The sequence below is a fragment of the Aspergillus candidus genome, assembly GCF_002847045.1.
Source record: "Aspergillus candidus strain CBS 102.13 unplaced genomic scaffold BDW47scaffold_59, whole genome shotgun sequence".
Classification (NCBI taxonomy): Eukaryota; Fungi; Ascomycota; class Eurotiomycetes; order Eurotiales; family Aspergillaceae; genus Aspergillus; species Aspergillus candidus.
The window spans coordinates 1-59311 of record NW_020194064.1 but is presented as its reverse complement, the minus strand read 5'-3'; the positions used below and the strand labels follow the sequence as shown (position 1 = coordinate 59311).

At 52.5% G+C, this 59311-nt stretch overlaps 17 protein-coding genes and 3 non-coding genes across 20 annotated transcripts; 7 read left to right on the top strand and 13 right to left on the bottom strand.

The window, feature by feature from the left end:
• Positions 1-1609: 1609 nt before the first annotated feature.
• Positions 1610-5273, bottom strand: kin1 (putative serine/threonine protein kinase Kin1). The gene is made up of 3 exons (XM_024818016.1): positions 4415-5273; positions 3720-4347; positions 1610-3652 (listed from the first exon to the last, which is right to left on the bottom strand). Exons 1-3 carry the CDS (start codon positions 5042-5044, stop codon positions 1725-1727), a joined length of 3186 nt encoding a protein of 1061 aa, XP_024668651.1. The 5' UTR covers positions 5045-5273; the 3' UTR covers positions 1610-1724.
• A 663-nt stretch (positions 5274-5936) lies between these two features.
• On the bottom strand, positions 5937-6008 carry BDW47DRAFT_t138. Its single transcript has one exon. It is a non-coding gene; the product is annotated as a tRNA-Arg (tRNA).
• Positions 5947-8662, top strand: BDW47DRAFT_111789 (putative G-patch domain protein). The gene is made up of 3 exons (XM_024814025.1): positions 5947-6206; positions 6266-6513; positions 6593-8662. The coding sequence occupies exons 2-3, from the start codon at positions 6308-6310 to the stop codon at positions 8502-8504; spliced, it is 2118 nt and encodes a 705-aa protein (XP_024668650.1). The 5' UTR covers positions 5947-6206; positions 6266-6307; the 3' UTR covers positions 8505-8662.
• Positions 8663-9092: 430 nt separating this feature from the next.
• BDW47DRAFT_111786 (ubiquitin domain-containing protein) lies at positions 9093-11106 on the top strand. The gene is made up of 3 exons (XM_024814024.1): positions 9093-9426; positions 9593-10375; positions 10438-11106. The coding sequence occupies exons 1-3, from the start codon at positions 9424-9426 to the stop codon at positions 10570-10572; spliced, it is 921 nt and encodes a 306-aa protein (XP_024668649.1). The 5' UTR covers positions 9093-9423; the 3' UTR covers positions 10573-11106.
• Positions 11107-11446: 340 nt separating this feature from the next.
• BDW47DRAFT_t137 lies at positions 11447-11517 on the bottom strand. The gene has a single exon. It is a non-coding gene; the product is annotated as a tRNA-Gly (tRNA).
• Positions 11518-11695: 178 nt separating this feature from the next.
• On the bottom strand, positions 11696-16855 carry BDW47DRAFT_120177 (putative ABC multidrug transporter; the record flags this gene model as incomplete). Its single annotated transcript, XM_024815455.1, has 9 exons — positions 11696-11919; positions 11997-12622; positions 12675-13081; positions 13134-14576; positions 14631-14820; positions 14920-14979; positions 15032-15115; positions 15174-15744; positions 15973-16855. 9 exons carry the CDS (start codon positions 16853-16855, stop codon positions 11696-11698), a joined length of 4488 nt encoding a protein of 1495 aa, XP_024668648.1.
• A 2020-nt stretch (positions 16856-18875) lies between these two features.
• Positions 18876-19654, bottom strand: BDW47DRAFT_111781 (uncharacterized protein). Its single transcript, XM_024814023.1, has one exon. The coding sequence runs from the start codon at positions 19628-19630 to the stop codon at positions 19136-19138; it is 495 nt and encodes a 164-aa protein (XP_024668647.1). The 5' UTR covers positions 19631-19654; the 3' UTR covers positions 18876-19135.
• A 1175-nt stretch (positions 19655-20829) lies between these two features.
• Positions 20830-20939, top strand: BDW47DRAFT_t141. The gene has a single exon. It is a non-coding gene; the product is annotated as a tRNA-Leu (tRNA).
• A 651-nt stretch (positions 20940-21590) lies between these two features.
• BDW47DRAFT_120176 (ribosomal RNA processing 1 family protein) lies at positions 21591-22685 on the top strand (the record flags this gene model as incomplete). Its single annotated transcript, XM_024815454.1, has 3 exons — positions 21591-21639; positions 21703-21810; positions 21886-22685. 3 exons carry the CDS (start codon positions 21591-21593, stop codon positions 22683-22685), a joined length of 957 nt encoding a protein of 318 aa, XP_024668646.1.
• A 145-nt stretch (positions 22686-22830) lies between these two features.
• On the bottom strand, positions 22831-24854 carry BDW47DRAFT_72729 (putative sphingosine kinase (SphK)). The gene is made up of 3 exons (XM_024819699.1): positions 24472-24854; positions 24347-24403; positions 22831-24282 (listed from the first exon to the last, which is right to left on the bottom strand). The coding sequence occupies exons 1-3, from the start codon at positions 24779-24781 to the stop codon at positions 22976-22978; spliced, it is 1674 nt and encodes a 557-aa protein (XP_024668645.1). The 5' UTR covers positions 24782-24854; the 3' UTR covers positions 22831-22975.
• Positions 24855-25446: 592 nt separating this feature from the next.
• BDW47DRAFT_111779 (coatomer subunit beta) lies at positions 25447-29086 on the bottom strand. Its single transcript, XM_024814022.1, has 6 exons — positions 28960-29086; positions 28503-28879; positions 28020-28440; positions 27577-27966; positions 25916-27524; positions 25447-25855 (listed from the first exon to the last, which is right to left on the bottom strand). The coding sequence occupies exons 2-6, from the start codon at positions 28805-28807 to the stop codon at positions 25713-25715; spliced, it is 2868 nt and encodes a 955-aa protein (XP_024668644.1). The 5' UTR covers positions 28808-28879; positions 28960-29086; the 3' UTR covers positions 25447-25712.
• A 1-nt stretch (position 29087) lies between these two features.
• On the top strand, positions 29088-30343 carry BDW47DRAFT_111777 (mago nashi family protein). The gene is made up of 7 exons (XM_024814021.1): positions 29088-29344; positions 29402-29439; positions 29503-29598; positions 29656-29719; positions 29779-29866; positions 29929-30054; positions 30118-30343. The coding sequence occupies exons 1-7, from the start codon at positions 29307-29309 to the stop codon at positions 30130-30132; spliced, it is 465 nt and encodes a 154-aa protein (XP_024668643.1). The 5' UTR covers positions 29088-29306; the 3' UTR covers positions 30133-30343.
• Positions 30344-30439: 96 nt separating this feature from the next.
• BDW47DRAFT_111775 (vacuolar import and degradation protein) lies at positions 30440-32443 on the top strand. The gene is made up of 4 exons (XM_024814020.1): positions 30440-31137; positions 31198-31348; positions 31408-31765; positions 31817-32443. The coding sequence occupies exons 1-4, from the start codon at positions 30721-30723 to the stop codon at positions 31881-31883; spliced, it is 993 nt and encodes a 330-aa protein (XP_024668642.1). The 5' UTR covers positions 30440-30720; the 3' UTR covers positions 31884-32443.
• A 366-nt stretch (positions 32444-32809) lies between these two features.
• sskB (putative MAP kinase kinase kinase SskB) lies at positions 32810-37888 on the bottom strand. The gene is made up of 2 exons (XM_024814019.1): positions 35655-37888; positions 32810-35599 (listed from the first exon to the last, which is right to left on the bottom strand). The coding sequence occupies exons 1-2, from the start codon at positions 37466-37468 to the stop codon at positions 33304-33306; spliced, it is 4110 nt and encodes a 1369-aa protein (XP_024668641.1). The 5' UTR covers positions 37469-37888; the 3' UTR covers positions 32810-33303.
• A 2252-nt stretch (positions 37889-40140) lies between these two features.
• BDW47DRAFT_72660 (ammonium permease MEP2) lies at positions 40141-42368 on the top strand. The gene is made up of 6 exons (XM_024819698.1): positions 40141-40512; positions 40571-40635; positions 40692-40946; positions 41023-41697; positions 41790-42021; positions 42134-42368. Exons 1-6 carry the CDS (start codon positions 40426-40428, stop codon positions 42275-42277), a joined length of 1458 nt encoding a protein of 485 aa, XP_024668640.1. The 5' UTR covers positions 40141-40425; the 3' UTR covers positions 42278-42368.
• A 421-nt stretch (positions 42369-42789) lies between these two features.
• Positions 42790-45341, bottom strand: BDW47DRAFT_111768 (tubulin beta chain). The gene is made up of 9 exons (XM_024814018.1): positions 45019-45341; positions 44874-44897; positions 44750-44775; positions 44588-44629; positions 44440-44494; positions 43921-44376; positions 43523-43857; positions 43104-43463; positions 42790-43048 (listed from the first exon to the last, which is right to left on the bottom strand). The coding sequence occupies exons 1-9, from the start codon at positions 45028-45030 to the stop codon at positions 43012-43014; spliced, it is 1347 nt and encodes a 448-aa protein (XP_024668639.1). The 5' UTR covers positions 45031-45341; the 3' UTR covers positions 42790-43011.
• A 198-nt stretch (positions 45342-45539) lies between these two features.
• BDW47DRAFT_111765 (U2 snRNP complex subunit CUS2) lies at positions 45540-47618 on the bottom strand. Its single transcript, XM_024814017.1, has 6 exons — positions 47308-47618; positions 46917-47039; positions 46432-46829; positions 46265-46373; positions 46047-46202; positions 45540-45976 (listed from the first exon to the last, which is right to left on the bottom strand). The coding sequence occupies exons 1-6, from the start codon at positions 47488-47490 to the stop codon at positions 45767-45769; spliced, it is 1179 nt and encodes a 392-aa protein (XP_024668638.1). The 5' UTR covers positions 47491-47618; the 3' UTR covers positions 45540-45766.
• Positions 47619-47820: 202 nt separating this feature from the next.
• On the bottom strand, positions 47821-49702 carry BDW47DRAFT_111764 (uncharacterized protein). The gene is made up of 3 exons (XM_024814016.1): positions 49163-49702; positions 48500-49086; positions 47821-48443 (listed from the first exon to the last, which is right to left on the bottom strand). The coding sequence occupies exons 1-3, from the start codon at positions 49439-49441 to the stop codon at positions 48044-48046; spliced, it is 1266 nt and encodes a 421-aa protein (XP_024668637.1). The 5' UTR covers positions 49442-49702; the 3' UTR covers positions 47821-48043.
• A 661-nt stretch (positions 49703-50363) lies between these two features.
• BDW47DRAFT_111761 (putative purine-cytosine permease) lies at positions 50364-52749 on the bottom strand. Its single transcript, XM_024814015.1, has 5 exons — positions 52675-52749; positions 51866-52603; positions 51522-51745; positions 50691-51453; positions 50364-50630 (listed from the first exon to the last, which is right to left on the bottom strand). The coding sequence occupies exons 2-5, from the start codon at positions 52256-52258 to the stop codon at positions 50493-50495; spliced, it is 1518 nt and encodes a 505-aa protein (XP_024668636.1). The 5' UTR covers positions 52259-52603; positions 52675-52749; the 3' UTR covers positions 50364-50492.
• A 1378-nt stretch (positions 52750-54127) lies between these two features.
• On the bottom strand, positions 54128-59311 carry pmcA (putative P-type calcium ATPase). The gene is made up of 4 exons (XM_024814014.1): positions 56236-59311; positions 56040-56181; positions 55755-55983; positions 54128-55700 (listed from the first exon to the last, which is right to left on the bottom strand). Exons 1-4 carry the CDS (start codon positions 59281-59283, stop codon positions 54806-54808), a joined length of 4314 nt encoding a protein of 1437 aa, XP_024668635.1. The 5' UTR covers positions 59284-59311; the 3' UTR covers positions 54128-54805.

Sequence of the window (59311 nt, the reverse complement as noted above, 5' to 3'; positions counted from 1 at the left end):
GGTGGTTTGTTGCTTAGTCAGGTTGATATCAATTCTAACCTTCTAATTCTATTTCATATAGATCTGAAATGATCATGTTGCACATAAAAGGACGTTTATTTAGATTTAAAATATCCTGTTCCATTTTATAGCAAATCAGTTAATATATAGAGACTGAACCCGAACCAAAGCCAATAAGCTGTCACTGCAGTTCGAGGCCATCTGAAGCGCTGATAAAACCCCGTTGGAATAGTCAATGGCAGAACGGATATCAAAGTGAAAGGAAATGGGACCAGATGATCCATAATTTCCGCAAGCCCAGCGCCTAAAAGGTTAATCGGACCCCACACCACATAGAGCGCGTATTTTGTATCAAAAAAGACGTCAGAAATTGCAGCAAAACACACAGATTCGACTCCACCAACTTTCATCACAATCCACCCATTCACGCGCTCATAAATCCTGCTCAAAGCATGGCCAGCTATCTATAAATCCAGGGTCCCCATTTGATAGGGCGTAGCGATGCCAAGACGGGCGCACACCGCCTTGGTCGGCCCGTTCTACGGGTCGATCTGTATACTCCGGCGTATTATATAGTACGTAGATGGTATTCGATGACCATTGTATAACCTTGAGACTATGGTAGATCGAGTCAATCCATATCCAAGATCATTTACACAGAATATAAACCCAGTACTGGACCTGGCCACGGAGGCGGGCGCCTATCCCAAAACACCAACTGGCGAGTTTTGTCTATTGGTCTAGTCAAGATTACAATGATGTACACAGTATACAGTATATAGTTGGTTGTGTACTATCTTTGTCATAGTATTAGCAGTTGTTGAGGAATATGTCCTTGAATTAGATAATTGATGTTATTCTAAATAACTATCACTAGTAAATAAATAGTACTCTAACACTGAATTGTTGATTGGTAAATCCATATCTGGCATGTGAGGAGTCATCCGTGACGGGAACAAGTTCTCCCTTAGTAGTTAGGTAGTACTTCACCTGTAACAGTTGTTACACTAATCTAGGAATATCAAGTGATATATCCAGATCTATACATATCAAGTAAACTATCACTGAGGCAATCTTACTGGTGATCACTTAATAATTGAACCAATACTTGGTACATAGTATATCAAGTCCAAAAACATCTATATCTATTCCCTATCACTAAAGCAATCATTACAAGTATAACCACAATCCCAGCTGCTGCCTCATCCCTGACCCCATCCCTACCCTACAACCTAATAATACCCAGGCAATAAGCCTACACCGATTAAAACACATCCATAGAGATATAAATCCAAATATACAAAAACAACCATGGCCCAAGTCACACAAACCCGCGTAACTCAAACCAAACCCAACTCAGCACAACTCAACAACACAAATAAAGATGCATCCCTACTCGGCTTCTATTATACACCATGTCAAGGCCTCTATGAACCCCCACCCTCACCCCCAGAGACACCTACCGCGGTGAGGAGCCAGCCTCAACTGCAATAACCACAATCAGAGGTAGAATCGACTCTGGATAGGGCTAGGGCTCATAGGACGCGGCGAGTGGGAAAGCATCGGATTAGAAGAATGGGAATGCAGTACACCATAAACAGAACTGAACTCGAAAGGAAAGAAAGACAAAGGAAATAGTCACAAGTCAACAAAGAAATAGAGGAAAGAAAAATGTAAAACGCTCATGTGATACATCACCTGGGTGACGTGGGCTTCTACTCCATCTACAACTTCAGCGCATCTAGGATCTTCTTGGCCATCTCCCGATATTGCCACATGCCACCTGCCACCTTCTTGAACTGGATCCCGTGCAGCGAGAACAGCGGCACCTTGACGATGAGGATCTCAAACCGCAACACCAGGTTCTCGCCCGTATCGCTCTGCACCCGCGTCGTCGTCTCTCCCATGACCCGCTCCCCGACGACCACGGTGGGATCGCGCGACGCCACGTATTCCTCCGAGCCCTCCGAGTTGGTCACAAAACTGCGGTCCGGCGCCCGTGTCCGTCGTGGAGTCCGCGACTGATGCCCGTCGTCGTGGTTCAGCAACCCCCCGAAGCTGATGCGCCGGCGGTGATTCGAGACCTGTCCCTGCCGCTCGGGACTCGGGGGCCCCGTGTCCACCACTTTGTCCAGTTCGATGCTCGGCGCATGCCGGCAACTAAAGCCTCCTTTGATCTCCTCAAAGTCCACCGCCAGCTGCTTCAACACCCGGATGATATCGGCCCGGATGACGGGGAGTGGCTTGCTGCTGGTCGTGGACACGCTAAACAGGCCCTTGAGGTACACGGGCTTGGACAGATCCTCGCCCTCGTTGGCACTCTCCAACGCGGTCCCCGCCCCCGAGATATCTGCGTCGGTCTCCTCGGGGACGTTGGCTTCCCGGGCGGCCTCCCGACGGGCCCGCCGCGCTTGGATACTTTCGCGGCGGGCGTGGCCTAGCGACATGGTCCGGGAGGCGTGCGAGCGACCCGCGGGCCGGGTCTCCCGCGCCGGATTCGTATCCTGCTGGGCGGTTGCGCCGACATGGTCGGATCCGCTGGTGGCGGGCGGATGGGCCAATGCGTCGGCGTCGCTGCGACGCTGCACCCGCCGGGGTCGGTAGTCGGCCGAGTTGACGCTGGTCGACCGGGCCAGGAACTTGCTGGGTCGGGAGTCCGCCTCGGCGGTTCCGGGGGCTTTGAGCAGGCCCTGGTGATGGGGCTGGCTGCCCCCGGACGGAATGATTGGTGGGGTCGGGTCCGCACGCTTCCTCCGGATGCTGAGCCCCCGGCTCAACGGGGAGGCCGAATCGACCGGCGGCTGGACGTTCAATGACGGAGGGCTGCCGACCCGTCTCCGGTCCGGATCGCGGCTGCGTTCTTTAGTGCGGCGCGTGCTGAAGCGTCTTAAGATCCCTGCTGCGGTGCTCTCCTTCCGCGCGGGGGTCTCCGGCTGCGATGCGGGCGCTGGAGATCCCTGTTCGGCCGGTGGAGCGAGGTTGACATTCTTGAGCCCGTCCGTGATTTCATCATCCCCGTGGGTCCGGGCGCGGGGTCGCGAGCGCCGGCCGGCGTCCTTCTCGCCGGGGACCTGGTACTGGTTCGTGTGGGCCGCTTCCGGCGCGGGCAGATCGGGCATCTGAAGCATCGCGTCTCCCGACGACTGGGGCACCCCGAGAGCACCGGGGTTGGTCTCGGACCTCTCCCGATCCATCTTCTCCTTGACCAGGTAATAGACGGATAGCAGGGGACTGTACGCGTTGAGCGGATCCGTTCCCAAGGGAACCACCTCCGCGGATGGAGCTGACAACGTATCTCGGCTGGCCGCCGAGCTCCGCCGCTTGTAGAAGTCGAAGACGCCTCTCTTCTTCTCGTTGTAAACCGGAGGTGGCTGCTCACGCACATTGGTCTTGACGGCGTACTGATAATCCTCGGACTCGAGGATCTTCAGGAGTTGGTTCGTGATATAGTCGGGGGGACCAAAGTCGAACCCGGTCATCTTCTCAATGACATCCGCATCGAGGGGGAGATTGACCGGTTCCCGGCGGGGGAGAAAGTTGTCCGGAGGGGCACTGAACCCCTTATTCATCCAGGGATGGTTCATGATCTCCGCCAAGCTGGCCCGCTGTTTGGGATCGGTGACCAGCATACGGGAGATGATACTGCGGCACTCTACATCTACCATCAGTGTCCGGGAGAGAGAGGGCGCGAGGGATCAGACGAAAGGGTGGGTACTAACCTGTAGTGAGACCCGGGGGATACTCAAACGCGCCTTGCTTGATTTTCGCATGCAGCTTGGGCATACTCTGGTCATCAAAGGGCACCTTGCCACAGACGAGCACATACAGAACGATGCCAAAGCTCCACACGTCCACCTCGGGACCGGTATACTGCCTGGCTTGCAGGAGTTCCGGGGCCGCAAAATAGAGACTGCCGCAGAACGTCTTCAGCAGACTCCGGGGAGAGAACAGGTTACTGAGACCAAAGTCGATGATCTTGATGTCGCCGTTCTTGCTGATGAGAATGTTTTCAATCTTCAAGTCACGGTGCACGATACTGTTGCGATGGCAGTAGTCCAAGGCACTGGCGATCTGGCGGGCGAACTTGCGAGCTTGCTTTTCCTTCAATTTTCCATGGGAGATAATGTAGTCGAGCATCTGGCCGCCGTTGACCAGCTCGAACAGCATGTACCAATGGTAATTGGTGCGGACGACATCCCGCATGCCGCAGATATACGGGTGATTGACAAGACTGACGATGGCGGCCTCGCGAGCCGTGCGAATCTCCTTGGAACGATCGGCTCTTTCGGCGTCGCGCGAGCTCCGGTGTTCTTCGGTCGACTGCCTGGGAACGATCTTGACGGCAACCTGATTGACATTAGTTCCCGTTTCACCTTTGATATATATATATACATATAGATATCTGTCAGCTCACCTGTTCGCCCGTTTCCAAGTTCTTTCCCACTTTCACCTTGCCCATGCTCCCGGCCCCTAAGGTTTTCCCTAAGGCCCATTGACCGGACGGAGTGGAGATGGTGGTGCGACGCTTCGACTGCATGGTGGCGGCTGGGGCCAAACGCGACGCTGAACTGGACTGCGAGTGGGCGGCGCCATCACCGGCGACCGGGCCAGCAGCGGCCATGTCGATACTGTCTCGCTGGTGCCCCTGGACGGCGAGATTCCGGCGGGGTTTCTGATTGGACGAGGGATCGGCGCGGTGGGCGGCGGAGGAGCGCTCCTGTGAGCGATCGGAACCCTCGCGGCGAGTAGAGACGGGTTGAGCAGCCCTGGAGGCCTCGAAGTCCCGACGGGAGAGGTGATCGAAGACGGCTTGGTTGGACGGGGGCCGACGATCATAGGACTGGGACTTGGAGTGGGAATGATGGCCCTGCGGCTGGTACTGCGGCTGCGACGAAGGATGCGCTGCGGTCGCGGGCCTGAGCGCAACGCTTCGGGTCCTGTGAGGCAGATCGGATGGGGGTGGTCTCTGGGAGGGAGCGTGGGAGGAGGTAGAGTGGCTGCGAACGACGGACGGTGACGCAGATGACGAGGCGGCTGTGGACATCACGACCCGAGAAGTTGGGTGAAAGTGTACCTCGGTCAATCAAATCGGACAACCTGTTGAATGCAAGAGCACCGAGGAGACGATGGAAAGTGTGGTGCCGTGGAGAGAGGAGGGGGTATTTGATGAGGGGTGTCGACAATGCCCAAAGATGAACTAAGGGATCGGTCGGGGGGCGGGCGGGGGAGATGGTGTGTGCTGACGACGGGCGCCCCAAGGAAGCAGCAGCCAGCGTCGGAACGTCCAGCAAATAACTCGAGATGACCCCATGTACAGGCTAAAATTTACTATAAAAGGGGGATGAAAGGATGAAATAAAAAAGAAAAAATTGTAGACAAAGAAGTAGACAGGACAATCAAGATGGGAAAGCCTGAAAGGAAGACAGCGATGAGGAGAAAGGAGGACGATCGGTTCCCCGTAAGAATGACGGGGGAGGAGCTGAGAAGAGAAAGGAAAGATGGCTTAGATGAGCTGCGGAGAAGAAAGCACCAGGGGGTACGACCCGATCAATGATAGACTATGGGGTCTCTCGTCGTGAAGGAAGAGGAGGAGGAGAAGGAGGAGATGGAGGAGGTGGGGAGAGAACGAGAGGAATGAGAATGAGAGAGGCTGGTCAGTTGTTCACAGCATTAGTTGTGATCACACTGCCTGCTATGCTGCATTACAGACAATCAAATGGTTCACATGGAGAGACTCGTGGGAAGGGCAGGAAAGGCAGGCGGTGAGGGGAGCATCTGGATTATTTACATGGCTGGGACTGCATATGGTTAGATCGGACTTGGTTTTCATCTAAATATATCTCGGCATTTAAACTATTCAGGAGTCTTATTTCCTGGCAAATAAATTGAAGTAATAAAAACAATATGAGACAAATTATCAAAAATTGATAAAAAAGCGACTCTGGCGCGGCTCGAACACGCGACCTTTGGTGCCGGAAACCAACGATCTACCACTGATCTACAGAGCCGTAGATTGAGTGAATGAATCCGCAGCCTGACAATAGTAATAGCCACGTTCTACACCCGTCAGCCACAGAAATGTGGCGCCGCACGACCTCATCCGTCATTCCTCTACCATCTGACCACTCCGTCTTCTCGCGCCCACCACTCCAACCGATCTGGAATTGATCTCAGGTTGCCTTTGATTTATGACGGCAACATAAACGGTAAGGTCGAACTTCAAATGTCTCGAAACACCGTCAAACTAATCAATATTCCCTCCCAGCTGAACATGATCCCGAGCGACGACTAGTGGACAGAATCCACCATGGCCACCAAACGAACCCGATCCGCCTTCGAAGCGGACCTACAGGCGCACGAATCGCCCTACGCCTTCTACGGCACCCCGCTCCCCCCCTTGGACGCCGGCACGCGCGATGATGGCTCGTATAAGCCAGTCTGGCAGCAGGAGGTGACAGACGACCGGGGAAGGAAGCGACTGCACGGCGCCTTCACCGGTGGATACAGTGCCGGGTGAGCCCACGATTCATCTACCGCGTTGAACAGTCTCACTAAACTGGTGTTTCCCTTTTTCTTTTTTTGTTGTCTCCAGATATTTCAACACCGTCGGATCCAAGGAGGGATGGACCCCCGCGACATTTGTGTCCTCGCGCCAGAATCGCGCCAAGGACCGTCCGCAGGCTCAGCGCGTGGAGGATTATATGGATGAGGAGGATCTTCGCGAGGCGGAGGAGGCACGGCAGGTCGAGACCAGTGGGGATTTTGCCGGGTTTGGGTCTACGGGGGCTGACGCCGTCCGCCGCGGGGGTCTGGTCGATTTGTTCAAGACCAGCGGCGAGACGATGGGGGTCAGGCTCTTAAGGAAAATGGGCTGGAAAGAGGGCCAAGGGATCGGACCCAAAGTCCGGCGGAAAGCCGACCTCGACGATGGGAACGGCGACCCGCACCAGACATACCTATTCGCCCCGGACGACCCGCCGATGGTCGCGTTCGTACACAAGACGGATCGCAAGGGAGTCGGATTCGAAGGGGAATCCCATCTGGACGGCCCCAAGGCGGGTGGCGAGCAGTCGGACGAAGACGAGGGCGACCCGTTCTTTGGGCGGCGGCTCACGGGGACGACGAAACAGAAGCCGACGACCAAGGGACCTCGTCGGGGAGCGTTTGGCGTTGGTGTTCTGAACGACACGGGCTCGGACGACGAGGACCCATACTCCCTGGGCCCGCAGATCTCATACAGCCGGGTGATCGGCGGAGACAAGAAGAAGAAAAAGAAGGCCAAGGCCGAAGATGCGAAACCCACTGTTGCCGCGGCTAATCCGCTACTAAACACCAAACCAGTCTTCATCTCCAAGAAAACGCTGGCGTCGAAGAACTCGACCGGGTTCCGCAAATGCCATGACGGCCGCTTGCCCTTGGACGGTTTTGTCCTCGCCGACGGCATCTCGACTCTGACGATATCCTCGCAGGAAAAGAAGTATGCACCTCCAGAGATCCCCAAGGACTGGGAGTCAAGCAAGGCGCCGGCGCCAGAACAGGAAGCGGCCCCCTACGTCTCAACGGCAGACGCCGCCAAGGCTTCCTCGTTGGATCCAACGTCGCGGGCGGCGCTTCTAGGAGAAGCCCAGCTGCCCGGCAAATCCATCTTCGACTGGATGACCCCCGAAGCCCGCGAGCGGATCGCGAAGCTGACAGGCAAAACGGACCTGCCTCCGGCGCTCGGCGAGAAAGCCCCACCAGGACATGAGCGCTCGGACTCGCAGCGGCAACGAGACCTATGGGATCTGGTCCCCAAGTTGGACAAGCACGTGGCGGCCCAGGCGCTGGCCCGGGCCGCCAGCGGCTGGATGCCCTACGCAGAGGATCTCGACAAGCGATCCCGCTACCGGGTGTTCCTGGAGGTACGAGCGGGACTGCGCGACCGGCTCCCCGACCGGGTCCCGGGGTCTTCCACGGACGAATGGACCGCGGAGTTGAACGAATTCGCCCGGGCGGCGGAGGTCTTCAAGCCCATGTCGGGCGCCATGGCGTCGCGGTTCACGTCGGCCTCGTCGGGACCGAAAGGGTCGTCGGATGAGGCCGCCGATTCGTCCGATGCGACAGGTCTTCACCGACTAGCGGAGAAGCCCCAGGACCCCGCGGAGGCCGCAGCTCACATCGGCATGTTTGGCCCCATGACGCGCAGCAGCATCTCGTTCTACCCAGCGCGTTTGCTGTGCAAACGGTTCAACGTCAGGCCGCCGGGTCATGTGCAACAGGACCCGGGGGCGTCTGCGCCGTCTGGCGGCGCGCAGACCGCTCCTGGTCCCAAGGAGCTGGTGTCGCAGGCGGTGATGAACGAACTGGTGCATGCGGTGGGTGCCACGTCCGGGTCGGCACCGCCGCCTCGGCCGCCGGTGGTGGTGGAGCCGGAACGCAACGACGCGCTGGAGGCGGATCGACCAGGAGAGGCTGTTTTCAAGGCGATCTTTGGGAGTGATGATGAGGATGAAGATGAGGAGTAGGCGTTAGTATAGGGGTGTCATGGTTCCAAAGGGGGACGATTTGGTCTGTCTACTAAACACGTTTTTAGGGCCCTTATTTAGGGTTTGCGACCTCAACAGAGGTCTAACCAGACGATGTATTATTGCATGAAATTATTAACCGAGAAGCTAAGCCACAAAATCTACCCAAACAATTATAACAACAAATATAGTCATAAATCAAATGTAAATCAAGTCAATAAAAAGTGATCTGTCCTGCGTGTGACACAGATTCGCAAGTCGAACACGAGTCCGCAGCTAATCCAGCTCCAACGCGGGGAAGCTCCAAGCACTTTAGTTAGGATATACTCCACTCGATAGCATGGATGGATTGTTATTATGTTGATTTCTATTTTATTAGTATAATAAGTATAATATACACCGTATTTTCAATTGACCGCATCTGCAATAGACAATATTGCTTTCATTGCATGAATTATTCGTATTGTTGTGATTGTTTAGGAGGGAATTAAGCTTTGCGACGAACCGTTCGGCGGTGCTTTAAGCCTGTCACCCCCTCTTCTCTTCTCTTCCTTCTTCCTTTTCCTCCTCCTCTCTCTCTCATTCTTTGTTCTCTTCTCTTCCTTCTCTCCCTCCCTCCCCACTCTCCCATCCTACTCACCAATAACCTACCATCTGTTTGAAATGGCAGATTAAACCGTGTGGGTCCATCCGGTCTGAATCCACTGGGTCGTCTGATTGATGGGCAACCACTTCCCCCCATTTTGACCCGGTTAATTTCCCCGACCGAGTATCCAATTCTCACGTCACCAGCATCATCCTGATTTTTATATCCTATTCTTATTTTTTGTCCCTCCCCCTTGCTTTCTTCTTGCATGCCCGCATGTCGGCTTCTTTCTATACTGGCTGATGGATTCGGATCATCGTCGTTTTGGTCAATATGGTATGTATGCCCATCCCATCCATTGTGGCGCAGGCGCATTCACGTGGGGTGACTGCATGAAATCTGCCTTACTCCCTAGTCCAGATATCAAGCCAAATTAGAATCAAGAAATGAAATGAAGGAAGAAGGTGTATGGTTACAAACGAGAGCTAATCTCGGTCAACAGGGCTGCTGCTTCTCTGTGTCGCGTGACGACAGTCATTCCAGCGCGGGCCACGATGAACGTCCCTCAGAGGTCCTCCACGAAGAGCCCTCTTCGTCCACCACCACCACCGCCGCCGCACGCAGGTCTAGCCGACCCAACATCCTGCCGGCCACCCCGCATATAGTCGTCCGGACCTCCTCTGACCAGTTCCCCCTCGATGTACACTTCAACGCCCCCGTCCGCCAACACATCTGGTACAGCAAGCGCCGCGCGTGGACGCGCACACAGCTCGACCGGGAGCGCCGCGAGTTCTTCGAGACCCGAGTCACGGGGCGGTCGGAGATCTGGGCTGCACTGTCGACGGCCATCGCCCTGATGTGGGCGGGTGATCTTCCCACCGCCCAGAGCATCATCGATGCAGCCGGCGTCACCGTCCCCACGGGTGATCTCTGCCAGGGCTGCTACGACGAGCAGGGCGTGCTCTATCGGCTGCCGCAGTGCATCGTGAGCGATCCCCAGAACCTAGTCCGGGAACCGCTCGCCCGTCGCGATGACGACGACGACGACGATGACGACGACTTCGACACCGCCCACGGCAAGCTATCCCTAGACGAGGCATCAGACGACGAGCTCATCTCGGACGAACTCGAGCGCCGTCGCGACGAAAAGGGAAAAACGAGCGAGCGCGATCTCATCCACGTGAAGGCGCGGTTGAGCGATCGCGGCGGACCGGACATCCTCGTGGTGGTCAACAAGTCGCAGAACGTGGCGTTTATTGCCCGGAAAGTGCAACAGGAGGCGGGAGTACGTTGAACCATCTCATTTATGATATGATATATAGTCCCGAACTGACGTGTGCATTGCAGATCGCCAGGAACCAGCGCGTGCGGATCGCATATCTCGGGAGAGTCCTCAAGGAACACGTTCCCCTCGTTGACCAAGGATGGAATCCGGCGCACGTGGTCAACGCCTTGGTCGTCTCCCGACAGTCTTTATCTTAGCCAGTCCTTCCATCACCATGTCACAACCTATGAACTTATCGAGCTCGACATTTGACACAAACCCATCACCCACCTACACACAGCGTATATCAACATGACCCCAGACATGAACAAAGTTTCCACATCAGGCGCCACCAACAACTCTATAGCCACAGGCACACTTCACTGGCACAGACACAGACACACTAACCCTGTGCAAACCATCTATCCATTCCCAACTCATTGGCCTATGTTTTCTTTTCTCTTCTTTTCTTTCCTTCTGAGGTCACGATCATGATTGCTCATTTGCATGCATAATACCCAAGTATTGCTGTTCATTTATCTTACCTTATTCATTTTCAGATTTATCTCTATCAACATACTGTTCATATCAATCTTTGATATCCATTTCATATCCATCTTTCACATCCCTCGTCTCCATCAAATCACTCTACATAACTTATTGCTTTATTCCCACCGCTCAATTGTCATGTTTTCGATCATTTAATGAACCTGGTATAGTTTAATCAATCTAGTACAATTTGTGCAGACAGATATTTCTACCTTGTCCATGGTATGACATTTATCTCCATACATACATCATACATACATATCTAGCTAGCTAGCCAAATGAGTCAACGTAGCATTACCATTTCCGATCTATATATGTATAATTGCTGTTACTATAGAACAGGGACTAGCACAACTATACCCACCATTCCCATTCAACATCATACTCAAAAAGTTGATTAGAGAGGGAGCGAAGAAGAGGATTTCACCCAACCATATTTACCATCATACCTCATGAAAAAAGAGCAGGGACTAGAAAACATTACACAGTAAGTAGTCGGTTAAATTATATCCACAAGGCGGCAAAAAAAAAAAAAAAAAGAAATGCATCATCCGTGAATCGAACACGGGCCTCATCGATGGCAACGATGAATTCTACCACTAGACCAATGATGCTACTCGTTCAAGCCATACGAATTGTGATTCGCTGATGGAATTTTCGTTTCCCTGATTGATTTAGAACCTGGTTCAACATCCATGTCTTGCATTCTGTTGTCAAGTGATATGCATAGCTGCTCATAGATGCAGAATAACAAACAAACACAATTCTCCTCCGAAACGTACATATTGAAGATCAGACCAATCGTCCATTCTCTGCTTCCCTCCCCTTGGGCGTCTCGCCTGAACGTCGCTTGAACACCCGACACAGGAACTTTGCGCCGCGTACGAGGCCACGGATCGGGGATGTGGGGTTGTAGTGCTTGACTCGGAAGAGATAGTATAGGACGACTGTGCCCATGATGTTGAATCCGACGTAGGCCCATCCGAGGCCGTAGTTGCGCCAGCGCTCGCTCCAGACTGTTTTTTTTTTTCGTTAGCATGCTGAGACCCCAAATGCCATTGTCGGATGGGGAATGATAAGAAGGAAGACTCACAGATATTGGTCATTGAGAGGTACTGGTCGGCGCTCCGGAACTGGCAGTACTCGCAGCCTTGTGTCGCGGCTGGGTTGTACAGTCGGCCTGGCGCCTGCTGTAAGTATGGGCCTAGGTAATCACCGCATGTCATTCCGGACGGCGGGTTGAAGACGCTCAACTCCTCGCGGGAGCAGATGATGGGTCGGCCGTGGAGCCCCGTCGCTGTTAAGCCCGCGATCAGGTATGTCAGTGGGGATACCCGGTACATGAAGATCCAGAAGCCGGGGAGGGCGTTCGGTGGCTGCATCACACCGTTGAAGATCGTTGCCATGATGAACAACAACGTCGCGATGGTACCACCAGTCTCGGCATCGGGGAGGGCCGCGATAATGAACGAGGCGAACGTCGAGGTGAATAGGTAGAACTGCGTGACGAAGAGCAACATAAGACCCTGGCGCTGGGGCGACTGGTGCGAGTCGTAGATCGGGAAATAATATGAGGCCCATGAGATCACTCCCGCGAGTATCTGCCACGGAAATTCCACGATCACATTGGCGATAAGAAAAGCAGCCCATGAGTATGCCTTCGAGGGTCGCTCGCGCACCTCGTACAGCGAACGCTGGACCACGAACTTGGGCATGATCCTGGAACCTATGTTAGCTTCAACACAGAGGAAGAAGACAAGATAATACGCACTGTTGCACCAAAGTGGAGAAAACCGCCATGAGCATAAAAGCGCTGAACAACACGTCTTGGAACCCTTGCATGGAGCTTTGCGGTTTGAAAAAGGTGAATCCAATGAACACAGCCGAAGCCGCTGCCAGGATCAATTTCGCCCATATGTACGCTGGTTCCCGCCAATATTGCTGAAATACCCGATGCGACACATACCACAGCTGATAAACGAAGGGCATGGCATATTCCTGGTGCTGGGTACCATCGTCCGTATCATTGTCAGATATCGGTGCTCGCTCGTCGTGGATCCGATCGATCTCTCTTTGCACATCTTTCGCTTCCTGACTCTCATTCCAGACTATCGACCAGTCTTTGGTGGATTTGCCCGATGCACCAGCCCCGATGATCTCGAGCATATATTCAGCCGGCTGATTTGGACGTTAGCGTACGGTAAAATATTGCCAGGTCTCAAAAACTCACATTTTCTTTGGAGTCACAAGGGCGTGCTCCATTCCGTTCAAAGTACTCGAGCATCGTATGGGACTGTTCGCCAATTTCCCCGAAATAAACGGTCTTCCCGCCCTTTGCCAGAAACAGCAGACGGTCAAACTGCTGGAAGAGCAGTGCGCTTGGCTGATGGATCGTGGACAGCACCGCCTGGCCATGAGCCGCCAGCTTGCGAAGAAAAGAACAGATTGCCCAGGAGCTTTGAGAGTCCAAACCACTTGTCGGCTCATCAAGGAAAATTAACAGGGCGGGCTTCGCAGCCAGCTCGACGCCAATTGTCAGGAGCTTCCGCTGCTCGACGTTCAGCCCTTCCCCGGGCACTCCAACAATTGCGTCTGCAAAGTCATGCATGTCGAGCATCTCTATGATTTCTTCAACAAATTTGTATTTCTCACTCTTGGAGACCGACTTTGGCTGGCGGAGGAGTGCACTGAAGCGCAGTGCCTCCCTTACCGTGGTAGTGGAAAGGTGAAGATCTTGCTGCTGAACATACCCTGTTTTCCGTTGAAAACTAGTGTCAGGAGGCTTTCCATCCACCAACATCTCACCGGAAACAACACCGATAGACACCCGCTTGGCTAGAACATCTAGGAGGGTGGTTTTCCCTGCTCCGGAGACACCCATCAACGCTGTAAGCGTGCCGGGTTTGACCCATCCGGAAACATTGTCCAAAAGTCGCCGTTGCCCTCCCTTGACTGGGATATCGTAGCACACATTTCTCCAGGTGAATATGCTGTGTTGTTCCGGTATAACAGAAGCATCTCTCTCTGGCGGGTCTTCCCTCTTTTCATTGTCTTGGCCAATGTCTCCTGACGCAAGGTCCGTGTTCGCGGTAGGTTTTTCGAGATGGCGCATTTGCGGTGGTACGTGACCACGCCGGAAGACTAAGAATTCAGCCTTTGACGACGTCGTGGAATTGAGCTCCGTAGCGATCAGATATATGGCCGTGAAGAAGATCCAAAAGCCGATCAAGATACCCAGATTTCTCCATTCATGTGTGTAGGTGTAGGTGTATTGGGCTTGGATAAAGGCGTCTCCGTCGACGGTTCTCTCTCCAGCAACCGCCCCCCGAACGGCGCAGACAAAGGAGTCGCCACTCAGGGTTGGATATGCAGGCACAAATTGAGAACAGATAAATCGCCGACCGTGAAACTCGTTCGCAACCAAGGACTCAAATGTATAGAAGACAGGGTTGATCCAACGGATCCAGCTGAACCATGGAATGGACGACATCTGCGGCACGGGGATCACGAAACCAGTGTAGATTACAATAGCCAAAACTATCACACCGGCCATAGCCATCGCCTGTGCCAACGTCTTCGTTGATGCGGCAAGGGTTCGAAAAACTCCGGACATCGCAAGTGTGCTGAGGAATGTAAAGAGGAAGAAGATAAAAAACTGTGATGGCGCATATCGCTAGATGAAGTGAGTAGAAGGCACCAAAGATGTCACGGATCTGGGGCCACCTACCAAACCAGCCAAGAAATAGAATATGACATTGAAAATCACAGCAGAAATAAATTTCACTGGAAGATCGGATACAATACCTCCAAAGGCTTCAGCGAATGGGTGAACAAAAGCATAAGAGGCTTGTTTCTCGACAACGGGTCGCTGGTCGTAAAGTGAATTGATCTCCGTGATACTAATAAGGGCGTTCATACTAATACCGTGTTAATAGATATAAAACGAAATACTTCATTGAATGTATTCCAATCCAATGGCATGCAAAATGTATGGTACGGGTAGAGGCGAGACTCACAGCACAGCAAAGAAGAGAGCAGCTCCCTTGCTCTGGAAACCCGCCGAAGCATTTGGCGTCCTAGGATTATAGTGAGAATTTGCTCTAACCTGGAGGCTATATGGAAGATTACCCGTAATATATAGAGCCAATAATGAGAGACATCGCAGTCCGCCCAATGAATAATGTCAATGTCGAGGGTTTATCATTCCAGATCCTAGGATGGTAAGCACGTAACGACGGAGTAAACAGGCTTGAGGGCATGGGCCAGATACCTTTGATAAGCTCTTATTGTGCACATCTTAATCTGCATGGGGACAGAGATAACATAAGGACTCTTCGGCCGAACATGCCTTGCTTGCCTGAATTTCTTCATCTCCAAAAATGTCTGTTCTGACTCGCCCCCAGGTGGGAACTCCTGGCGATATTCTTCGATCTGTACTTGAAGGTCGGCACAAAAACGGCTCTTCTTCCAATAATCAACAAAATCATCGGGGGTACGGGGGACCTTATTCTCCATCCCTTCACGAGCTTGACGTTCTCGGGGGTTTGTAACGGAAGTCAAAAAGTCACCCGTCGTCTGGCGCGGCGGACAGTCCCAACCCATCTCCATGAAGTAGTCTCTTGCTTCGCTGCAGGGACCAAAGTATATCTCTCGGCCTTCGTATAGAACTATGGCTTTATCGAATTGATCGTAGATCGGCTGCGAAGCTTGGTAAATGGCGACTGCGTGGCATGATCCGACCAAGTCTGAAGAAACCCGCAATGCCTTGATGAACTCCAAAGCACTGGCAGAATCAAGTCCTCTGGTGCTATTGTCCCACGCCGCTAGAGGTGCCCCGGACACTATAGTCGTCAATATAAGCGCAGAAAGCAGACCACATAGGCCAGCTACTTACAGGCCATCTCCGCGATACTAAAGCAAAATATTAGAGAAGCACAGCATAGACGTGTAAGGGTACCAACCTGACTCGCTTTCTTTCACCCCCTGAAACACCTCGGACATAGTCATCACCCACTGGAAGTATCGTTAGCGATATGCGCTTGAGGACCCGGGCTGGGAAGTGGAATTACCCTTAGTGTTATATGTATGTGTTAGACCGAATATGGACATTGCGACTTTGGTGATATGCTTAGCAAATGTTTGTCGTTTGACTCCTTGCAATCGATGCTCTGGGGTCCTAGCTGCCGCGGCAAATTCTAGCGTCTCTCCAACCGTCAAGTGAGGGAAATGTTTATCCACCTCCTGATTATATAGGGTCTCTCCTTTGAACTCTTTGTGCATCCTCTCCATGGGTACCCCGTTGTATTGCATCTCGGAGCTCTTGCGAAGCTTCAGCCCGTGCAGTTCGCCGCAGATAGACTTGAGGAATGTTGAACAACCGCTACCGGGCCGCCCCAAGACAATCAGCAGTTCGCCGCTCTTGAGGAGTCCATTGAAGTCGCGTAGGATGTGTTTCACCGGTGTTTTTCCAAAACTAACGTAGTCCTGTGGTCGGAACGGTGCTAACAGCAAATCGGGCACGCAGTTCTGGTATTGGAGCTCTGAGCCGGACCCCGAGATGTTGAGATTTTGGAACACTACTCCAGTCGACGGAGGCCGTGGAATACCCTGTCGGTCCATCAACTTGAGCATCATCCTTGACCATTTGTAATGATCGAACTTATCGCCGGTCGGGTCAAGGGCTGGGTCGTCGAGGTTGATGCTTCCCGCAGTTTCCTTTCTCTTGAGGCCTTGACCGTTGGTTCCATTGCTGGCTGTCTGTTGCTTGGGAAAGTTGGATGCGATGCGAGCCAGCTCCTCTCTATCTCCGTCGCTCAGTTCCTCAAACGCTCTACTGTTACTGCGCTCCTCCATCTGCGGTCGCTGGTCTCGCTGCGGGGCATGAATTGCTTCATATTGACTGGAGTTTGAGTGAGAGCTAGCCACATCGCTGTGGCTGCCGCTCTGCTCCATGGTGTTCAAGTCTCCCAAAGCCTTGAAGTTGGTGTTTAACCAGGACACGACAGTCAAATTGAGGGGGTGGGGAAATTGGCTAATGGGGAAGATACTCAGTGAGTAACCAGGAGTGACGAGAACGACCACTGAGGATGACGTCCCTGGAACATCAGCAGCAAGAACCCGTTTTCCGCAGCCTACCTCATGATACCTATTGATTGGTCAGCGGAACCTTATCGACGACCGAATTATGGGCACATCGAAGGCAGTTTGCTGCTATGGTCTGATCAGGGCATTACTAGCTTGCATTGGCCTAATATTGTTGGTGACGTCATGAGTGACACTGCTGTTTGGGCACTGTGCAACAGTCCACAGCCAGCAAAGAGAAGAGAAACATTCCATAATCTTAGTTCCTTTCATCAGCCAGACAAACAATCTGAATTGATATGAGAGGATCAACTACTAAGGCTGTACACCCCGGATACGGAAGAAACGAGGCACTTCACGGTCTGGTGCGCTGCGGAGAGAAAGTGGGATGACAAAGCGGAAGAGAAAATCTCCGGGCTTCCATGAGATCTACGGGTTGGTTTAATTCATCTCTCATGCTGAATTTTATCATTCTTTGTTCACCATTGCTTCATATGCAAGACTATACCTTGCCGCGACGCGCTTTAACGAGACGCCATGGATCAGAGCCCATAAGCATCGCTGTCTCCTGTAGTCCACGAATTCTATAGGATTGTATTCAGTTCAAATTATCTCTTTTCTTGTCTTTCATTCTCTTATCCTTCATAATACAAGGTCAAATTAAAATGAACATCGCAGGAACTTATGACTAGAGATGTCTACTTAGGCCTGCGCGGGAGGTCGGAAGATCGGCGTACGTTACTGCGCTAGGAAATTCTAAACAGTGGGTCTAGTCGGATGATACACATGTCTCCACCCACGAAAAGTACATCGTAAGGTACTTTAGTTTCCTCCCCTTATCCACGAATTTTATTAGGCTTAACAGCCACATCCTATCACCACACTTTATTCTATTACATAGAGTATTTCTGCCCATTCCAATTTTGAATAAGCATCTGTCCAGCACCGTGTAATGTCCTACATACGAGCTTTGTAACGCCGAACAGCCAGCCGTAGAGGATGCCATAAGGATGTGCGACGAAGAGGGGCATTTATACCCCTCAATAAGGTACCTTCTCTGAAGACTAATCAAATAGGACACCGTCAGCGTGGATCATTGTCTCACTTGGTACCAATGCGCTGGCCTTCCAGTCCCTCTGAACTCCTCTCATCTTACTGCAATAGCCTTTCATATCATGTCTCTTGGCAATATAAAGATATCAGAGTGATAACGAGGATTTGACATTAAAGATGATTCAAATGCTCTTCATAAATGAATATATATATATATATATATGTATATATTCATACAATTAAAATTTGGACTGTGAAGCATATTCAAAACACCAGTGGACATAAACCTTTTTTCGAGGTCATCGCTAAGAAAGGGAACAAAAACAAGTATCACGAATACTGACTTTATTCCATGCAGTCATTAGTAGTATATCAAAGTCTGATAATTTCTCACTCACAGTGATCTAGGACAATAATTGCAACCCGAATCACCCGAGTCGATCACAGTGCTACAGTACTGTACCCTCATTCTCCACGTCGTGGAGCCACGCCATCAAGTGGGTCGAAGCTTAGCAACGTTCTACCCACAATACTACTTTATCAGTAGGATGACAATTTCTCAAGTCAGTACAATTGCGTGATTTTCACTCTTCACTCCGTACTGTCGTCCGATGTGATGACTGAAGTAGTCCTTTCGTATACATCCCAACTCGTAGGAAAGCAGGTAGTATTATCTCCAATTATTCGATATGGGCTTAGTTTGTATTGTAAAGAACCTACAGCCTGAATTGAGTCTCGGTTTGAAATAACTCTATCGTTTTAGACATATTCAATGAAGAATAAAAAATTCATAAGATATGTACAGAGATTGGCAGGCAGTATCATTTACAGATAAAATGTCTCAGTCAAAGTGCTGTCCAGGAACCATCCGGATGACGCGGTTGCAGTCTAGGTATAGTTTGGTTCCTTGCCAATCCGTTCCCGAAGAAAAAGAATGGCACACTTCCAGAATAGCATAACCCCCGCTAGACGCCGTAAAGACCGCAACAAATAAAAAGAAAAGAGAGAAATAGAGAAACAGAATGAGAAGGAAACCAGTTCCCCTCAGGAAGACCCGGTCGAGCCAAAACGCGAACAATCCAAGATCCTCCCCTCCACCTAATAGTGGGCACTCCGACCACTCCGACCACTCCGGCGATGCTTGACTAGCGATCTGAAGAATCTCCGAATATACTGTCGCAAAGCGGAAAAGAAGTTCCTCTTGGGGTAGGCGGAAGTCGTAACCAAAGGCGTATCATCCAGATCTGCTTCTTTCTCGGGATCTATCTCGTCGATATAGGTTGACGTGAGGGCGTTTTTGGCGTCCTCGTGGGCCAATCCGACGGTCAGGTTCATGAGGCGGCCGTGGCCTATACAGCGGCGGAGGTCGGGTTCTTTGTTCTCTGCTTCTTGGCTGAGTTTGTCGCACGAGAGCATGGCGACGTGGTAGGGCGGGGTGGGTAAAGAGGCCCGGCGTGCGGATGGAGTGAACTGCGTGTTTGTGGTTTGGTAGAAGGAGGTTTCGTACAGTCCAGTCATTCTTTTCTGTGTATATTCGAAAAGGAGAGGGGAGGAAGATGGAAGACTTGATAGCTCAAAGAATCCAGGGCACATTCTATTGCTACCACGGCTACCTTTATATCTAACCATGATTTGCCATGACCTTGCTTTCAGGACATGTGCTACCACGACGGATAAGAGCGTGGCAAGAGCCCACGAAGCTGGGTAAAACGCCCCGTGTGGTCGACCCCAGATAAGGTTTGCCCTGGCTGTCCTATCTGTGCCTTTCTTCCTCAAAGAGTTCCTCTGGCTGATTTGTTCTAGAACCGTGGGTCATGGTACGGTCTGGCTGGGATGGCGACGTCTTTGTTCTAGAACTTTTCGGGGTTACGGGGAAATCTGTTCTGCGGTTCCATAAATCATCCCCCATCCAAGTACTGCATCCAATTGCCTTCTTTTTGTACCTTCCGTGACAGGGTTGTCTTCTGGTTAAGCACGTGTCAATAATCCATGGTCATGTTTTGCTGACTGGTGACTATGGGGTAGTAGTTGATTCGAAGATTTTGAGTGTGGTCTGTATGACCTCATTGTATTCCTCACTGGTGGGGACTGCCCACCCATGGAATTGGTGAAGTCGGCGCTCCCTCTACCTTATTGCGCGTTATTTTGGCAGATGCCTTATGTGGCAATGGAATAGTTCGAGGTCATTAGCCTTCCAGCCATGTTAACATGCCCCAGCCTAACCAAGTGCCACCTCCGCCCGTTCCTCCCGGGAACAGACATCTTCGTAAGATTCCAGGGCCACGTGCAATCAGTCCTTGATTTGCTGTTCCATAATTGCTGGCATGGAAAGGCCGTGCTTCTTTCGAGTCTTGTCCATCGACTAGCTTGCTCTCTGTCTTTTATTTTCATCCTATTGAACCCTGTGTAGGTGATCAAATCGTCTTGCCATCGATGGCATAGACCTGTTGGCATATCTTTTGATATCTTTTTGATGTCCAACGAGACCGAGCATATGTCGAAAAAAAAAAGAGGAGGTTGTTAACGAATAATCCTAGACCCCCTGGGAACTAGAAATATATATAGTTAGTATAACCCACGTTTGTAACCTAAAGAGATTCGGCCATTCACCAAAACATAGTTACTAATTTTCGCAAGCAGCTCCATACTACAAAAAGATCACTCCATTGTAAACAATTGCAGAGATAAATCACATTCACCTGTTGATGTAAATCATATTATAACTGGAGAATGCCAACGCGAAAGATAGACTCTGTACAAGTAGCCAAAATACCAATTACTCACCAACAAATGGCAAGATGGCCGAGCGGTCTAAGGCGTTGGATTCAAGCGAAAGCTTCTACCAGAACACTGGAAATCCCAATACTCCCAGAGTGCGTGGGTTCGAATCCCACTCTTGTCATAATCTTTTTTTGGTTTTCTTTTCTTTTTGTTTTTCACAATTCTTTCTATGGAAGTAGGAAATAAATTACTAGCTCGTTTATTCATTATTTTCTTATTCAGTGGAAATAGATACCTGTCGCAAGGTATTATCTACCGCGGCGGATAGCCTCTACTACATCCATTGATATACGCTTCCCCTACGTATCTTTCAAATATCTGACCAGCTTGATAGAAGAGCACCTGATGCGTATCGCTCAATCTTATACTATATAAGATACTTACCTACGTCCATCCTACGCTATCCAGAGCTAAAGATTCACTCTGTCTGTCTCAGTACATCACTCAGTGTACTTGTAGCCGCAACCAATCACAACACCAGGTTCATCATCCCCACAGCAAACCAAACAATACAAACATACTCTCCGAAAAAAAGAAAAAAGTAAAAAAAAAAAAAAAGATATCACCACTGCGTCTGTTAGTATCATACTACAGAACCAACCAACAATCGCATCGCATTCGCATTCTTCTGCTAAAGAGGATCGACGCTACCATACCTACTAGGTATACGCAATTCACGAACCACCACCTCGATCTTTACCGGCGATAGCAACATTCGTACCGCATCGCATCCATCACCCATCGCAGACGGACGAAAGAAAAGAAGATAGTCATGAGCGACATGCAAAAGACTCCCTTTGTGAGGGAGCTCGCATCAAGCGGTACGCCAACCCTTACCACCCCCATAAAACAATAGTACCCAATAGCTAACTGAAAAAACGAAGACAAACGCATCCGCGACAAAGCCACCGAATCCCTCACCCTCTTCCTCCGCTCCAAGACCGACCTCTCCCTCGTCGAGCTGCTCAAGCTCTGGAAGGGCCTATTCTACTGTACACTCATTTCCCTCCTCAATCCTCCCTTCATATTCCATACATATCCACATACTAATAAAAAAAAATGAAAAGGCTTCTACCACTCCGACCGCCCCCTAACGCAACAATCGCTCGCGCGCGCCCTAACCTACAACCTCGTCCCGACCCTCCCCCGCAGCACGCTCCTGCCCTTCCTGCGCGCCTTCTGGATAACCATCGGGCGGGACTTTCACTCGCTGGACCGATTGCGCTTGGACAAGTACTTGTATCTGATTAGATGTTTTGTGGGGGTTGCTTTTGAGGTTTTGCTGAAGAAACCCGCCTCTTCTTCCGTGTCAGGCAGTGAAAGCGACAAGAAGCGCAAGAGGGCGGACGACGCTGCTGCTGCTGCTGCGTCCAACAAGAAGAGAGGCGGGAAGAAGGGCAAATCCTCTCCTCCCAACGACTCCTCCTCCTCCACCACAAACCAACCTGAAGAAGGCCAATGGTCCACCCTAGAATCATACATCACTATCATCAGCGACGGCCCCCTCTGCCCGCGCAACTTCGACCCGGATCAAGCACCCGCCGACGAAGCCAACGACTACGTGCCGATGCCGCACGGCCCCGACGGCCTGCGGTACCATATTCTGGATCTGTGGGTGGATGAGCTGGAGAAGGTTCTTGAGTTCGATAGTGAGGATGAGTCGACGCGGAAACCGAAGGAGGGTGGGCCGCCGGCGGAGTTGTTGCTGAGGCCGATTGAGACGCTGCTGCGCGAGAGCCCGTACAAGCCTGTGAGGGTGCGTGCTGCGGAGGCGTTGGCTGATGAGAGGCTTGTGCAGTGGGGGTGGAAGGAGGCGAAGGTTGAGGAGGATAGTGATGATGGGAGTGAGTGGGGTGGGTTTGATTGAGTAGGGGAAAGATGATTTGGAAAGGAAGGACGTCAAAAGTGTAATGAAATGAAGATGGATGTTTACTATCGAGGCGCTATATACATGACAGTCTAGCTATCCATATCCAAAATGCAAACCAAACGTAAGAATGCATGCATGCCAGTGCCACTGGGTATTGCGCCCGGGTATCTCATCAGGTGTGCGACTGAAACAGTAATGATACAAATCATGGTAGACATGTAGTCGCCAAAGTCAAAATCAAAAGCCAAAACCAAAGAAAAAAAAAATAATAAGGGGGAAAATCTATCTCAAGGCCGAGGCCCGTCCGTCTCGTACAGGTGGCCCGACTTGGAGAGCACAGTACCCAACCCCTGGTGCACCTCGGCTTGGATTCCCTCAAACGGGACCGACTCGCCGTCCACGCTGATGTAGCCTTCCGTCTCCCGCGGAATCAATCGGTAGGCTGCCACCTTGCGCACGTGCACGTCGGGCATGTCGAAGAAGGTCCCTTCCGGGATGGAGGTCATCATCTTGATGGACGTGGACCGGCTGACCGTCCCGTCGATGGTGACCACGTCCATCAGTCCGTCCTGCGGCACCGCGGCCGGGAAGAAGCTGGTATCCTTGGACATGATGGCCATGTTGCCCGCGTAGAAGTTGCCCATGGTCTCCCCGGGGATGACCTCCCAGTCGCTCGGGAGCTCGTCCTGGACTGTGCCGTACTGCAACTCGGGTAGGCCGCCGGCAGGAACCTCGTCCGGGCGACCGGGCGCCGGGCGGCCGGCGTACTCCTCGTAGTGGTCTTTGATGGCTTTCTTGTCGTCCAGAACCACCTTCATGGCCAGATCGCACGGGTAGATGGTCCGTCGCATAAGTCGCACGAGGAAGCCGTAGGTGAACCGATGCGCCCCCATCCAGCGAATATCGTCCGTGCCCAAGTCCGACTCAGCGACGATCCCGAACGATTGCGACAGGAAGGAAAGGGTCCGAGTCTGGCCCTGTGTGAGGGAGACCAGATCTATGGGGGTTTGGACGCCCTTGGCGATCGTCAGGGCGGCGACGGAGACACTCCCCGTGCCGTAGAGGTTCCACGACATGGCGTTCCCGGACCCGCATGGCAACATGGCCACAGCCACCTTGGCGAGGGCCTCCCTCGCGTTCGGCTTCTTGGCCAGACCATTGAAGACCTCGTACGGCAAACCATCCCCAGAGCAGCAGACGATTGCATCGTAAGCGTCGACGTCAATATTCTCGGCGATCTCGGTGGCGTGGCCGCGGTGGGTGGTCTCCTGCACATCCAGACGACACCCAGTGGCCGCGAAGACGGACTCGGCGTACTTGTGGTAGAGTTTCCGGGCGCCACCCTGTCCGCCAAAGGGATTGATCAGGACCTTGAGGCGACGATGGCGCTGGGCGGCACCGTATGCGAGGTCGAGCAGCTTGGCCACCCACTTTTCGATCTGTGCTTTTTCCTTCTGCGCGACCGGGTAGTGGAGGGTGGCCACGGAAATCTCCGATTTCGGTTGCGGCGCGGCGTATGTGATGGTCAAGTCGGTCGGGGTAAGATCGGCATCGAGGATGTTAAAAAGGGCGATGGAGTGGGTCTCTTGGGGTGCTGTGACAGGAAAAGGCAGGTTAGTCGCTCCGCATGATCTGGCGAGGAAGGTCGTGCATAGTACCTGATAAGGGGAGGAGACCGCAGCACGTGCGATCGGCTTGGCGCGACGGGCGCTCGTCTGCAGATTGATTAATAAGACGAAGATTGAGGCGGGGGGGAAGGAAGAGGGAGAGATTGAGAACATACCAAGAACGATGAGGGAGTCCCCGGCCAAGGTGAGGGAGACGGATTGTGCGACCGTGAGGGAGGCATCGTGCGCCAGCAAGTGCTGCTGAGAATCCGGCTGATCCGGATGGGTCAAGGGTGGACGGGAAGCGCCATTGGGGGAGGGAGAAGTCATGGTGCGACGGGAGGGAAAGAGAGCATCATACAAGGCGCGCCAGAGAAAAAAGAGGAGAGGGGTGGAGACGAAGAGAAAAAGAAGAAGCGAGAGAAGGAAGAGAGGAGAGAGAGAGGAGAGAGGAGGAGGAAGAAGAAGAAGAAAGAAGAAGGACATAACAGGAACAGGAAGCAATTCCCGGTTGGAACTAATCAGGCACTAGTTGGTTAGCCTGAGGACAGACTCGCCAGTTGACGGAAGACCTAACAGTTGACGATGATATACCGGAGGGTTAAGGATCATCGAGACGAATCAGGCGACCATCGTTATTATAAAACGAAAGAGCCTGGTTCATACGTACTCCACTTTGCCTCTCCCTCCAGATCTATTTCTGTTGCCTCCAGAACCCCACCCCCTGCCAGGAACCACTTTCTTGATTCTTTGTCATTCTGCAGGATATTCGGCTGGTTGAGGCGATAGGCCGCATGCGGAACAAGCCTATTGTCCGTGGCCAGACCTGAATGGATGCGGAAGGGCGATCTTGTTCGACTCCCCATGCGACAGGTCATCCTCATGTTATTTTTATCTTTATCCCTCAGCTTAGACATAATTGAAGTTATCCCTTGGTCTATGAAACCCCTACAAACCAATATTGAATATATCCCCCCGATCGATGCAACAAGTCAAGAAGATGAAGAGGAACGGCCATGCAGCCAAGGATCATCTGCCGAGGTCGCGCCGCGCGGGGTGGTGGGGCGCCTTGACTACGAATCAGATTCACTGATCCATTACTTCCCTGTTATCCAGAAACTTGTCTATTCGATATTCTTAATGGCAACAGAAAGTAATAATAAAAAGATAGAAAATAAAGAAATCAGGAAGAAGAATGAATAGAAGAAAAATAACAATCCTTTCTCATCCAGCTCCGCAAAAAAACAATCAAACATGTACTCAACAAATTCATCCATCAGAAGAGATAATAAAGAAAATGATAATAGGAAACGAGGTTACAAGATCCCCATCCGAGGAGCTATGAGGGGTGTATAATAAGTCAATAAGAGGGTAATCGGTATTCCAACGCTGCACCATCGACGTCCAGCCTGCCCTCTCATGCCGTCTGCGCCTTGAGGCCCTTCAGCGATCCCAGGCTTAATGCCAGTCCCTGCGACCGACTGCGGATTCGGACAAACCCGGTGATCGGTCCCTCGTCCCCTTCCATCTCAATACTCAGGTTCGCCAACGCGTCCTCGCCTATAGTCCGGTTAGCATGACTGTAAACAACAAAGGACTGGTAAAGTGAAAAGAACATACCAAATACACTCCGGGCATACAGATTGGCACTCAAGAATCGGCAGTCGCCCTTGAGCGAGGCATCCGGAGTCAGGCACGCCATGTTGGTGCTCTCCATCAGCTGCCGCAGGAACTCCCGCAGATTCTTCGCCTTCGAGTTGATGTTCACCTTGTTCTCCCACTCGAACTCGGTCCACATCGTCCGGAACTGCGTCTCCGTGCAGTGCGCCGGCTGGATGTAGTCCATGATGTCCGCGTGGATGTCGTTGAGGATCACCACGTGCGTCTCCGTCGAGCTGGCCCCGTCGTACACGATGTTCCCGAAGATCACCCCCGTGTCCGTCGACGACACCTTGACTGTAGCCTGCACATTCAAGAAGTCCCGCGGCCCCAGGTTGTGCGTCGCCGGCCGCTCCACCACCTTCAGGTCTCCGAGCGTCGCGAACTCCACCGACAGGTTCTGCAGCGTCTCCAGCGTCTGGTTGACCAGCAGCACGTCCAGCACGATGTCGAACTGGTGCACCGTCACGTACGCCTCCGCATACACCGCGTCCGAGAAACCCGTCAGCTGCACCACCCGGCTCAGCTTGGACGACACCGACTCCACCGTCGAGTCGCCGCCCGTCGCCTTGGCCAGGTCCAGCTCGATCTCCTCGGCGCCCTCCACGGCCGACTTCTTCGTGAATTGGCGGATGGGGATCGCGTCGTCGATCTGCACCGCCGTCTTGGCCTTCTCGCTCGCTTCCTTGTCGGCCCGCTTCCGATCCTCCACCTGGACCATGGCCCGGAACGCCGCCCGCGTGTCCTCCAGGAACGACGTCTCCAGCTCCTTCTTCTGCGAGAACTCGGCAAGCGAGCGCACGCAGGTCATGATGCGGTCAACCGAGTCCTCGTCAATGGGCGCCTTGACGAAGTGGGACTGGCCGACGCGGATGATCGAGATCATGATAAGCATCGCCTCGGCGCGCAGGGCGTTGGTCCGCGCCGTATCCTCGGACACCTCGGAGTGGCGCATCACCAATTTGGTCAAGGTCGAGGACAGAACGGTGGCCAGGTAATAATCGCCGTCCAGGATCAGCTGGCGCAGAGGGGGCTTCTGGGCGGCCTTGACAGCCTCTAGTCGGGCGGCGGCAGCCGACTGGCTGGTCAGAGCGCTTTCCGTGGCATACGTGCCGTCCGCCAACACCTTGCGGGATCCGGTGGGGGCAGACTGCTTGGCATGGCCGTTGATCTGCTCCTTGAGAGCATTGTCGTCCGGCACCTCATCAAGGAGCCGCTGCTCGGATGCGAGAATAGGGATCTCGCCCAGGCTCGCCCGGATCTTCTTCCAGGCCTCACGGATATCCTTCTCCTCCAGCGAGTACTCACCCACGACCCACAGAACGCCCCGATATACCTTTCCGGCGCGCACTTCACTCAGGGTCGAGACCAAGCGGTCGACAACGGAGGCCCGCAGGTGGGGGAACTTTTCGACAACTTCCTTGACGAAAGAGATGACGTCGACGGCGGAGTTGTTGTTGAAGTCGGCGATGAAATCCATGAGGAGGTCCACCACGCTGGCGGCGATTTCGGAGAACTTGATGGCGCAGGTGTGGATCGATTGGATGAGAAGCTGGCGGTATTCGCTGTTCTGTAGGCCGAGTTAGCATCACATCATTCCCGATTGGCATCGACAGGCTCACCTTCTCGTATTGCTCATCCACGGTCTTCGAAAGCTCTTTCTTCAGAAGCATCACGATCTCCTCCACGTTCTTGCTCGAGACCATCTCCAGGGCGATACCCAGGGCTTTCCGGCGGACATCGATGTCCGGGCTGGACAGGACACGGAGGATCTCCATGGTGAGGTCGTCCAAGACGCCCTCGTTGCGGATCCTCAGCTGATCCACTCGGTCCAAAACGATGAGCTTGACGTTGTTGTCGGCCTCCCGAATGCTCAGTTCGATCAATTTCCCAGCAGCGGCCTTCACCGCGACCGGGTTGCTGGTCAGGGCCGTCAGTGAAGTCGCCGCCTCGTAGATCACCGTGCTCGTAGACGCATCGAGGAGATCGAAGATCAATCGCAAGTATTTACCCTACCGAGCGGTCAGCCATGAGACAGAGATCGACTTGCGCTGTAGCGACCTACCTTGTTCTGCGTATTCTGGATCGCGTCTTTGCGGATAAATTCCAGCTCCACCAGCTGAAGCAGCTCATCGGTATTCGGAATGCTGTCGAACGTAGTAGCCAAATACTCCAGCGCCTTCTGGTGGCTAATGGACATGAGAGCCGCGAAGGCATTTCGCTTGCAGGTACCATCGGTTTCCGTCTCGAGGAATGTCTGGATGAGCTCGGGGGCGTCCGGGATGAGAGACTCCGAGTGGGTGAAGATCGAAGCCACCGCCCACACGGCGTTCTTCCGCACGTAAGAATGGCGGTGTTCCAGACACGAGCGGGCCGACGACAGGAGAGGTTCGATGAGTTCGGGCTCCCGAAGCTTGCACAGGAACCGAAGGGTATTTCCGCGAACATATTCATTGGGGTGTTGGAGGTCATTGCGAATGCCGTTACTATGGGACGCAAGGTTCAGCACGGGCTCAGCAGTGAGAGAAATTGGATCGTTGCTTCTTACCAGACCAGAATCATCTCCTGCTTCAGTTTCCCACTAGCGTCCAACTTGGGACAGATCTCGTAGTAGAAGTACAGGAGCTTTTTCAGGGGCTTGCTCCGCGATGGCATAACAAAGCGAATGATGTGCATCAGGAGGGCCGGCATCGGATCGCCATTGAGCATGATCGTAATGACCCTCCTCATTGTATCCAGCTTGGTCTCATCAGTACCCTTCTCCAGCTGCAGCTTTAACTCCGGCAAGGAGGGCTGATCAGCGGTGTTGTCCTGATGGATCAGGCTGTATGCATTTTCCAGATACAACGCCATGATGACCGGCTATCGAAAAATAATTTGGGGGTGGAGGTGTGACGGAGGGAGCGAAGGTGGGAGGGAGGAGAGCTAGATGGTGGTCGGGTCAGTCCATAAGTCCAAGGTGTCCGATTGTTTTGACCCTTCAGGGGAGGGAGGGAGGAACCAACCGCAGCAACTCTCCTCTGAGATGGTATTTGACGGTTGGGAAGTGTGACTTAGAACAATTGAACTCCCCTCACCAGCCTTGGATTCATGTGCGCAAAGGTAGGCGATTCTCTTGGGGGTGGTTGTATAGGGACACTTGGGGGGTTTCTTGATCCAATCTGTCCATTTGCGCGGCGGAGCAAGCTGGCCGGAGTGTGTGGATGACTCAGCCGCCTGGACCATCCCGCCCAACTCGGGCAAAAGCAGACAGAAGCATCTGCTATGATTCCCCCGTGCGAACTGTGCGACTACGTTGGGTTGATTTGATTGAATTACTGGTCGCTTGTGGCATCGCTACTCACTCTTCACGATGACCACTCAAGGAGACCCGTTCTATCTCCGCTACTAGTAAGCTGGTTTGGTGTCGCCCGGGTTTCCTCCGCTGCCGCTGACAACCCACCGCAGCTCAGGTCACTCTGGGCGGTTTGGGCATGAATTCCTAGGTGGGTTTACTCCATGGTGTTATCCCCGTTTTCTGGAAACTAATTTTGTGTTGTCCCCGATAGAATTTGATTTCCGTACCCTCGGCGATGGACGGAGTGCCGCTGTGCGGTATGCGAACAATTCGAATTACCGCAATGACTCCCTGATCCGCAAAGAAAGTGAGTGCTCGACAGACTTCGATCGCCTTGAACTTGACTGATGGATTGCACTCCCAGTGTGTGTGAGCGCGGCAATGATCCAGGAAGTGAAGCGCATCATCAAGGAAAGCGAGATCTTAAAGTATGTGACCTATCCACCGTCCGGAGAATGGTCTCCACATGGATATTGATGCGGTGCAGGGAGGACGATTCGAAATGGCCCCAGAAGAACAAGGACGGACGTCAGGAACTGGAGATCCGACTGGGGAATGAGCACATCTCGTTCGAAGTGCGTTTTGTTGACCCTTTCCGCTGGACTATTTGCCCTTATTAACGGCATGTGTTTTGCAGACCGCCAAAATCGGCTCCTTGGTGGACGTGACCGAGTCCGCGGACCCGGAAGGTCTCCGGGTGTTCTACTATCTTGTGCAAGACCTGAAGGCCTTGATCTTTTCGCTTATTTCGCTCCATTTCAAGGTATTGAATGTTGGGATCGGTTGGTTACCCACGTACTTGCTGACCGTGTTCTTTTTTCTCCAGATCAAACCTATCTAAACCCAACACCCAATGTGACCTGGAAATGGCATTGGACGGTTTTTATCATTTATCGAGGGGAGAATAAAGGGCGTTATTGATTCCATAATGAAAGTATTGAGAATGGACATATATGTGTTCCAAAGGAATTTCCAACTGTGATGACGCAATGCAAATTGAATAGCCAACTCAGCTAAGAGAAAAGAAGCCAAATCAAATATATATGTATTGATTCCAGACATATGAGAAGTAGAGTTGTACCATCCACCATACTCCATTAGGCTGTGGCTTTCGCTGTTCCGCCTGAGGCGCCCGAAAGTGAATTTGCCTCCCCCGCGCTCGCATGATCCGCCCCGGGTCGACTTAAGCCTGTTTGGGTTTCCATCACTGATTGATTCATCATAGCTCCAGCTTCTTCTTCCCTTCTTGACTTCGATCTCATCCTTTTGTTGCGCTTCTTCTTCCTTTACTTCTTTTTTCATCCACATTCACGGCCTCCCTCCCTTGTCTCTCTTGGATCGCTTCCTGTACCCCGATAACCTTCCTTGCTACTCCGTACACAACCCAAACAGGTCGATCCGATGTCATTCATTTTCTAAATTCGCCTCAATGCCGACCCCCAGTGACAACACGCTTCGCCTCAATTCTGCTTCGATCGCTGAAGAAATCCGTACCACCTGTCCACCGGAGGTCGAGCGATTACCTGCCTGGAGAGATTCCCCCGACTCGTCAACCGCGGAGAGCGATGTCCCCGAGAATGCCCTCTCCCCCGCCTCGGCGTCGGGTCAGTCCGTGCTGACCCGGTCGGACGATGCCATCTCACCGTCCCAACCAGACCCGTTGAGAGTGAGGAGTAATACGGTGTCCGGCGCTCCTGCAAAGAGTCTCAGCAAGCCGGATGATGAGCCAGTTGGGGGACGACTAAGTCCGCCCGCGGGGGAGCCGTCGTGCCCAGCCAACCCGTCCCCGTCAGTCACGGCACCCTCAACGACCTCCCTGTTGAGTTACGAATTCTCCAACATCAGGGTATGTCGGCAGCTTGGGATTTCTCGCTACACAATTTGTATCAACTGACTTGAGTGACAGCTTTTGCCAAACTACACATCCTCGTTTTTGCGCCCGGGGAGTAAATTCACGGGCACGCAACAGTCGGATCGTCAGGTGTACAATGTCGACGTGGAAATCAAGCATGTCGACATGGTCGAGTCCTACCTCTGTGGCTATCTTCGCATCCAAGGTCGGTGATGTCGCCCGGGTTCGATCGATCTACATTCTAACCGAGCGCGTTCTGTGCAGGTCTCACGGAGGATCACCCGACCCTGACCACATTCTTTGAGGGAGAAATCATTGGGAACAAACATACCTTCAAGACCAGGAATGAAGCATGGGGGGCCACCGAAAAGACCGACATGATTCATTGGGCGCGGTTCCCCGCCTGGCACCCGTTGGCCAAGCAGGCCAAGCGACCGGATTTCACCTACCGGAATTTCGCCCAGCGGGAACACATCTTCATGCGATGGAAGGAGTACTTCCTCGTCCCGGACCATCGGGTGAGGACGATCTCGGGCGCCAGTTTCGAGGGCTTCTATTATATTTGCTTCAACCAGGTGGAGGGGACCGTGACTGGGATATACTTTCATGCCAAGAGTGAGAAGTATGTGTCTAATTCTCCTTTGATTATGGATGTTGTGCTAATGTGGTATAGGTATCAACAACTGGAGCTTAAACATGTGGAAGACCATGGATGCACGCCAGCGATCGAGTTCCGTTGAACAAACATACCATTCCTTACGCGTCAGTCACTCAGCCACCACTCTACAAATCTTCCCTAGCCTCATTCCGCCTCTACCTCGTCGTTCTCCACTCCCATTCGGCACCGAGTTCTGGCCGCGACGTCTACTTCCACGGTGCTTTCAAGATAGTTGCTCCATTCTGTCAGCTCCTGGGTAGCAACCTTCTTCCACCCTATACCGTAACGCTTTATGATGGTGCTCTTCTTTGGCAATGGCGTATCTATTGGACAACCAGGTTTCGATCATTGACTCTGCACGTTTAATGTATCCAGTTCTTCTTCTCGTTTTCATATCGTTCTTTTTTCTATTCGTTTGCTTTTTTTCTTTCTTTTCATACGTATGGAGCGATATTTCAATTATTCCGGTGGCGATAAGGACGTCTTTTTCTCCCTCTTATCTATGTTCTTTTTTCAATTGGGAAGTTTGGGCATGATGAATGCAACGATCTGCCAGCCATAGCGTCTGACTCTGCCGCGTATCTCGAAACATACCCTGAGAGCATACTGCGGCATCTGAGAATACATATTTCCCCCCCTCCACAAGACCTTGCAAGACTATCAAATTCGATAGACTTCCTCTCAGTATCCGTATAAGTGATATCTTAATTTAATACGATATATAAGCCATCGTTGTAAAGTTAACTCAATCGACCCTTGAAAGATCGCATCCGTTCTCGCTATAGTAAGCTCTCCCTCACCCATGAACGGTTGTCTATCTGCTGTATCTATCACATATTGATCTTGACTTCCTCTTGCCTTTCGTGTCTCATGTTGATTGATTCGATTTGGTTGACTTGATAAACCAGCTCGAAGATAAATAATCATACGGAATGGTGGTAGACACTAGCTGAGATTAGAAACAGAATACAGTGAGTGAATAATGTATAGTGTCTGTATATTCGCTATCGACTAAAGCAGCTTTTCTCTCTCGAGCAAGCACGGGCAAGACCGTTTGAAAACCAAATCAAGCGTTCAAAAGAATAAGAAACAAGCCACAACCGACCATCGATGCATACAGTGGCTAACACCAACTATGCGTGAAGAATGGGATCGATTGTAGACTAGAGCATGATATGATTGGAACAAGAGTAGTATTGATTGGGAGGGGTATCAAATGCAGTCAATCCTTTGGGAAAGGTAGGGTAGTCATGAGGGATGCAGAAAAAGGAAAAGAAATAACTAAGAAAAAGGGGAAGAAAGGGGCAAAGACAAAAGAAAAAAAAGAGTCGAAGACAAGCCAAACAAGGGGATAAATACACAACTCTTGGTTGAAACAAATGACAGATTTTTCTGGGAAAACTGTCTTTCCACGCGTAGATCTGGGAGTACAAGCTCGTCGGCTTGCCCCCAAGATAGAGAGAGAGAGACCAGATTGGAGAGGCCAGGATGCGACAATAACCTCATCCGGTAACAGAACCATAGCTGGAATTCTGTCGGCTCCCGCTGCTCACACTACTGCCGCTATTATCACTCCCAGGAGTGGTGGGATCGAGCACGACTTGGGTGCGAATGGAGACGATCCATTCGTGCTGAAGTAGCTCCGCGGCAGTCGACCGCTTCAGGGGATCGCACTCGAAACAGCGACGGAGGAAGTCGATGCCCGTATCGCCGAGTTGGTCGCGGCTCGGCAACGCAGGTTGGCTCCCTTGGGCGATGTTGTACATGATCGCCCATTCGTTATCCAGCGTCGACCAAGGCCGTCGGCCAGTGGCCATTTCCAGGATCACACATCCTAGGGACCAGATGTCCACGGCGCCTTGGCGGTGGATCAAATTGGATGAATCGCCGCGGATGACCTCCGGAGACATGTACATCGGAGTTCCGGTCATGGTCTTTTGATTCTTGCCCCGCGCGCTGTCCTTGGGCAAGATGGCTTCCTTGTTGCCGGTGCTGGAGAAAGCGTCCATGGGGAGCACAGACCGCCCTTGACGCGCGATGATCTTTGCGGCGCCGAAATCGACGTACTTGATGATGCCGTTGTGGTCGAGCAGGATGTTCTCCGGCTTGATATCGCGGTGCACAATTCCAGCTTGGTGCAAGTATGCCAGTCCTTCCAGCAGCTGAAGGGCGTATACCTGGATGACGGTTTCGTCCTCTACACGCCCGTGCTCCAGGAGACTCGCGAGCGATCCTCCCGAGCAATATTCCATGAAGATATACACCTTGTCGCGGTGCACTTCGATCCCGTGGTATGAGACGATGTTCGGATGGTCCAACACCTCCAGCACGCCCATCTCGTCCCGGATCTGCTGGGCGATCTTGGGGATCAATTGAGGGTCTTGAAGACGGATTTCTTTGACAGCCATGAGATAATTGCTGTCCAGGTTGATGGCAGCGTAGACCGAGCCAAACGTCCCGCCTCCGATGAACTGCCCTTGCTGCCAGCGTAGGGTGACATTTGTCGCCGACGCCGACAGCACAGTGAGAGACCGGTCGGCCTCGTTGGAACTCTCCAACACTTTGCCTAGTGCCTGGCGTTTGGCGTCTTCTTCGACTCTCTGGTCTTCAATGCTGGTCAAGTGGGCGAGGCGCTGTTCACGAACAAGCTTCGATGCCTCCTCGTCAGTCAAGATCCGGCCAGCACCGATCTTCCTTGAACCGGCTCGCTCTTCCATTCGTTGTTTCTCCGCCTGGGCAGCGCGGGATGACCGCGCACCCATGATATCGAAGTGCGATATCAGCAGTGACATGCACCCAGCGACCTTTTGCCGGAGGTACTCAAATTGGCTGTCATGCATGGAGATAAGATGCCGGCTTGAGGTGATCGCCATGGCAAACTCGAGAGCGGACACGGCCCACTTGAAGGTCTTCCGATCGGCGGCATCACAATCATCGCAAACGAACGATACCCACTCTAACGACAGGTCCACAAGTCTCGCGCTGTTCATCGCGCGCCGGTTCGGATCAACGTTGGCGGATCGTTTGCCGAACTCCGTAGCAAACGCGTAGCAGGCCTGGATGAGGTCGTGGTTCTCCACGCCTTTCTCTGTCAGTTGTTCCCGGATGAATGCAACGCTATCCATGATGGTCATGGAAAGCTTAAACGAGATTTTGTTGATCTTGTTGAGCTCCACATTGACCCGTCCAAGATTGGCGCGCTGTTCGATGGCCATGTCCAAGTGAACGCCCGTCAACTGGGAAAATTCGAGCCGGGCATTCGACAGGCGCTGCTGGGTTCCCTCAACAACCAGACGGAGTTTCCCAAGCCGCAGGTCCGTGGGTTGTTCTAAGATGTCCACCAACATCTCCTTGCCAGCCCATAACAGGGGTTTCTCGGGACGGACCACAAGGATGTACGGCACATGGGGCGAATCCTTTGGGGTATCTTCCTCCCTGAAGTGAGTGCCTAGGATCGCTTGGATCTCCGCGTGGCGATCCCACAAGGCGTGGTGTCCAAAGAGATAGACACCCTTTTGTCCGACCGACTTGTTGGACTTGATGAGGAAATGATCGGAGATGAGAAGCGACTCGAAGATTTCATACGCAATCTCAGCCGGCAGATTATACTCCGTGGCATTTTCGAACAGCTGGCGGAGGAACCGGGCGAATCGATAGAGCTTTCGCTGCCGGATCCGGGTCGAATCTAGGACGCTCTTGTACCGTTTGTCCATGTCGGCTGGATCTTCACTCGGGCGCGTGGCTAGTTCGCGCTCAAAGTGGATCATCAGACGTTGGATTGATTTCGCAGTCAGGGCACTGGTCGCTGGTTAGTCATAGATTGAACTGCGGTGAATGAAGAAGATGTACGTACCTGAACTGTTCGGCCACTTCAATATCACCACCCTCAAGCTGGCGCCCGATTTCGTTGGAGAATTCCCAGTCTTGCTCCAGAATTTCTGCTTCTTTGAACGTGTTCTTGTTGGCATTCAATTTCCAGTTCAGAAGCCGGAAATAGTACTTCATGGCATCCAGCACCACCGAATCGAAATTCTCGTCGATGCAAGGGGGCAAATCCCAGCCCGGCTCCGGTTTGGCGATATCGAGATAGCGCTGCTTGATGTCGACCGCAACTCGCATCAGGATCTGGAACTGCGAAATCATTTGGTCGACCAAGATCGGAGACTGCTGTGCCGGATCCCTCATGTTTTTTGCGTAGGATAATCGTACCCGAATGATCTCCTGAATGAGACGCGAGGGGAAGTTGATGAGAGTCAGGAGCTCTTCGATATAGGGGGGTAAGTGGCGTCTGGCGAAAGACTCGGCATTGTCAATCAATGTGTTTTTAGCTTTCCGGATCACCTCGCCAATGCCGTGCAGCATGTTGTGTTCTCCCTGGAGCGTCTTAAGTCCATCTTCCTTCATGATGCGGTCCAGAAACGAGGAGTCGTCACTCAAGTCACTGTTGGCCGGCTTGACCCGCGGCTTGCTGAAATCCAACTCGGCATTTCCAACCCATTTCTGCAGAATGGAGAGCTCGGTGTTGATGAGGATGGTAGTATTGTGCCACGCGAAGATCGCATCACGGCTAGAGCAGTATTCCTCCGAAGCCACGCGAGGGTGCGCGGTTTCTAGTTCGCTATGCGTGGGATACAACCGCTCGCACCTCTCGATGTGTTCGACAACGTCCTCCACCTGCTTGATTGGGGACTTGCCGATCTCTGTCTCCCCCTTGATTTGGAACTTGATGATGTCCTCGATGGTAGCGCCCAAGGCACCCCGGGCCTCCTCGATAATTTTCCGTTGCATGGCGACACTTCGCCCGCAGGTCCTCGCTCTGACGCCCAACCATATCTCATTATTTTGAGCCGCCGACCGTTTCGTTTCCGTGGATTCGATGAGCCGCTGCTTTTCCTGTTTCACCACATCGCCCTTCAGGACCGAGGCCAACATCGAATGCCACTCCAGCCGTTCCTGGTTCTTGGGGTTCTTCAGTTCATCGAAACTGGGCTGGTTGTCGTCCGAGAGAAATAGTTGGGTATCCGGGTCGTAGGTGTCATCGTCAAAGGGAACCTCGGAGGAGGGGGAAGGTTCCTCCAAATCCGAATCCGCCATGGCCGCGGCATTCATACTCTGAGCATCTTCAAACCGACCGTACCAAGCCTGGGGGTCCGCGCGAATTCGCTGAACGTAGGCTTTCTCCTGGGCGCGGTATTGGGCGTTGGGGTCTCGTCTCGAATTTCGCTTCACGGAAGACGACCTCTGACTCGGACGGTCATTCTGTAGGTTGATGAACTGGGGAGGGCGCCGCTGAGGAGCATATGTGTTGGAGGGGGTTCTAGCAGGACCGGACGGGCGCTGTAGCCTTAGGTCACGCTCCGAAACCGCGTGCCCATCGGGGAGTGGGATCTTCTCCAGAGCAGCGGCACCCAGACTGGAGCCACGGGGTCGAGAAGTCGTGGTACTGCTCCACGATGGGATGGCACTGGCGGCCGACGGGGGAGGAGAGGAAGTTATGGTAGACGTCGGGGTGTGGACAGTGCCATCAAAACTGTCGGTGAAGCTCGAGTTGCTCCTCACATACGGTTGCTGGACGAGATCGTCGGACGACCCCGAGCCATCGGAGTCGTTGTTATTCATATCGGGATGCTCCATTACTGGAAAATCAACATCTTGTTGAGGGTCCATTTCGCATGTTGATTCGGGTGGTTGATGACGGAACCTGTATGAGATAGGGGCGTGTGAGGGGCGCTGTCAAGCAAGCTTTGCTGTTGGTCAACGCGTCCCGGGGGGTGATTGGGGGGGGTTTGTGAAGAGGCGGAGGCGGCGGCGGCGGCTTGGGAGCTCAGTGGATTCCCGGTTGACTTGGCCGATCGAAACGAACTAGTAGGAATTGGTGGAACCTGTTTCGGGGGACCACCGCGGCCACCTTGAGATCGGTAGTTTCGACTTATCAAACGATGGAGTCAACTGATGATCCATGCAATTTTGAGGGGAAAACCCAGCAACAACAGAGGGCGAGAGAAATTAATGGAGGCGAATGGGAGGTTCGTCGTCGTTCTTGAGGATTGACGGATTGATGGAGTTGGAGAGGAGGATGAATCAGCTTCCTGCCGGTCTGTCGCTGACTAAACGATTTTTTTCATTCTCAGTTAACCATCTGGAGCAGAACAGAAATCATACTGGAATCAATCCTAGGACACTCCGTACTCTTAATCTATCTTCAGTTGTTCTTCCAGATGTGGTTCTGATGATCATAGCGAAACATAAGTGGGATACCATGCATTCATTATTATTTTCCTGGGAAAACCACTACACCCTGAAAAGGAAATGTACTAGGTATCAAGCCAGAACTAATGGCATTTATCATGACCTTCAACAAGAAAAGAAGTGAGAAGACATTTAAACTCAATGCATCGGCTGAGATAGTCAGGACAGTTGCTAGACGGATGATGCTCTATAGCTAGTAAAATCTCAAGATCCCCGCTATATCAACATGCTTCGGGCGTCTGATTACTTCTATCATAGTGCTGCAGGTTTGAGTTGCCAATTGAAGAGGATCATCGGATTTATTGTACAATACAACTCGTCAGAAAAATCAGAAAGATCCAATCTAGAGCATCCACTAGGTCAACATTCAACAGTGACAATTTCGGGTGTCACATATGGCCTACTACACAGTATAAGTTCACTTATACTTTCTAGAAGATAGGTCAACCATACTATTTCATAGAGGGTTATAGCCTCCACGCTACTGCATCACTATCATCTATCTGATACAGCCATCATGTTACAAAGATCGAAAAAAAAAACAACAACATGGCATTGTGTGTTAGACGGAGAAGGTTGCGGATCAGTGGGACCGAACGCTCTCGCACTAGCGGGTGCAGCGGGTCAGGAAAGACCAGGGGTTCGTGCGTGTCCTCCTGGGGTAACATCATGGAGCAGTGATGCTGACATGATGAACGATGCAGTGGCCAAGTAGGAGGTTTACATTACTGTACGTGACTTCTTGGTTCAAGCTTGGGGTTCGTTTTTTGTGCTGCAGTGCCAGGTTTGAGAAAATTCAAGATACCGACTGGAAACAATTCTGGACTGATTTTTAAAACCGCAGATGAATTGTTATTCTTCGAAGGTACTCTATATACTAAGTACCTAGGTACCTAGTCATGTTTCAGGAGCAGTTATGGTAGGAGAGGATGTCTCTCTAGGTACCTACCTGAGAAGGTACTTCTGTCCACGACGATAGCGGTGCCAAGTCCGCTAAATCCGCATCAGTCGGGATGCCGAGTATGATTGTCATCCTGGCCAATTGAATTATCCTAGCTTATCTGCCTCGTCTCTCCATATATACTGGGGGGGATTTGGTTATCTCACCCACTGTCACTGTCCCTGACATACCTCCAGCGCGATACCTACCTGATACCTCTTGTTTGGCGCATGCCGTCACGCATCCCCTATTCTCCCGTCCATCATTTGTTGATCCACTGACGCAGATCTTGGAGTTCATTATCCAAACTCAAGAGAAGAATTTACCTCAAACTCCAGTGACTGCAGTGTTCCTCACTCCTGGCAATGATCAATCAGTTGATGTGACATGGAATTTCAAATCGGTGACTAAATATAGAGTCACTATCGTCGTAACAATGGAATGCCACTGGCACAGTCGGATGGGACCCAGAGATGAGACTTTGATAAGCCCCCAGGGCCAGTGCTGATTGGCCATTGGTGTCCCTGATAACGGTTGATACCGCGCTGTGATATATCAAACTCGATGGAGTGGCCGTGTCAATCTATTTATCTCCACTGGGAGGATTCGACGACCCTCCGCGTTGGCTTGGCCTTCACCTCCCGGGCGATTTTCTTCCAACTCCAGCGTACGGAGGACAAGCAAACGGACCAAAGAGAGGGCGTTCACGCGAACTTTATTCCGTGCCCAGTCGGGTCCAGTGGTTGGCATTATCGCCTGCAATCCCAATCCATGAATGACAGATAAGGGCTCAGCCTCTTGGACACACTATTCGTTATTGGACATATGAAGTACCTGCATATCAACATAGGTACGACACCCTAATGGTCCGCGGAATTATTGCATAGAGGAGGCTAGGTGATTGGCGCCTGACAGCCGGTTATCTACAGCCACTCTCCTTGGGCCTTGATCTGACCGTGGTTCATTTCCATTAATTCATAGATTCGAATCAGACAGATATCTAAGTCACACGATCATGGGTTCCCCTTGAGATTGTCGTGGGGTCTGGACACTTTACTCATATGCCTTAGGGAATGACCTATTCAGGACTGGTCAATCGTCTCCCGGTATCTATGATTTGATTTGCGCTTATCCTGTCTAACGAGTGCCATAGTGCGGACCAGACCCGTGGGTTCAGGGATGACTGTTGGTCTGTTATCAGGAATTCTATTTATCAGAAGTGCCTTGCCCGGTGATCACCACCTCCCTGATGTTTCTTCCCTCCTCTTTCTCTCTTCCTTCGCACTTCCTAGATCTCCTTGTAAAATTTCCCGGGCTAGACCCTGTAAATCGTCGGTAGCCAGGCGAGACCATTTCATTGTGGTTTGTCGGAGCCGTGTTTCAACTCCATTGTGGTCGCCCTTTCCCTCCATCCCAAACAGCACTACATTTCAGCATGACAGACAGTCCGGTGCCCTACAAGGGGGCAGCCGGTGGCACAGGCGGCGACTCGTTGCACGAGGACCTCAACATCTACTACAATGTAAGTCTTCTCCGTGGAGACCGATACGTTCTGGGATAGAATCACTGACTTCGTCCAGTCAGGCGACATAGCATGGGTCATCATGTCGACAGCCCTAGTGCTGCTCATGATCCCAGGCGTCGGGTACGGCTTCACCAACACCAGCACTTCCCATGTACAACACTGACAAGGCCACCCAGGTTCTTCTATTCCGGCCTCGCACGACGAAAGTCCGCCTTATCCCTCCTATGGCTCTCCATCATGTCCGCAGGAATGGTTTCCTTCCAATGGTTCTTCTGGGGCTACTCGCTCGCCTTCTCCCACACCGCCGGGAAATACATCGGCAACCTAGACAACTTCGGCTTCAAGGGCGTGCTCGCCGCCCCGTCAGTCGGCAGCGACAAGGTCCCCGACCTCCTCTTCGCCGTCTTCCAGGGCATGTTCGCCGCAATTACGTGAGTCACATAACACCCCCCCCCTTCTTGAACCTTCCATCTCTTCCCAGACACCCCAAAACTAACAAGCCCAAAGCGTGGCTCTCGGCGTCGGAGCCGTCGCCGAACGCGGCCGCATGCTCCCCTGCATGGTCTTCATCTTCATCTGGTCAACAATCATCTACGACCCACTCGCCTGCTGGACCTGGAACTCCTCCGGCTGGGTCTACCAGCTCGGCGGGCTCGACTTCGCCGGCGGAACCCCCGTGCACATCGCCTCCGGCGCAACCGCACTCGCATACTCGCTCATGCTCGGCAAACGCCGCGGCCACGGCACCCACGAGCTCAACTACCGCCCTCACAACGTCACCCACGTCGTTATCGGCACTGTCTTCCTCTGGGTGGGCTGGTTCGGGTTCAATGCCGGCTCGGCCCTCAGCGCGAACCTGCGTGCTGTCATGGCTGCCGTCGTTACGAACCTTTCGGCTGCTGTGGGCGGCGTCACTTGGTGTCTTTTGGATTATCGACTCGAGCGGAAGTGGTCGACGGTGGGGTTCTGCTCGGGTGTTATCTCGGGTCTCGTCGCTATTACCCCTGGGTCGGGGTTCGTTACGCCTTGGGCGGCGTTTATCTTTGGTGTTGTCGGCGCGGCAGCTTGCAATTACGCCACTAAGCTGAAATATCTTCTTCACGTTGACGATGCGTTGGATATCTTCGCCGTACACGGCGTGGGGGGCGTCGTGGGCAACCTGTTAACGGGTCTTTTCGCAGCGTACGTCAATTCCTTGCATTCTTTTCTTATAACCCCCCCCTGGATCCCAGGAGAGAAAAAGAAGAAGAAACAAACAACTAACCCCCGAATAGTGACTACATAGCCCACCTAGACGGATCCACCGAAATCGACGGCGGCTGGATCAACCAAAACTACATTCAACTCGGCTACCAGCTCGCCGACTCCGTCTCGGGCCTCGCCTACGCCTTCTTCGGCAGCTGCATCATCCTCTTCCTCATCAACCTCGTCCCGGGGTTGAGTCTTCGTGCGCCCGAGGACGACGAGATCATGGGCATGGATGATGTCGAGATTGGGGAGTTTGCTGTATGTTCTTCCCTCTTCCCTCCCTCTACCCTTTCCTCCTTCACGAACCAACGGTTCAATTCCAAAGGAGGTGAAACCATACAAGAACCGAGACTAACATAATCACGATTAGTACGACTACGTCGAACTCACCCGCGACGTCATCAGCCCCTCACCGAGCGAAAACGGCGACGGCTCGTCCACGAAGCGGTCTATGTCTATTCCGCCGACGGGGATAATAGCCACCGATGGTGGTGTCGATGAGGCGAAGGCTTGATTGACCTCATTCATGCATTGCCTTGGCCTGGCCTGGCTACTACTAGGTAGTTTGTGACTTATCATCCATTTCATTCTTTCTTATATTACTGGAATTTTATACCCTTGTCTGGAGAGGGTAAATGAGGAAAGGGAAGAGGCATAAACCTTCTGATTTTACTTTGTTGATACTTACTATACTCCATGATGGTCTTTCTCATACCCTTTTGTTTTTTTTTTCTCTCTCTTTGTTTAATAATCGATTGGATAATATTGTATATACTTCAACCATATCATGTGTTACTTACTAGGTATATACCGGTTTTATTTCCTCGTTTCTTGTTCACGTGTTGTCTTTGATATTAGTTGGTGGTGATATCAGATGGGATCCGGGTAGGGCTCAATGGGCAAGTCTGATAGGGTTACGGCATGTGTATCTATACAATCTCTCAAGTGTTTATGCTGGATAGCACTCATTACAAGATAGCCTGGTTGATTGAAACCCACTACACCACCACCACGAGACAAAGATACAAGAGACTAGTCTCTGATTGCTTTTAAATATGTGCTACTGGTCAAGTTTCAGGCTCCGTTCGGCCTAAGAAAGTAAAAACAGGAAAGAAATTAAGAGCGCTCCGATAAAACAAGTCCATGACGCCGACCGGATGGCCCAGCCAGACTCATAGAGAACGAGGGCTTATCAAGGGTATTACTGCGAGCAGATCTCAATTTGCGTCACGATCGGTCGGGGCGGATTTATTCCTCAACCTCAAGGGGCTCCTCCTCCTCGCCGCTGTCATACGTGTTAGTCCCTATCGATCAACAGGTGTATAAGGGTGATAACTTACTAGTCCTCCTCACCCTCGGAGATGGAGGCATCCTGGTACTGCTGGTACTCGGAAACCAGATCGTTCATGTTGCTCTCAGCCTCAGTGAACTCCATCTCGTCCATACCCTCACCAGTGTACCAATGCAAGAAAGCCTTGCGACGGAACATCGCAGTGAACTGGTCACCGACACGCTTGAAGAGCTCCTGGATGGAGGTGGAGTTGCCGATGAAGGTGGAGGACATCTTGAGGCCGCGGGGGGGGATGGAGCACAGGGCGGTCTGGATGTTGTTGGGGATCCACTCGACGAAGTAGGTCTGGTTCTTGCTCTGGATGTTGCGCATCTGGTCCTCGACCTCCTTCATGGAGACCTTACCGCGGCTAGAGAAGGGGTCAGCATGGGGTTTCCTATCGTTGTGGATGAATCGTAGGAAACATACAAGATGGCGGAGCAGGTCAGGTAGCGGCCGTTGCGGAAGTCGGAAGCAGCCATCATGTTCTTAGGGTCGAACATCTGCTGGGTCAACTCGGGGACGGAGACGGCACGGAAAGAGTGCGCGCCACGGCTGGTCAGAGGCGCGAATCCGACCATGAAGAAGTGCAGACGAGGGAAGGGAACCATGTTGACAGCCAGCTTGCGAAGATCGGAGTTGAGCTGGCCGGGGAAACGGAGACAGGTGGTGACACCGGACATGACGGCGGAGACCAGGTGGTTCAGGTCACCGTACGAGGGGTTGGAGAGCTTCAGGGTACGCATGCAGATGTCGTACAGAGCCTAGACACGGGTTAGTCCAATTGTTCTCGATCCAACCTTTTAGATCCGGCATCCATCACATACCTCGTTGTCAATACAGAAGGTCTCGTCGGAGTGCTCGACCAGCTGGTGGACGGACAGGGTGGCGTTGTAAGGCTCAACAACGGTGTCGGAGACCTTGGGGGAGGGCACGACGGAGAAGGTGGCCATCATGCGGTCGGGGAACTCCTCACGGATCTTGGAGATCAGGAGCGTACCCATACCGGCACCGGTACCACCACCCAGGGAGTGGGTGATCTGGAAACCCTGGAGGCAGTCACAGGCCTCGGCCTCACGACGGACGACGTCGATGACATTGTCGACCAGCTCGGCACCCTCGGTGTAATGACCCTTGGCCCAGTTGTTACCAGCACCGGACTGGCCGAAGACGAAGTTGTCGGGGCGGAACAGCTGGCCGAAAGGACCGGCACGGACGGCGTCCATGGTACCGGGCTCCAAGTCGACGAGGACGGCACGGGGAACATACTTGTTGCCGCTAGCCTGAAAAAGGGATTAGGGACCTGCCGTGTTTTTTTTTCAGAGCAGACGATCGCGAGTACGAACCTCGTTGAAGTAGACGTTCATGCGCTCCAGCTGGAGGTCGGAGGTGCCATTGTACCTATTCGTAGCGTTAGACGGACCGACATCCCCTTTCCAAGCGCTCTCCCATTCTCAAATAGGGTATATCCGTGGGCGTTAAGGCAATACTTACACACCGGAGCCATCAAGGCCGTGCTCGCCGGAGATGGTTTGCCTGCATTGTTGTCAGCGAATCAATGTTATCAACGAGAGACCTGATTGGCAGCGACATGACGGAGTCTCTCATTCCATGTGACCCCCCGCCATGCCCGTCCTGCACTCTGTCCGGACATACCAGAAAGCGGCACCGATTTGGTTACCCTATGATCACCCAACCCCAAATTTAGCCCGATTTGTTCCTAACCAACCAGATCCACAACACCCCGCAAGCAATTCATAAAACACGTTGTCGCACTTACACACTGGCCGGTTTGCAGGTGAACCTATATGACGGGAGGTAACATTAGCAACGCTGTGTGGTCAATAGGAACCGGTGGGGTCTCCATCAGGGGGGTAAAGTTTCCCGGGACGCGTTTCCATGAGGAGGGGAAGAAAACAACATACAATCTCACGCATTTTGGCGAAGTGGAAGGGGAATTAGTCGAATAAAATTATGTAGAAGGAAGAGGAAAGAAGAAGAAGAAGAAGGGGGAGAAATGAAGAAAGAAGTGGGACGAGGAATGTCGATGTGAGGGGAGGGAGATGGGAAAGAAAGGAGAGGAAGGGAGAGAGAGAGAGAGGAAGGAGACGGGACTAGTGAGTTCAAGTTTGTTGTTGGGGGGGGGGAAGGGAAGGAGCCTGAGGAGACTTTGAGCGGTGAAGGGGCCGAGCGACTTGTTCGTTCGTTGTGTGTGGATTGTGGGTGTCAAAAGGGATCAACAGTCAGGCAGGAGAAATGCAGAGATGTAAATAGCACTAGACCTGCTTGGGTTTAGTCAGTCTTGCGATTACTGGCAAGGACCTGGGCTGGTCCAATAGGGGGATTCCTGTTCGGGTTTAAACAGTCTCCATTTACGGCACTATTGGCCATTCAGGAGGCTATCCGTGTTAGAACGAACCACAGGTGGCATCTCATGGCTAGCCCACTTCCACGTCGGCACGCGTCCCAAAGATCTGACTTCAACGGGGTCTACTTGGTTGTCGATGAGGATGATACAATGGAGACCAAGGTGTCATGGTAAAAATACTACTAGTATGGTACAGACCGGACATGCGTCGGTCGTTGGAGGGGCATTACAGCAAAAACGCCAATGAAGGTTCACCATTCACAAGTCAACGGACAAGGTATCCTAGTGGGGATCACCCGTCACGCTCACTTGGCTGTATTCTCCACGGTATGGGAGCTTTCCAGCCATGTGCCAAACTCGTCCAGACGTTGATCCTCTTCGTCCTCCGCATCCAGACCTTTCTCGGCCAGATCTTCCAACGCTGCCCGTCGCTCATTGGTCTTCTTGAATTTCTCGCTGCCATCGGAAATGTACGCTTCAACGCGGGTACCGCCAAACCAACGGCCGTCCATGACCTAGGGATAAGCACTGGGATTTAGATACAGTCAAATCGTCGGGGGATTGAACAGAAAAAAAAACACATACCTGGACGCACCGCTTCGCCGAGTCAGCATCCTGGAAGCGGGCGATGGCAACACCGGCCGGTTCCTTATCGTAGAGAACGACGTTGGTCACTTCGCCCAATTTCGAGCACTCCTCGCGAATATCCTCTTTGATGTCGAGGATAGCCGCCGGGTCCTCCTACCAATACTGTCAGCTCCTCTAGTCACATTCCGTAGTAGATTTCAGAGGGAATGGCACACCTCTAGTTCCTCCAAAGTAAACATATGCTTCAAGACGACAATCTTTTGGAACTTGGAGTTTGTCTCCGGTAGGGCGGACGGGTCATCGTCATCCCAATCGGCGAGTTTGCTATTCCCTGCGCATCAGCACACTGCGTGGGTCGGGGTTCAAACTGGGAGGGACGTACTTATTGAGCCTTTGGGTCCGCTGGATAATCTTTCGCCGGTCCTTCATGCTGGCCTTGGGTGGCGCATCTTGTTGGCTCTTGAAGGAGAAATCCGCAACTTGGACTTTCATGGGGCCCTGAGGCCCTGGGACTCCTAGCCGGAAATTCGTATCATCCAGCATCTGTATCGCGAGATTGACAGACTCCGGTCGGAAATACACGACGAGAGCCTCGCCCTTGAAGTTGCCCTGGTCATCCACATACATCTTGATTCTTGGACGCCCGCTGTCGATTTCTTCCGCGATGACGCCGCACTTGGAAAAGACATCGCGAAGCTCCTCGAGCTCCGTATCTAACGGGATCGAAGTCACATAGACGGCGGTATTGACGCGCTGTTTCTTCTGCTTCTGCTCAGGGCCCTGTAAATTCCGATTCCCATTAGCTCCTGTAGCTCACTCCCCCCCGGGTCGCGAGCCCCCGGTAACAGCGAGGATTGTTTTACTCACATCATCGGAGCCCGCCTGCTGCTTCCGTTTGTTCCGAAGTTGCGCAGGCGTGATCTGCTCGTCCTCGTCTACCCCATGGACTTTGTATGCTTCTTGCTGTTTCTGAAGCAAGTCATCATCGACCTGAGGGACATCCACGGGCGCACAAGCCGCGCCAACCGAGAAATCAGTTTCACGAACCAACCAATATCCACGCACTCACGGGATTCCCCAGTATCCTTCTCGACAAAGAACAAGACTCATGGTTCGCATATCACCAGTATCATAGACACCATATGGGGATGAAAAAGCAGGAAAGGGGTTCAAGGGAGAGAGGGGTAAAAAAAACGAGTATTCAACGGCCAGGAAACGCAACAGGGACCATCCGGCTGGAGAGAAGGCGCGCACACACCGTCGGAATCCATCGTTTCAACACCGTATCGTATTCAAATTCCCGGCCGTCGTCCGTCTCGAGGATGAATTTGTCGTCTAGTTTTGAGAAGGAGATTCGGGGATCGCTGTCGAATTCGGAGGGTTCTTGGGGGAAGTTCGACGCGGGGGGCGGGGCGCCGCCCTCCGGCCTTGGGGACGCCATAAGTGTTGACTGTGGGTAAGCAAGGACAAAGATAGACCTGGTTGAAGGATCGCGTAGTTATGGGAATATTTGTTGAGTAGGAGTAGGCGAGAACTTGGGTGGAAGAAAGAAACGGGATGAGATGGAGAGCTGCGGGTTGAAGATGCGGGAGACGCTAGGACTGTGAGCGGCGGAAGGGAGCTCCAGCGCAGCCTGTCATTGGCCGGGTCATTGCTTTGCGTCACGCCCTCCTCCCTATAGTCATGCTATACCCGCAGTGCCTACGTAGGGTCTATCGATCAACTTCGAGTGTGGTCTTTGTAAATAGTAGGTAAGGTATCTTCAATGGTCATTAGGGCTATTTACAGCACCATATTATTAACACATGATCCTTGAATAGAGAACAATTCATGGAGTAGCACATTCTATGGCATGTCGAGGGAGGTGACCCCCCGGGTGTCTGGAAGAGAAAACATATCATAAGACACTCAAGTATATGCGTAAACCAATATTATAAAGGTGATGATCAGATACTTTTCTGCGCAGCAGATGTTATAAAGCTCGCGGACACAAATTAATGAAACGGACATTGGCCTGTTCGCGTCTTCTTCAATCCTTCCACGGCGTCATCCAGCGCCTGTCGACCCTTGCCTTCAAAGTACTTCGGTCCTACATCAGGGACATAGTAGCCTTGCGGGTAGAATTTGCTACCGTCATCGCCAGGCAGAGGTCGACCAAGTGCCCAGGTGTACCAGGCATTTGGCCCCCAGCGGTTCCAGAAGGTCGGCTTGACGTAGTAAGGGGCGCCGTCCCATTGCGTGAGGAAGTTCCGGTCATTCTCATCCGGATCCTCGGTGAAAGGGCTGCTTCGCATGCAGTAGGGTCGCGGCAGTGCGAGATAGCGCAGCGCAAATCGGCGAATAGATAGAAGCGAGGAAAATACCTTGGTATAAGAGGCTCCCGGGGCGTCGTACCTGTTTCGTGTTAGATCGGGGCTTTTTTTGATCAATGCTTCTTCTTCAAAACTTACATCATCGCCTTTCGAAGACGGTCATCCATCATGAAGGACACGAATTTCAGCCCAAGAGGATGCAGAGGCCGAGGGACCAAGTACAGAAGAACTGCGGTGGTCTGATCGGCAGTCTCCCGATTGCTGACGGCTGGAACCATGCAGCGGACTTCATAATCGTCACTCCAGGCCGCGATCTCTTCGAGCCACTGTAGCCCATCCCGGAAACCCGTCTTCCCCGAGGGGAGAGCGTCGTAGCTGACTTCCAGACCGTCACCGACGCTTTTCCAGAACGTGCCGATAGCGCATTTTTCGACATCCGTCAGCTGTCTCCATTCGTACTTGTTGATAAATCGCACCGGCTGGACCGCGAAGAGACCCAGTGTGTACAACATATCATCTTCCAGAATTTTGCCAGAGGCACGATAGCTGCTGTGAACCCAGCGGGTGCGCGCGATGGATACCAGCGCACGACTCGAGGCGGGGGAGTGGCCCGCGAATTCCTGGATCAACACGCCGGTGTCGCTGTACCGCTTCAAGGAAGTCTCTGGTTTTGAGAACTGGCTCGTCTTCGTGAGAAGACCAGAGATTGTGGGTATCCCATATGTCTGAGCAGAACAATGGTTAGCGCGCTTCTTCGCACCGCATGCAAGGGAGACCACGCGAGAGGGCGTGGGAACTGACCCGAAAAAGAGCAAATTGAAGGGCTTTGGCGAACATAAAGGGAAACTCGGTTTGCAGCAACACCTTCTGAATCTCAAAGGCATCGTCGTCTGTCATGCGGGCGAAGGATTCCCGGGTTGGATAGTTGTATTTTTTATGCACCTTTCGCATGCGGCGGAATCGCAGCAAGGACACTAGGGCAGGGTACGCCGACACAACTGCCAGTGCACAGGCGACCAGATCGCGGGAGGGAGTTTTCTCGAGGAGGACCCTGAGGTCCATAGGAATGGAACCTTTCATGATGACTGAAATTGTACGGTCCTATTGCTTGCGTGGGATATAATGTGCCTGACTAGATAGAGAGGCAAGAGGGAGTGATTCCCGTTTATTCGGATGACAACTGGCAAGCAACGTGGATGAATGCCAAGGCCTGCTATGATATGCAATAACAAACAAACTCACGTCAGACAGTCAGGGAGGGCGACAAATGGAAGTTTCAAAGTAATCAAATTGGTCTATGCAGGCTTTATGTGGGAGGAAAAATAAAAGCTAGTTGTCAAGGGGAAGAAGGGGCGTTAGTGGCGTAGCTGATACTCTCTAGATTTGAAGGCCAAGTAATCCATGATTCCCCGCACCTTCTCGCTCTCCATCTCCATCTCTTCTCCCCTCACCGCGATTCTCGGTCCGAACCTCACTTGGCTGATCTCCCCACTGCTTGTTTTCTGGTCTACTCTATCCAGACACGCAAACACCTACCCCTGTCCATCTTATATGTATTGAACTGGTAGAATCCAACGCACCCATGCAATCCACCCAGCGAACAATACTCAACATTTGCTAGATTGAAGTGACTCGAGCGCTCGTGAAGATGGATAACCTACTAACCGCTTACGGTTGAAGGATTTAGTACTTGCTGACGGTGCGCGCCGATCCTGTCAAACCAGACCCTCTTCTCCCATAATCCCGAGGCTTTTTTAAGTTCTGACAAGTCATGACACGAGATGTGTGGGCTCAAGTCTAGACATGATAATCGCAGGCCCATGCCGCCAACATCGCGTGGTTGATACCCATAAGCTTCGACCAGCAACGAAGAAAGAGGAGGCGACAACGAAGGCACGCATTAATATCTTGTTTCTGGATCGGCTCCAACATATATTACAGAATTGAGTATATCTCATAAAACGTACATACAAAACATTTATATTCGAACATTCCGACTCCACGACGGTGGAGGCTTCCAAATTAGCGAGCGAGCTAAAACGCCGATGGCATGATGCGAGTTACTCAATGCAAGCCAATGCAAGCCATGGCGTTTCTTAGCCCCTATCTTAGGCCCTATCTCAGATACGGCTCAGCGACCGATAATTTTCATTTCTAGCAGTCTGAGCGGCGGAAACGCAATACCCGTGAAGCCAATCCCAAGCCAGATTCCTAAATCACATCCCCCGGTAACCGCGCTTGCAATTGGACCGGTATAGTACACTTGATCCTGTTGTCGACATATCAGTGACCCGCCATTTCATGTCACATATCGGATCAGGGGACATACCATTCCAACGATCGCCCCCGCCCAGCCGATGAGAAAGGCTAGAGAGGCCGCGAAGCCCGACGGCAACCTCTTTCGGTCATTCCACGCAGACCAATCGTATCCTGTGCCGCGGTTGAACAACAGGTCCTGTTCCAGAACGATCGTGAACCAGATAATGGTCCAGTAGCAGATTAGCGGCAGGAAGTTACTGAAAACCTCATAGAGCGAATCTCGACCACCGATGGCACACGCGGTATAGATTACCGTGCTGAGACTCGTGAACACAGGGCGGGGAACCTTCAACCACACGTCGCCCAGCATCTGAAAATTCATCGACATGGAGTAGGAGCCGGGAGCGTTGTTGGATACCACGCTCAGAGTGTTGATAAAAGCGCAGAATTTGCCAAAGGCACCGAGTCGGTCATAGCCAAACATTAACAAACTCCCTGCTGTGCCGTCATAGATGGTAGACCACTTCTGAGTGTGTGCCACGCCAGACCCGAGGCCGATACCCAGTAGGTGAGTGAAAGTCATGGCTAGGAATGCCCCAACGGTAGTGACCATCCATGTTGTCCATCTCCCGAGGGTCGGCGGGTAGTTTACAAAATAGTCCGCAGCCACTGGCAACCATGAAAGACTGGATGACAAACACAGGGATACAAAAGCTAGGCGATTCCCGTTGATCTTCTGCGGTGTCCCAGTTGATGAGGTAGCAAAGTCGAACCGGGGTCCGGCTGAGCCGAGGATAATGCAGAGAGTGATTAATTGCGCGATCCACGCGTATCTGGAACCCCAGGCAGTGGATGAGCATGAGTTCACAATTGTCACAAACTCGGGGAAAATAATACTCACCGTTCATAGAGCTGGAAAATACGCATGCCAAATGTGGCCAAGAGCCAGCTCGCCACGGCAACGATCACTATCCCAACAACAACCGAAACCTTTCCATCTGATAGTTTGGAGAGGATTTGGCCTCCCACCATTGAACTCATCATCCCATAGCCCAGATTGGTCAGCACATTCAGCAAACAACAGACCTTAGCGGGGTAATATCCCATAAAGTATCGGGCCACGATCTATCGAAAGACAAATGAGCCGTAAGTTTTTTGCCTGCGAAATGTAGCCAAGTGACAAGGTGGCCGAGTGTAAGGGAACAGATCAAACACAAGGTAAAGAACGCAACAGGTGGATCATACAAGTGTTCGATTTCCACTTCTAGGCCCCCAGGTGCTCATATAGCCCACCGCCAGTCCGCCTAGGAGGTTTCCAAAGACCGCACAGAGCGCAGCATCGGTGAAGCTTAGATCCCTTTCAAGCGTTCCTATCGATCCGATGACGATGTTGTTTACCGCCATCCCCATACTAAGCCACATGAGGAATATATGCAGCAGCGCCGTCGAGCTGGGATCTGAGCGTTCCTCAAGTGGCACCGGCTCGATGCCGCGGGTCTCGAGACCCTTGATATTTTCGGCCCATCGCTTATATTTCGAGTTTGGGACTACCTCCACAGGGGCACGGTCTCCCAGATCCTCCGCGGCCACGCTGTGTAAAGACGCCGATCCGTGGTCTTTTTCGATATCTGCTCCCATCCTGACGTGTGTGAGGCTGATAGCCTAAAGAACGAACAGCGAGAGCCGTGCTACCGAATCCGATTGCTGAATATAGAGATCAAGAAAGATATATTCAGACAAAGTCGAAAATTGCGGGGAACAACTGAGTCAGACTAACGGTATATATAGGCGCAAGTAAATCGCTGGAAGGCCGGAGAGGGATCGAGGGGAAATTCCAGGGGAAAAGGCATTGCCGCTACTTCATGGACCTGATTTGACATCACCTTATTGTCCTCAGCGTAGCACCTGCACGACCTTGGTATCGACATTCCACGGCCAATATGCACCAGACCGGACGGAGCCCTACATACGCTCCTCCTGCAACTTAAAGGTACAGAGCCGGATTTCTAACCCAGAGATACATCATCTAATCTGCCCCCTTTTTTGGTGATCACCTTGTAGGATGACGAGCAAGCAGGGTCGTTGCAGGAAAAGAAAAGAAAAGAAAAGAAAAAAGCGCCGTGAAGAAGTACAGGCCGTTGGAAAATTCCCGCGCGATAACACGATCCAGCAGGAATCCAGGAATCCAGTTCCCTCATACACGCTGATACGGGTGACAAAACGATTGTTTCACGCGCCTGGTCACATACCAGTGAGTTGTCCCATATTGGTGATTTAAGCTCTCCCAGCCCCGTTGTCCGGTATGTACCGCCAGCAAGGAGACCACAGCTGACCAAATCCCGGGGAGTTGAATGATTAGACGTCAGGATGAGCTCATTCTGGTCTGCTAGTTGGGAAGAATGGGGAGTTCTAATTTGTAACAGTGGTCAGATCGAAGACCCCCTATTTGGGCGGACAGGAAGTGAGTATATATTGAATGAATATTTATACTTCTTGATCTCACTTCTTAGAGAACAACACGTACCAATCCAGAACAAACAAACAGCCACTTCCACTCCTAGCAAGAACCTTAGGATCCCACCATCAATCACCCTCGGGGTGTACTAAAAGCATACATACATACATACATACATTCCAACTCGCGCCCACCAGAGTGTGATCCCACATTGATCATTCCTGCCGATGATAAACGCACAAGCCTATGGTTCCTAGCTCGCCATTCATTCTCCTGCGGGGCTCATTCTGCATAGATATAATTAGTCAGTCAGTCAGTAGTCATTCTCTGAGGCTGCCTACTTCAGTGTAGGATAGGACTTTCTGCTTCTGCCCCTTCTTTGTCATTTTTTCCTTTCCTTTCCTTTCCTTTCCTTTCCTTTGGTCTCTTCTCTTCTTCCTTTGCTTATATAATATCATTTGGAAAGATAGAGATAGCGACTAGATCGATGTATGAAAGAAAAGAATGAAATGCAATAAACCGAGAAAAAGTCCACACACCACTCCGACCATGTTATCTGTGACCCAACTCTAGTCCCTAGCCCTTTAACTACCGTCGACAACACAATATCACTATACCCAGCAGAGCATGTCTGATACATCCCTACTGCCTATACCTATACCTATACTATAAGTATACCTCCAAGCACAAAATGTACAACCAGCAGGAAATAAATGGAAGTGATGACTGCGTTGTCCCGTGTCACACGCACACATATACAAACAGTTTCTGCCATGTGAAGGAAGGGTAGCGTCGTAGGGTATACATAGTACATTCGGGTATGGAATAGGGTATATGTGTCGACGATATATAGCGTGGAGTGACTGCAACCAGTCGGCTGACTTGCTGCGTTTCCTACACCATTGGACCATTGATATTGAGATGTTTCTTACAATCTTTTGCAACCTTTTCCATAGTGGTGTCATATTTATCATCACTATGACCATTTGATCCGTACTTCCACACATGGTACGTATAATCAACAACCTACCTACCTATTTACTGAGAACAGGAACAGCAGTCCATGACAATTACACGGAGAAAAGAAAAAAGAGCAAAAAAGGAAAGAAGCGCCCACTCAACCACTGTTGCCTGTCCCCAACCCTAACTAATATCTCTTGAATGAATTGACTTATTGTATAGGATTGGGAATAATACTAGATCAAGGGAAGAAAGTGATAATGATAGATATAGACAGTAAAGAAAAGAAGAAAAAAAGAAAACCCCTCTTGCGCCAGGTCCAAACCAAACCCTATGCGAGAGGGGTATGTCTATTAAACAATAAAACAGTAAGGAAAAAAAAAAAAAAAAACCTTCTTTTCGTTTTTCCGACCACGTACGCCCAAGAAAAGGAAAGTATTACTAAGAATAAGAAACACGTATCAACAAGAGAACTAAGATAAGATGATTAGGAGGGCGACGGGGTTTGAAAAGTTAGGGGCATACAAAGTAAGCCCATTAAGGAGGGTTAGAGGGTTAATCATGAACAGAAAGAAAGAGAGAGAAGATAAAATAAACAGAGTAAGATATTAAAAGCAACGTAAAGGGGAACACGGAATTAAGAAGTCTATGGACGAATCTGGGGCTTCATTTGTGGTGGGTTGGAGGAAGAAAAGTGGGCTGGAGGGGAAAAAAGAAAAAGAATAGGGTATCATGTACACAGAAAAGGTATGTATGTATGGAGTCCCAGGCTAAGCCTGGCTATGGCTCTGGCTTGATCGAGATCGTCTGGACGTCGATCGTGCACTTCGGTGAGACGGCGCGCGTGCTGGCGGAGCGTGCTCAAAGAAAGGGAGAAGGTCTGGATTCTGGCTGGGAGGTGTCTTCGACGAAGACAGGTACTCCCCCACGACGTTATCGTCGGCCGCGGTTTCCGGGTGAATCTCGATGCCAGGCTGACTGCCCAGCCCGCCGTGAGGGCTCGTGGTGAAGGTGAACGTATCGCCATTGCTGGGCCCCCGTTCGATCGGCGACCAGCCTGCAATACTTCCGGCCACCACGCCTGCCATGGCGGCGGCGGGTCCGAACGCGGAGTTGGACCGAGACCGAGTCTGCTTGCGTGATCGGGACTCCGGTGTCGAGGGCGGCGGCGTGCCTGCGCTTTCGTTGACTGGGGTTCCTGGGACTGAATTCTCTCGTGACCGAGAGCCACTCCGAGATCTCGGGAGTAGCTCCTGCGGGTGTTGCAGTTTGTGCTTCAGGTGCTTCAGCCGTCCGCCGCGGAGGGTCTTGATGAACTTCAGTTGATCCCGGATCTCCTCCAAGGCGGGGTTCCACTCGTATCGACGGTCTTCGTCCGACACCAGAAGCTGCGGTCCCTTCTCGCGGTGCCAGAAGGTGGGGATGAGCTTTGCAACAAGCTCGTCGGGAATCAATCGGATGATGATTCCAACCGGAAGGGAGAGCACGCCCAGAACCAGAGAAACACCCCATTGAGGACCGTTGAGGGCCGTGACTGAGAACGCCTTTCCACCGACGAAGATGATCAGCACTTGGCCGCCGACGATGATGAACTGAATCCCAATAAACCATCTGTTGCGGAACACCCCTTCAAAGATGTTTAGATTATTATCGATGCGGCGGGAACTAGTCATAGTTAGTTAGTCCTCGTGAGGGAGGAACTAGGGTTTCGTCACGTACTTCCACTGGTTAAAGATCTGCATCCAAACAAAAGTGTTGAACACGACAGTCTTTAGCCATACATCTTTATACCCGGTGATAGACGTTCCAGCAAAGTTCAAAACAAGCGTAACGACCAGCTGAAAGATACTCTGTCCGATGATCATCTTCCACATGGTAAAGGTGATCAGAGGGGCCGACTTCGGTTCCGGTCTGCGATTGAGGATTTCAGGCGAAGGCGGGTCCGTTGCTATTCGGATGGTTAGCTGCCAGGACTAGGGCCTTCGTGTCCATGAGTTCACATACCTAATGCAAGTGCAGCGAAAGTGTCCATGATGAGGTTGACCCACAGCAGTTGGACAGCCGTGAGGACAGATTCCTCGGAATTACTGGCCACCGCAGAGATGAATGTGAGAAGAACGGCGGTGATGTTGACCGTGATTTGGAACTAGACGATTTGATCAGCATCGAGCCAACAGCGCGCGTGCGACATCTTTCTTACCTGCAGGAACTTCTTCACGGCGTCGTTGACGGTTCGACCCCAGGCCATAGCCTTGACAATGGAAGCAAAGTTGTCATCCATTAGGATGATGTCGGAAGCCTCCTTCGCGACTTCAGTGCCCGCAATCCCCATAGAGAATCCCACGTCGGCGGTCTTGAGCGCCTGAGCATCGTTGGTCCCGTCGCCCGTGACTGCCACCGTCTCCCCCAGCTTCTTGAGCTGCGTGACCAGGATCTTCTTGTCATCAGGGCTGGACCGGGCCAAGACTTGAAGGCGCGGGATGATCTGCGTCATTTGGCGGCTACTTAGCTTGCGGAACTTGGGCCCCTCAATGGCAATGCCGCCGGGGGTGAAGATCCCGCACTCCTGGGCGATGGCTTTGGCGGTCATGATGTTGTCGCCGGTGACCATGCGCACGAAAACGCCAGCGCGCTGGCACAATTTGACGGATTCCGTCACGCCTGCCCGGAGAGGATCCTGGATACCAAACACCCCAAACATGACCATATCTTTGAAGATCGCATCGAATACGGCCAGAGAACGGTCGTCCTCCTGCGTGGGGGCGCCGCGAGGGGGCCACTGTTCGAAGTCACGATACACGAGACCGATCGTCCGCAGCGAATTGGACGCGTAGTGGTTGATGATCCCGTCCAAGGCGGACCGGTCGGTATCTGACAACGGTCTCTCCGAGAGGTCCTTGGTGGGATCGCAGATGATGCGCGTTGACTTGGCCGCCAGGATCTCGGACGCACCCTTGACGAGCATGCGGTATTTCCCATTGCTGAGCTTGATCACGCAAGCCATACACTTTCGACCCGAATCGAAGGGGATCATCTGGGCGACCTCCTCGTTGGCGCGAGCCTCCCCGAGCGAACCGAGACCGAGGTAGGTTCGTGCAAAACCCAGCAGGGCAGTTTCGGTCTTGGATCCGACAAACGCCATGGCGCCATCTTGCTCTCCTTCAAATGCGGTAGAGTTGATCACGATCGATTTGAGCAGCAGGTCCTTGGCCGGTCCCGCAAGGCCTCTGGCGAACTCCGACGGAGAGGCCGTGGTTCCCTCGGGCTCGCTTTGTCCATCATCGGCATGGGCGTCCCCGTCCCCATTGGGGGTCGGAGACGCGCCGGGGGACTTGCCTCCGAAGTGAAAGGTCGTGCCTAAGGTCGCCGCGACCGCCGTCATCTTGTTCTCCGTCAGCGTGCCCGTCTTGTCGGAACAGATGGTAGTGGCGTTGCCCATCGTTTCACACGCCCGCAGCAGTCGCACCAGGTTGTTGTCCTTGAGCATTCGCGTGGTTGCGAACGCCAGCGCTAACGTCACCGCCAACGGCAAACCCTCCGGGACCGCCACGACGATGATGGTGACCGCGACAATGAAGATCTGCAGGAACGCCTGACCTTTGTCGTCGGCGGTGGGAATATCTTTCATGGTCGCGAGGAACTTGATAAAGAGTACGACAAACAACAGCAGGCCGGCCGACAGACCGAGTTTCGCGATGTACTCGGCGAGCATGTTCAGCTTGGTCTGGAGAGGAGTGGTCTGGCCCTCGTCTTGGAGGGACATCATGGTCTTCCCGTAGGTCGAGTGCACACCGACGGCGGTCACTAGAAACGTGCCCACACCCTCCGACACTTTAGCACCGGAGACAATGAACGGATCGTGCTTCCCGAGGCCCTCGTGGCGATCGATGATGCGGTAGACTTCTCCGCCCGCGGTCTTGCGTAGGACGTCCGACTCTCCCGTGGCCGACGACTCGTCGCATTTGACATTGTGGCCTTCGATGAAGATACCATCCACGGGGACGAGGTCACCGGGCTCGAGGTGCATGACGTCGCCGACCAAGACGTCCTGGATGGAGATCTCGGCGGTCTTCCCGGAGCGGACCACCTTCACCGTCCGGTCCTCTTTCTTCTTGTTCAGTTTCACAAACTGGCGCTCCTTCTGCCAGTCGTTGGCGGCACCCACGATCACCACGATGACGATGGCCACGATGATGGCCACGCCCTCCACCCATTGCACCCGCGCCTCTCCGTCCTTGGCCGTGACCGATTGGTAGATTCCCAGGGCGAGCGAGATGATGGCTGCAATCGTCAACAGGATGAGGACCTTGTCGTTGTACGCGATCCATGCCAACTCGAAGATGGATTTGGATTTCTTCTCGGGCAGCTTGTTTTCACCGTAGATGCGACGTCGATCGGTAAAGGCGTTCTCGGCGTGTTTCGCGGGAGTCGTATCGGATCGGGTCGGGGGCTGCGGCGGATCCGACTTGGGCTGCGAATTGGGCCCGGGGGCCTGAGAGAGCGCGTCGTCAAAGCTGACCGTCCCGTCCAACCCCGTTTCATCCCAGCTCAGGCCACTGCGAAGGCTGGTGCGGAGTCCCTTCTCGAGTCCGCGGACGCCTCCCAGCGCGTGGAAGGCGCTGAAGTTCTTGGGGTTCAGGAGCTTGTTCAGCTGGCCGGGCGAGAAGGCAAATCGGTTGTCCTCGACCTCGAACTCGGCTTCTCGGCCCGGGTCCGGGGTGAGGGCTTCTTCATCACTGACCAACGCATCCTTCCCCAGGTCTGCGTGCGATCCTTGCGAAGGGGGGTTGACGTAGGTGTCGCCGCCGTAGGAGCTCGAAGATGGGGTGGTGCCGTCGGACTCTAACGAATTGCCCCGCGATCTCGCGCCGGGGACGGCCAGGTAGTTGGAATTGGTGGTGGGCTCGTTCATCTTCGACGTGGGGGAGGAGACGTTGTGCGGGGAGGTCGGTCTGCTTTCGTGGTCGCGCGGCTCCGACGAAGTGAAGGAGCGGATGGAGGCCTGCGAACGGCCGTCCGAGGGCGAAACACTCCCGCCGTTTAGCAGCGCACTCGTATCATTCGCGTCGGCACTGTCGGAGGTCTGCAAAGATGGGCGGGAGACGACTTGGGGCGGGTGCTCATTCTGATCAGAGGTGGTCACGGCGGAGGTGTCGATGGTGATCGTTGGGGCCCGTTCCCGTCGGAGAGGAGTGGTGGGAGTGGTCGGGTGCACGGAATTCGTCCCATCGGATCTGGAATCCGACATGATCGCCCAAGGGATAGAATGGCCCCGG

Bases quoted from the DNA above. Each gene is read 5' to 3' on its own strand.
- kin1 (XM_024818016.1), bottom strand. From the start codon at position 5,044: ATGTCCACAGCCGCCTCGTCATCTGCGTCACCGTCCGTCGTTCGCAGC. The intron at 4,348-4,414 runs GTGAGCTGACAG...AATGTCAATCAG, and splicing joins ACTTGGAAACGGGCGAACAG to GTTGCCGTCAAGATCGTTCC. The intron at 3,653-3,719 runs GTTAGTACCCAC...TGGTAGATGTAG, and splicing joins TCCCCCGGGTCTCACTACAG to AGTGCCGCAGTATCATCTCC.
- BDW47DRAFT_111789 (XM_024814025.1), top strand. From the start codon at position 6,308: ATGGCCACCAAACGAACCCGATCCGCCTTCGAAGCGGACCTACAGGCG. The intron at 6,514-6,592 runs GTGAGCCCACGA...TGTTGTCTCCAG, and splicing joins ACCGGTGGATACAGTGCCGG to ATATTTCAACACCGTCGGAT.
- BDW47DRAFT_111786 (XM_024814024.1), top strand. The intron at 10,376-10,437 runs GTACGTTGAACC...TGTGCATTGCAG, and splicing joins AAGTGCAACAGGAGGCGGGA to ATCGCCAGGAACCAGCGCGT.
- BDW47DRAFT_111781 (XM_024814023.1), bottom strand. From the start codon at position 19,630: ATGTGCCCTGGATTCTTTGAGCTATCAAGTCTTCCATCTTCCTCCCCT.
- BDW47DRAFT_72729 (XM_024819699.1), bottom strand. From the start codon at position 24,781: ATGTCCTTCTTCTTTCTTCTTCTTCTTCCTCCTCCTCTCTCCTCTCTC. The intron at 24,404-24,471 runs GTATGTTCTCAA...ATCAATCTGCAG, and splicing joins GGACTCCCTCATCGTTCTTG to ACGAGCGCCCGTCGCGCCAA. The intron at 24,283-24,346 runs GTACTATGCACG...TTCCTGTCACAG, and splicing joins CGGTCTCCTCCCCTTATCAG to CACCCCAAGAGACCCACTCC.
- BDW47DRAFT_111779 (XM_024814022.1), bottom strand. From the start codon at position 28,807: ATGGCGTTGTATCTGGAAAATGCATACAGCCTGATCCATCAGGACAAC. The intron at 28,441-28,502 runs GTAAGAAGCAAC...TGCGTCCCATAG, and splicing joins CAGGAGATGATTCTGGTCTG to TAACGGCATTCGCAATGACC. The intron at 27,967-28,019 runs GTAGGTCGCTAC...ACCGCTCGGTAG, and splicing joins TCCAGAATACGCAGAACAAG to GGTAAATACTTGCGATTGAT.
- BDW47DRAFT_111777 (XM_024814021.1), top strand. From the start codon at position 29,307: ATGACCACTCAAGGAGACCCGTTCTATCTCCGCTACTA. The intron at 29,345-29,401 runs GTAAGCTGGTTT...AACCCACCGCAG, and splicing joins CCGTTCTATCTCCGCTACTA to CTCAGGTCACTCTGGGCGGT. The intron at 29,440-29,502 runs GTGGGTTTACTC...TGTCCCCGATAG, and splicing joins GTTTGGGCATGAATTCCTAG to AATTTGATTTCCGTACCCTC.
- BDW47DRAFT_111775 (XM_024814020.1), top strand. From the start codon at position 30,721: ATGCCGACCCCCAGTGACAACACGCTTCGCCTCAATTCTGCTTCGATC. The intron at 31,349-31,407 runs GTCGGTGATGTC...CGTTCTGTGCAG, and splicing joins TGGCTATCTTCGCATCCAAG to GTCTCACGGAGGATCACCCG. The intron at 31,766-31,816 runs GTATGTGTCTAA...AATGTGGTATAG, and splicing joins TTTCATGCCAAGAGTGAGAA to GTATCAACAACTGGAGCTTA.
- sskB (XM_024814019.1), bottom strand. From the start codon at position 37,468: ATGGACCCTCAACAAGATGTTGATTTTCCAGTAATGGAGCATCCCGAT. The intron at 35,600-35,654 runs GTACGTACATCT...ACCAGCGACCAG, and splicing joins GAAGTGGCCGAACAGTTCAG to TGCCCTGACTGCGAAATCAA.
- BDW47DRAFT_72660 (XM_024819698.1), top strand. From the start codon at position 40,426: ATGACAGACAGTCCGGTGCCCTACAAGGGGGCAGCCGGTGGCACAGGC. The intron at 40,947-41,022 runs GTGAGTCACATA...ACAAGCCCAAAG, and splicing joins GGCATGTTCGCCGCAATTAC to CGTGGCTCTCGGCGTCGGAG. The intron at 41,698-41,789 runs GTACGTCAATTC...ACCCCCGAATAG, and splicing joins TTAACGGGTCTTTTCGCAGC to TGACTACATAGCCCACCTAG.
- BDW47DRAFT_111768 (XM_024814018.1), bottom strand. The intron at 43,858-43,920 runs GTATGTGATGGA...ACCCGTGTCTAG, and splicing joins CCTTCTGTATTGACAACGAG to GCTCTGTACGACATCTGCAT. The intron at 43,049-43,103 runs GTAAGTTATCAC...CACGTATGACAG, and splicing joins TCCGAGGGTGAGGAGGACTA to CGGCGAGGAGGAGGAGCCCC.
- BDW47DRAFT_111765 (XM_024814017.1), bottom strand. From the start codon at position 47,490: ATGGCGTCCCCAAGGCCGGAGGGCGGCGCCCCGCCCCCCGCGTCGAAC. The intron at 47,040-47,307 runs GTGTGTGCGCGC...GATGTCCCTCAG, and splicing joins TGAAACGATGGATTCCGACG to GTCGATGATGACTTGCTTCA. The intron at 46,374-46,431 runs GTACGTCCCTCC...CGCAGGGAATAG, and splicing joins CGGACCCAAAGGCTCAATAA to CAAACTCGCCGATTGGGATG.
- BDW47DRAFT_111764 (XM_024814016.1), bottom strand. From the start codon at position 49,441: ATGAAAGGTTCCATTCCTATGGACCTCAGGGTCCTCCTCGAGAAAACT. The intron at 49,087-49,162 runs GTCAGTTCCCAC...TGTTCTGCTCAG, and splicing joins TTCAATTTGCTCTTTTTCGG to ACATATGGGATACCCACAAT. The intron at 48,444-48,499 runs GTAAGTTTTGAA...AACACGAAACAG, and splicing joins CGTCTTCGAAAGGCGATGAT to GTACGACGCCCCGGGAGCCT.
- BDW47DRAFT_111761 (XM_024814015.1), bottom strand. From the start codon at position 52,258: ATGGGAGCAGATATCGAAAAAGACCACGGATCGGCGTCTTTACACAGC. The intron at 51,746-51,865 runs GTATGATCCACC...GTCTTTCGATAG, and splicing joins GAAGTGGAAATCGAACACTT to ATCGTGGCCCGATACTTTAT. The intron at 51,454-51,521 runs GTGAGTATTATT...CTGGGGTTCCAG, and splicing joins ATTTTCCAGCTCTATGAACG to ATACGCGTGGATCGCGCAAT.
- pmcA (XM_024814014.1), bottom strand. From the start codon at position 59,283: ATGTCGGATTCCAGATCCGATGGGACGAATTCCGTGCACCCGACCACT. The intron at 55,984-56,039 runs GTATGTGAACTC...CCATCCGAATAG, and splicing joins TTTCGCTGCACTTGCATTAG to CAACGGACCCGCCTTCGCCT. The intron at 55,701-55,754 runs GTACGTGACGAA...AACTATGACTAG, and splicing joins CAGATCTTTAACCAGTGGAA to TTCCCGCCGCATCGATAATA.